This window comes from Leptidea sinapis, chromosome 46 (genome assembly GCF_905404315.1).
Source record: "Leptidea sinapis chromosome 46, ilLepSina1.1, whole genome shotgun sequence".
NCBI classification, from domain to species: domain Eukaryota; kingdom Metazoa; phylum Arthropoda; class Insecta; order Lepidoptera; family Pieridae; genus Leptidea; species Leptidea sinapis.
In genome coordinates, this window is record NC_066310.1 from 5,468,685 (window position 1) to 5,520,352 (window position 51,668).

The window sequence follows — 51,668 nt, forward strand, 5'->3', positions numbered from 1 at the left end:
GCCAAAAAGATACCCTGGTAAGGTGACTCAGTCTCAAAGACAAATTTTTATTTCAGGGAACTTAAAATTTTAATGACCAGCTTACCGAATTCTTTTATGTAAATAGAAATTCAGTATTTGTTTCTCTCAATATAGGTTACCTTAACGTATTAGATTCAAATGAATTAAGTTAGAGCGTTAAGAAGTATCAAATATACACACAAACTAATAAATAAACACATAATAACAAACTTTCACCTTTATAAGATGAGTATGATTTTTGATAAAAAAAAACTTAAAAAAACCTCCGTTTGAAAAGATTTTGATCAGTAAATAGAGACAGACTGACAAACGTTAAACTTATAACAACCTCTTTTTCGTCAGGATTAAATAAAAACTTGATTGTGACTCCACTGATGTCACTGTTCAAATCGGGTTCTAAATTCAAAATACGCATCACTGATTTTTTTTTTGGATTTCATGGCCTGGTAACGAGACCTTTTTATTTACTGTACTCCTATTGTATTTGTACAAAGGCTTGTAATTATGTACATCACTTAACAATTTTTCAAGCGCCGGCGGGCGGGAAGAAAGATCATAATCATTGACTTCACTCAACTCACTTGCAAGCACTGTCAATCAAAGCAAAATCAAAGCATCTGTCAATTAAAAAGCTTTGACAATCGAAAATCAGGTGTTTCATGTCTGCGTTGCTACATCCACAGTGCGAACATTTACTATTTCGAATAATGCCAAGTCTTGCTAGTGTGACCAAAACGCAATCTATTAATGGTGGTGATGTAATCACGGCTGGCTTCAGGAAGTTTGTTGTACCAAGGTCTTGTTGGTAAATTGACTTGAATGCTTCCGTACCATTTGCCTTTAATCTTCTGATCCTCTTTCCATAATTCTATCCACAGCTTTTCAATACTTTTATTAATAGAGTACCAATAATCAGTCATAGGTATCTTCAACTGAAAAAATGTACACATTCTACATTTTTTCAGTTTATAATAGACCAATAATATTTTAAGCAACAGCCTAGTGCTTAAATTCTCTTTGCAACAGCCTGGCGCAACTCTCTAAGAAACTCGAATATGTATGGCATTGCATTAAAAATAATGGCGGCAAACGCTGTCTCGCTCTAACATATATTCGACTCTTTTGTTTGTTTTGGTTTGAGTGTCATGTGACATGCCATTCATTCAAGATAAAAGTGACTGTTTACAATTTTTGTTACGAATTTTTGTTTTCTTTTACTTTATCTGTGTATTATTCAGGGTAATGTGCTTAATTATTTATAGGATAAATGCGTAAGACTTTCTAAGCTATACCATGTAATAAAATACTGTGTAAAATATGTGGTTTGAAATCAGGCTGGTCAGATGGGAGTAAGAGAATTTTCATGGCTAAATTCTTTTTGGATAAAGAAAGGTAAGCACTTTTAACAAATAATAATCTAATAAAGAATGCTTAAAGTGATTAAAAGTGATAAAAAGCCTAAAAATGAGGGTTAACTAACTTCTGTTTATATGTATTCTGTTATAATTTCAGATTCAGGACCTACGCCTACGACTTTATTGCAACATCTGAAAAAAGAACACCAAAGACTGTCTTTATCGAAACTACAACGCAAAACAAAACTATTACTAAAATATTAATTATGTTAACTGTTTTTTCTTTTTATAACTAAAAGGTATCCCATAGTTTAAACTAGTAAGACTGCTTAAATTAACAAAAGAGAACCTTAAAATTAGACATTATTTAAATTCATTTATATATTTATTACAGTATTTAATCATTTGATCTTGTGACGAGGATACACATTTTATGAATAATATAATGATTTGAGTGAATGTATCTGAATGCTATTAAAACAAACTGTAAGCTTAACCTTGCATTTAAACATTCATAATGTGTTTATATTTTATTTCACACATCTTTCTTTCGACAAAAGTGAAAAATTTGTTTTAATATTTTAAAATAAATGAGTATTTTCAATTATGTTTATTAGTTTTTGTAATAAGATTTATATGTTATTTCTTATATCTATGCAGAAACAGAAACAATAGATATTGCACGCATTTCATTGCCATTATCGCAAGAAGTATCTTTTCAACAGTAAACATCTGTTCACTGTATCCAATGATATTATAGTAATAAAAGAGGTAGATCTGTCACTAGCGCGCCAAAAATCAATCGCCATAATATGATAATGGAGACAATTAGTCCCTGTGGTCGTAGTGGCTCTCTCGATACGAAAACGGTACGCACGCGTTTGTTGTTGACAGAATTGCTTACAATTTTATATAGGTACAACATTAAAATGACGTCTTGTGTTATGGGAAGATGCACTAATTACGAAAATAAAAAAAATCGTAGAATTCTATACCATAGTTAAGAAATTATGAATTATATTATATATACATTTAATTTGATTTCATTATTTATCTAACAAAATAAATATGTCGCCATGACAAAGCCGATCGCTGCCAAGCTGATCATAGATTAACGTACAGAAATAACGAAATTTGGATGCGGTCTGTTGCGGGATGATCGATGTAGAATATTTTAGGGAATGATGTAAAAAAGTCGTTGTTGCAGTGAATGTAATACGAAATGTAATAATTTGGTAATAATTTTTAATAAACAAGTGTGTATATAGGTACGCACGAACTATCAAACTACTAAAACAAGTTTTAGGGTAGGCAGCGGACGTAGACAGTGAGTGATATTTGCTTACGTAGGTGTTTTTTTCAGTGTCCCTTTCGGTAAATCCCTTGCTAACTGAATCTGAAGAATCAATGGATCATTTTCTTCTTCAATGAACCCTCAATAAAAAGACATTCATAAATAATATAAGATACAAAAAATAATAATTGTAAACTTAAAACTTTTTGGGAGCCGTCGCGTCGTTAGTAAAATTGTAAAAATGGGACCCTTACTGTAGATACCTTTATATATCCTTTATATCTATATCTATATATATATATTAGATCCTTTATATACCATAATTTATATTATCAATGTGGCTATATATTATAACCAATATTAAATTATTTTTTTATAAAATCAATGACACTTTATTCACCTAATTTCAATGCAGTTTTACTACTTTATAGCTTTTACTACATGTACTCATGAATGAATCTTAATTTAGGCATAAATCACGGTGTACGGTAAAAAATCATATCTGATGAATTAACTGTATTTTTTTATACAAAGACGTAGCAATTAAAAAATTAGATTTATCTCTTTTTCGCTTGCGATAATTGCATTTACTATCCTTCTTTGACGTGTAATCATAATGTAGTGTGCTATTGCAATGTTAAATTATTCATGTGTGCGTAAGTATATAATTTTCAAACACCGAATGTTGTCTAGATAACCATAGGTCACCTATCTATACTTTTACATATCATTGACTGTATCCATCACATTATATCAAGACAAAGAGAATTTAAACACAACGTTCAATCAAGATATAATGTGAAGGATAGAAATGTTCTTACCAACCCTCCTTTTATACCTTACTCTACGTTTTGCTTCTTAAATTACGTATAGTTTTTGGAACGAAGTTCGTTACGGCAGGCTTGGAGGAGATAGGGATTTTGCTGCAGGACCGAACTAAAAAAAATGTGATAGTAAAACCGTAAGAAAAAGTCCGTGGAATAAAACCGTTAAATGAGACGTGCGCAGGCGCGACAGTCGTATACAAGCGAGTAGTGTATAATACCTTTCTCTTTCTAATGGACTTTATTATGTGAGTGCAAGAAATCTTAGCAGGGTTGACAATCAAGTAATAGATGTAATATAACTTAAAACAAATCAGATTTCATACAATTGTTAAAATATTTTCAGACAGAGAACGTGGCGCCATCTTACATGCCGTAGTAAAGTTACGTGGTCATCGAATGCATCCGCCATCTCTAGAAAGGTTGTTAAATTACGATACAGTTTAATGCAACCAAAATGTTATGATATATATATGTATGGAACAATTGTAGAGTTGCTATCCATCTTAAATCAAGTAATAGATGTAAAATAAAACCTGCATAAAATTGAACACGCTTTTTTTTACAAATTGTGTCGATTCTACATTAGCCGAAGGAACGTCGTTCCCACCTGGTGTCCCACGACACGACATCTTTTTTTTAAAGTGGATCGGATTACTTAAAAAAATCCAGATTTAATTTCCGACCTTAAAGTATTTTGTACTACATTACATTGTTTTTTTAAGTACGGCTTCAATGCGTGCAATTTCTGTTGATCATCAATTCCGTGGGTATATTTCTGCATAGCAATAGGTACCGAGTGTGGCATGGCATTCAAAATCGAAATTTGTATCTCGTATGTGCGATCGTGATCTTGTAACAACGTTACGTTTTTAAATATGACAAATTAATCACAAATGAACTTTTTTTCACATGGTGACAATGGGTACGAGAAAGAATGCGGGACGATATCACACGGTTCTTTTTGCAGAAGCAATAAAGCTGGATCTCGATTTTAAAGTACCATCGAAACTGATATCGATAAAAATAAAATGATATTATGGAAATTTGCAGTAGTTTGAATGTTACCGGAAAATTAAAAAATTTTCCAAAAGGGCTTGAATCCTTTATCCCACTTCTGATGTCGAAGATCTAAGGGTACTGCACTAACTTTTACTCAGCTAATGTAATCAATGAATAGTCTTGGATAGAAATTTAATTAGGGAGCTTAAATTAATACAATTAAAAGGTAAGCTAACTAGATATACAAATTATAATTTTAGAAGTTTAAAGTAAAAGTATCGAGCAGATATTTTAACAAGATAATCACATTATCATTTTGAGATAGAGAATTTAAAGCAAGTTCATAAAAATAATTACAGATTTTAGTTTAAACCGACAAAGCTTCTGCTTACAATGTTTTCTATCCAAAACCTCGAATCAAAGTGAGCCTCCGTCTCAAAGCCCAACCTTTCCCAAGCGCTTGCCCCACCACCGGACATAAACTAAGTCATGGAAAATTACGGGCGGTTGGAGCAATGCATGCAGTTGCACAAGGAATCATACAGATGGCGTTATAATTAAAACGACGTACATGAAACCTCCGATAGGTGGTGCTGATTCTCACAACAATATACAAATCCATCGATACCTAGTTAAATAACGGTTTTTAATGCAAACGATGATAAGTAATTCGAAATTAAATCCTAACACATTATATTAAACTTAAATATTAGTTCTTGACGGAAGCTCGCAGCGACACATACAACTTTAAAGGCATGTATATTTTTTTTTGGTTTAAGAATGAGCATAAAATAAAGCTTATTACAAAAATATAAAAAGTAATAAAAAAGACGTGTGGCACTCAGGGACTGCCGCGGTGAAGCTATTGCATAGAATTTTTTATCAAATTATGCAATTATAATTATTTTTTTTTTATTATTTTTTTTTATTAAAATTAATTTAAAAAAAGCTAACTGACTAAATTTTAACATGCAAGATTTGATTACAGACAGACAACGGGACAGGTGAAACTAAATAAAAATAATAAAAATTAAAAAAACGTGATAAAGAGGCTCGAACCGAGGGACCTTCTGCACAGCGAGCATATGTGATAACCGCTGTTCCACGGCAACTGTAAAAAGCGTGCCGAAATATCTATATAGATCTAGTAAGTAAGTGTTAGGTTATTTTCGTTACGGAATTTCTGGATTCGGTCCCCACGCTCAAGGACCGCGATAGAAGCTATGCAATCGCTTAACATAAAAACAAAGGTACTAAATAGTACTCGTGCTTAGTTTAATGGTTTCTGTGATATACATAATAAAGAATGAATTTACACATATAAATATATACATACATATTGAGAATCTAAATTGAGAATTTAAACTAAATGTGTGTGTGTGTATATAAAAGAGGGCTACTTTTAATATCGCTTATTTTAATATCAAAAATTTTGGTTACCTTTATAGCAGTATTATATATAAATTAACAAAAAAAAATGCATTTGTGATAATAATAATAAAATAAATGTATATAGAGTACTCACTCATTTTCTTTCACTATTTTTTCGTGAATTTCTTAATTAATAAATGCACTTTGTTTATTCATATTTAAAACGCACACAAATTATACGAGTACAGATATTCACTGTTGTAAAACCTATACGTTATACACCCTTAATGGTCACAAAATTATAATTTTAAGCTCACGAAAGTTAGCCCCCCCAGATTATTTTTATTTTATTTTTTTTTTATTACATCGTTAGTTCGCCATTTGTTCAAGATTGTTCTCTATAAACATTTGTTTGTTCTCGATTTATTTATTTAAAAAAATATATTAAAAATGTGCCCTTAAGTTAGCCCCCCCTATCCCATTTTTTAATATTTTTTTAGCAATACGGGTCAATAAACCTGGGTATGATTGTTCATGTATAACAAACGTTTGTTCCCATTTGACATTGTTTATTTTTTAATTAATTAATTATTTTTAATTACTTGAATATTTGTATTCTAAATACTTGCACTGCGCATGCGTCAACGTTACGTTTAGACTTTTAGCACGGTCTTTTTGAAAATTATAATGACAAGCACAGTCATTAAATTGAAGTTACAGGATATATTTTTACAAGTATATCGTTATAAACAATTGTGATTTATAAGCTAAAAATAATTATTATGAATTTTAACTAATACAAATCTTGTATATAAAATTCTTGGATAAATTATTATCAGTCAACAATATTTTGAGTGTATTTTTCAATTTTCTTAGCGGGAAATTACAAGAAACATTGATTTTCTTGTTAAATAAATTGATTTTTATGAATTCAAATTCGATTAAATTTTTTGTTCGATTCAACATAAACAAAAGTTTCCAAGAGGTTAACTTTGAAACATGGACCACCAATAATGATTGTTTGTAAGAATTATACGTCGTTAATAAACTACAAGGTACTATGTAGAGACCTGATTATTATATATATATTATAGACAGCTGTCAAAAAAAATTAAAAAATATTTCATGTGTAAAAAATAAAAAAATAAAAAATAAGTGTAATTTTTTATAAATCACTTCTTAATTCTAACTTAAGTTGTGAAAAAATATTGTTCGCTATAAATAATTGTATGTTCTTTTGTTGTTTATTTAAAAACAATTAATTAAAAACATACCCTTTAGTTAGCCCCCGCAATCAAATTAATTAAATAATTAATTACCTTAATACTAATTCGCAAAAACTTGCATTGCGAATGCGTCGCCTTTGCGTTTAAGGCGGTCTATTTAGAAAAAGCCAGAAAATACGAAAAAGAAACAGCTTCGTGAAGTATCGGTCAATCGAAAATGCGATAAGAAATTGTTAATGTGTTTAATTTAATTCGTATTAATAATAAAATTTAATTCGTATTAATAATAAAATTTATTCACTAATACATAAGCAGGATATATAATTTTATCAAAATTTTATTATTTTTTCTTACACTCTCTTTTAATTTTTTGACTTAGTTTTCCCTCTTTGAACTCGAGTATTTAATAATTAATATAAAATTATTTATACAAACATACACACATATATTATTTACGTTTTTATATTTTACAAAAATTTTGGCTTTTCATCATTTTCACTCGATTAATGTATGACATTGTAGTTAACGATCGAAACATCGTTATTATTTAAAAAAAAATCTGAATCGTTTCCAATCAATATCTCCCACTGAAAAAAAGTAATAAATAATGATTAATTTTAGAATTCAACTATCTTGTCGTAGATTTTAATTATCGTTATTCAAAGAATTGTGGAACTATTATTATGATTTTTAAACAATTAAACATAAGTAAAGGTATATACTGATTTACTAGTGAATAAAGTTGTTTCCACACTTCTTATACAATTATAGTAAAGATAATATTTGATTTATATTTGATTGAAAATTAAAAATCTTTTGTTTTACTTACATTAAATTAAAACTAACCTAAAAGTTTTAATTAAAAAATTGTAGATCCACGTGTTGCCAAGGAAACAAAAACTATACTTTTTATTTTTTTCACATACTCCAAATTCAGTTAAACCACTGAAGAGTTTCATCAATAAAAATCATTATATAATATAAATATATATATATAATAATAAATAATATATTTATTTAAATTTACAGTCAAACACAATCTCACAAAAATGTGACAGGTAATTTGACCGCCTTGAACGCAAAGGCGACGCATGCGCAATGCAAGTTTTTGCAAATTTGTATTAGGGTAATTAAAAATTATTAATTAAACAAAAAAAAAAGCAATTAAATGTTATATATATAGAACAAACGTCAATGTGTATTTACAAACTAATATTGAGAGAAAAATATTAATAACTTTGATTGCGGGGGCTAACTAAAAGGTATGTTTTTAATAAATTATTTTTAAATAAACAACAAAAGAACAAACAATTATTTATAGCGAACAATTAAGAACAAACTACGAACTAACGATATGCGATATTGAAAATTCAAAAATAGAATAAAAAAATTTTTGGGGGGCTAAGTTTGATGAGCCATAATTTTACTCCATCTAAGTTGAATTTAAAAATAAATAGTGTATTATACGACATCTAGTGTCACTTTCATAAACTATTTCGTATGTCCAAATCGAACGTTGAATCTATCGAGTATAATACAACATAACGGTTTCCGATAGATGGCGTTGATCACGGAACAATAGGGGGTCTACGTATATTTTGAATTATTTTTTTTTTCTTTTATAAAATAAATGAGAAACAATACATGTAAGTTATTCAGGAATATTTATCATTGAAACTATAGGTTTATGGTAACTGAAATAAGAAACATAAGTTTCAGACTTGATATCGTCTAAATATCTGAAAAATACCGCGTCAATGAATTCAATATTTTCGAAAGAAAAGTTGTAAACCGCTCTGATTTTTATCAGCAAAGTTGATATTGAAATCGCCAGCCAAAATAAGTGGAAATTTATTACCATTTGTACCAAGTATTTTCGACTCTTCTTCAGTGTACTCCAGTTGCTCGGATTATTTTTTGGATATACTAAGTGATCCAAAAAAATGGAAAAGAAACTGATAAATTTATTTATCGTAGTTTTATATTTTAACACAAGATGGCACTCGTTTCCCATTGAATGGACCACAACTGTCGACTGAGACATTTTCATATTATTAATATTTCAAAAACAACACTGAAAATAAAAAAGTAATAATATTGAGGCTATTTTCGATAAAATTAATTTAAAAAAAAGCAAACGGGAAGTGAGTAAAATTTAACTTGCAAATTTTGATTACAGACAGACAACGGGACAGGTGAAACTAAATAAAAATGCTTGTCATAATAATAAAAATTAAAAAAACGTGATAAAAAAAATAAAGAGATTAAAAAAAAATCAAGACGTACTCCAGGCTCGAACCTGGGACCTTCTGCACAAAAGCATAAGGGATATTTCGCCTTGTCGTTACAATTGTGGTGGAATATCGGTTATCACTTATTCTTTTACTGTAACGACCATGGCGAAATTTCTCTTATGATTTCATACATCTAGTGGGGGGGTGTTAGGTTATTTTCGTTACGGAATTTCTGGATTCGGTTCCCACGCTCAAGGCCCGCGATAAAAGCTATGCAATAGCTTAACAAAACAAGTAATTATCATTGAAAAAACTCATGTAAAAAAAAGTGTATGTGTACTTTGTACGCAAGAAGTTATACTTCTTTGATCTACGAAGCAAAAATCATTAAAATGATTTATTCCTTGTGCTGTTCTAAGTTTTTAGAAACATAAATTTTCGTAAAAATCTTGCAAATTTGGCTTTGACAATTAATTATTAAATATTGAGTATGGCTGTTTGAGCTTGAACCCTTTGCCTATCTTAATAATGGACGAAAAAACCTAAAAAAATAACGAATGACGCAAATTTCAGAAAATTTTAGGAACCAACTTCAACCGGTTACTTTTTTGTTACAGTCATTACTTACTGCGCGCATCTTAAAATTTCACTCACATAATTTTTTCATTACGCGCCAAAAGAAGTATAACTTCAAAAATAACTAAAATTTAGTTATTTTAGTCGTATGAAATGTGTGTGTTAAATAAAATAAAAACATAAAGTATATGAATAATTTATGCATCGTCATAAAGCTTTCAGCTTAATACACTCAAAATATCATACCAATCTATTGCTACACGTAAAATAATACGCACTGACAGAACGCGGCGCTAGTGCCAGGGTCGCGCCGATCTACAGCATACCGCATTTTTTATATGCTATCCGGGTATTTCAGTCATCTACCGTAACGTCGCTATGATCAAGTAATTGTCGTGGTCGAATATTATGATGATCGATCATATTCGACCACGATTCACTCAACATCTCTTGCATATCCATCGCGTAACCCATTTATTTATTAGGGCCAATGTTAACTTTGGGGCAAATAAACAAATATTCGTCATGCCATCGAGTTTGCGAATAGTATTTTTGTGATTTTATTGTTTTTGAAACATATTTAGTGTGAGATACGGATGCCTAACAACTTATAAAAGCTAATGCCGAGGTAGGGTGTTGTGTGTCTGGTTGAAAAAGTCGTAGTGAATCTAAAAATCCAGGAGTGTGCTTCCACAAGTAAGTATTGCTTTTCACCTAAACATCTTGACGGCGGCCCTGTCACCGAATATTTTTTAATAGAATATTGAAAAACATAGCTCATGTTTTTCATGGCATTATGTCATACGATTTAATTCCATGAGTGGTAATTTTAGTCATAATAATACCGGACGACGCAGTGTTGGTAGGCCCCCCACAAGATGGACTGACGATCTGGTCAAGATCGCCGGAATACGTTGGATGAGGACAGCGCAGGACCGATCGTCATGGAAATCTTTTGTCCAGCAGTGGACGTCTTCTGGCTGATGAATAATATGACAACACATAAGACTACTTCTGTCAAAACTATTGCTATCTAAAAGAGGCACGCGGAGAATCCTTCTTTAGTGTCAATCAAAGAGTATAATTATATGATATAAGAGTATAAATATATGAATGCCCATACTGTGCAGTTCCAAAGAAAAACAAACAAAAAAATATATGTGTCTAATAAATATATTCTAAGGTGGTGATACGTAGTGTTTAAATTCTCTTTGGTGGTGGTAATACTCTTCTGTCTGTGGTTCTGTGCCAACTGCCAATGAGTCGTAGATAGAGTATAGGTATAGTCTAAGGCTCTAAGCAATTAAGACCATTGAACATTGTGGTTTAATTCTCTTTGGCAGATTTAGCAGAGGCGATGACGGAAGTTAATTATTATTGTATTTGAGAAAAATATTCATCAATCGATTTAGTCTGTATATAATTTAGTTTATTCACCAAATATGGCAAACGATGATCAGGCACTGAAGCCGTTTCTGTGTAATTATAAACATAAAGACTACACATGCAAAGAAGTTGCAGGTCTTATTCAAGTATATAGAGGCTTGAACTATCGTTTAGAAGGATTTGTGTTTAATAATGGAACCAGAAAAGAGTTACTTAACTTGGAAGGTACAATTCCAGTGAATTACAAGGGCACTATGTACAACATACCCGTATGTATTTGGCTTGTCGATACACATCCACAACACGCTCCATTATGCTTCGTGAAGCCAACTCCAGATATGTCAATAAAAGTATCGAAATACGTAGATAGTAACGGAAAGGTTTATCTGCCGTATTTACATGAATGGAATGCAAATGGATCAACTCTTCTAAAACTTGTACAGTGTATGATATCTGCATTTGGGGAATTACCACCAGTATATGCGAAACCCCGTAACGAGGCACGCCCATCATATCCAAGCGGGTCATTTATGCCTCAACCGTCTGGATACCCATTATTTCCTCAAGTATCTCCCCAGCCTCCTTACCCAACTCCTACTCCTTACTTAGTTAATCCTAACTTGCCATATCCGAATTTTGGAACTCCATACCCGGGCCCTGCCAGCACAAATGGGACACCTTATCCCCCTGCAAATCCAACACAACAACCATACCCACAATTTACTGGCTACAATGCTAGTCCTGACCCAGCTACTGGAGGAACTATTACTGAGGAACACATCAAAGCATCTTTACTGTCTGCAGTTGAAGATAAGCTTAGAAGACGCCTCAAGGAGCAGGCACATCAGTCACAAGCCGAGCTTGAGACTCTACGTAGAACACAACAAGAACTAGTAGATGGAAAATCAAGGCTAGAAGATATACTATCAAGACTTCAAAGGGAAAGGGCTGATTTGGATAAAAATGTAGCCATTTTGCAAGATAAGGAAAAAGAATTACAATCAGCAGTAGAGAGATTGGATGGACAAGAAGGAGTTGATGTTGATGAGGCTGTTGTTACCACGGCTCCATTGTATTCCCAGCTATTGAACTCATTTGCTGAGGAGGCCACACTTGAAGACGCTATATATTACATGGGGGAAGCATTGCGTAAGGAAGTCATCGATTTGGACACATTTCTGAAACAAGTTCGAACATTGGCCCGTAGACAGTTTACATTAAGGGCACTAATGCATAAATGTAGACAGAAAGCCCAACTAGCTTGTTAATGACAGCCAGATTGTTCATTCAATATTGCTATCTCTGTAAATTGTAACGATAAGTTGAACATGTTTATATGATTTTCTATTCAATCTTGATACTTTCAATATCTAAGTATGCTTTAGAACATTTTTATTTCAATTGTATGTTTCAAATTACTAATCCAATATTATAATATTCAAATATTAATTCTATGCCTATGTCTGGTACAATAAGGCATTCTATTATTGTAGTGATAAATGTTTAAATATTTAGACCTTAGTTTAAGGATTGATTCCCGCTGCACTCCAACTAGGTACTGCACTACCTAAGAACAATAGCTTTTTTTTACGGCAAGTATTAGATGCTTGTGCGTGTGGTGTGGCATCTTGACCCTCAATCTTTCAAATTTTGTAACATACACTATATTATTTTACATTGCAATTAATAAAATACAAAATAAGTTTACTGATGATGTGTGATCCCAGTGTCTTTCTTATTATTTTTACAATGCAACCCGGCATTTTAGTTTCAATTATTAGCAAAGTTTAACAGAACATGTTGCACATCAATATCACACATTGTTCAAGGCTGGCTCAACTTCGCCTACTTGGTTGTAGTATTAGTTTCCATACTTTGTGACTAGGTCTGGGGTATCTAGTTGTAGCGGAGTGGAGACCAATACTTAATCTAAGATTTAGACTATTCTTAGGCAAATCTTCAAATACCTATTATATGCTTATTGGTGACTATATAGTCACTATTTTCAACATAATGTGATGTAATGGATTTTTTATATATTTCTGTGCATTCAAGACTATTTGTTTTAGAGAAATGTAATATTATTTCTATGAAATGACATGCTTATGTTAAAATAAAGCTTAAAATGGAAATTGAAGATAGTTAAAACTGCTCCTATGGTTAAATTAATTTGTAGAATATACATTCAGACATTTAGTATGTCTATTAGATACTATATACTCAGCTCATTTTATATGAACCTGTTTTTAATAGTTTATAAGACTGTGATGTGTCCATTTACTTGTTAATGCATCATGGAAATCTATAAAGCATTGGATGGTGATATATTATGTAAATAAATATTTAATCACTATGGAGATTTAATAATGACAACTTTTCCTGTTTGTGGACGGATGCTAGCGAAATCACAGAGGCAATTAAGTATTCATTTTGAAGCCGTATGTTTTGATTTTTAGTAAATGAATAATGTTTCGATACAGACTTGGTTTTCTGTAGATACTAAAATATAATTGTACCAACAATTCAGCATTTCAAAGTTGGGAGTTTAACACTTTTGGCTGTTTTAGGTCAATGTTTATTTTTAAATATTATCTCAATAAGGCCTAGTGCCTTTTCAGGTGTCTGAAAGTTTTTTTATGGAAGATACAAGTCATCTGATGTTATATAATCACCACTGCCACTTTGTAGTAACACCAGACACCACAAGTGTTGCCAAACTTATTAAAGTGTCAAATAAACATTCGAGAACTGAAAGCTCTTTGCTTTGTGGTAGGCAAGGATCAAACCGGGGACCTGTGTATGTTGGCCCGTTTTCAGGCCAAAACATGGACGAGAACGCCATCTTTAGGGCAAGATCATGATCATCCCGACAAAGCTTATGGTCTTGGGGTTTTCTTTATCAACCTGTTTTACTCATAATAGACAGTTAAACCTATTAACACTTTAAATAGGTGATCACCACAATATATGAATCTTATAATTATGCATAAACAAAAAAACAAATCTTATTGAATGATTTTATTTAAAAAAAACCTCAACAGTGTATATTAAAAGCTTACATAAGATGTAGCGAAAATAAATAAATGTTTATTTGACCGAATGAGCTATTTTTTCTTGCCCTTCTTTGCTGCTACTTCTACGTCAATAGGCGCTGGTTTGACGAACGGAATCAATTCTTTATACTGGTCAGGCATCCACATCTTGATCGCTTCTGGTACCTATAACAATAAAATTATAATCTATATTAAGTATAAAGATGTGCTTCCCTGACTACGAAATTCTGAGGGGGGTGATAATGAATGATTTAGACAAGTATTAAGTTTTTCCAGATGTACATCTGGGAAGTAAACTTTATTTTAATTATATGCGTATATAAACTTATTTCCAAAGTGTCATGTCATGTACTATTCTTTCAGGCGCAACCGAAGCGAGATGTTCTTATTGGATATTATTATCCCTTTTATATTTTCATAAGTCATTGCTAGACAACATATTCCTCCACAGGTCGTTATATAATACGCTACGACTTATAACGGAATTGCCAAGCATTCAAGCAAATATATTTTATGAAACACCTGATGGTTTATACATTTCAATTTTGTAGATATTACCTACATGACGGGCGGGGATCTAATTGGGTGTTCCATGGTGGGAGTTAACATATTAGACATTGGCTTACTATGGGTGTTACAATAGACAGATAACTATATAGTTTTTTATCTACACCCATGCTTTAAATCCTCCATTAAAGATTTTGAAACAGTTAGCTTATTGCCAACATTAAAACACCCAATGTTCTAATAACCATTACATCATCCAAAAGAGTGTTGTAATGTTGTAATGAATTTCATAACAACACTCCAATTTTTTTTCATTCCCTTCATGCTCAGAGTTTTAACAGACAGCCACATTCTTATTGCTCGATGCGTGGCATCTGTATGAATTTCAAAAAAAGAACATTTTGGTTTTCGCGCGTTCCACACCACCAGAACGTTGCGCGCCGTAAAAAAAGGAGGTTATGCGAATCCCCGCAATTTTTCATCGATATTTTTATTGTTTTGTTTATAAAAAATGAGCGATTAATTTCCAAAAGAACATAATATTCAAGTGAATTTTAATTTTTGCACTATACAAAATGTAAATTACTACTTAAATAAATAATTCTTTCATTAATACTTAGTTTATTTATATATAATCAGTAATGGATGATATTAGGTTACTACTAGGACTGCCTATTTTAATTTTAGCAGTAAGCTAATTGTTTCAGAATCTTTTAGAGGATTCATATTTTGGATGTAGATAAAGTCTTGTATGCAACTGTTGATAATTAAGTATTAAAACACTCATGCGATATTATTATCACACTCGGTTTCGCCTCGTGAGATAAATCCACATTCGTGTTTTAATACCCCTTATTACACAACAGTTGCATTAATAACTATTACAATACACATACATGATTCAGAAAGAAACATTTATATTCATCATACAAAGTACTGCCATAGACCAGGCGCTAAGCAGGAAGAATTTCGTACGTTAACCTGTATTTCCCTGTCACTCCCGCGTGAATATAATGCGACTCGCTCACACAGATGCAGTTGCTGCCGTCCTCGTGGATTGTAAAGCATGCAAGATGCATTATAGTGAAAAGGACAGGTAATAAAGGTTAACGTATGAAATTCTTCGAGCTTGGCGGCCGGACTTTAGCTAGAAGCTGCAGGGTCACTAACACCGTGGCTATGTGTCGCGTGTAATACCTTAATCCCCTCCTCTGTCTGATGCACCTCGAGGATGGCGCAGATGACTCGTGTCGTCGCACACATGGTCGCGTTCAGCATATGCACGTATTCGGTCGCCGCGTTCATCTTCTTTGTCTGCCCGTACCTGTTGCAAATAAAAATACTCTTTAGCGATGGGAGAATGCTATTCGCTTCTTACGAGCTTGTAGTTTACACTAGTGGAAACCTTAGACGTCATAGACGTAAGTCTTAGCTTCGCTTTTCTTTTTTATGCTGTATCTCCTTTACAAACGTTCTTGTCTCTCGCACGCTTTGTTCGTCGGTACGCTATTATATTCAAAGTCTACGGTGGAAACACACTTCTACTTCCCACGAGAAAATCTGCAATGCTGGGAATTATTTTAATGCTATTTTGTTTAATGGCTGTCACATAATTTGCATGAAAATTTGTAAATGACTAATCAATTTGTTATGTTTTTAAAGTGATAACCCTCACTTCTAGGATTAATACACAAATAAAATTTTGAAGACAAGGCATACAAGATTTTAAGACGATACGTCACTCGAACAGTTAGCTCAATTGGCAGAGCACTGGTACGGAACGCCAGAGGTTTTGGGTTCGAGTCCCGCATCGTTCATAGAGCATAATAAAGGCATGGATTTTCAAGCTGTTCTGCCCGGAAATTTGTGCCCAATAAAAGAAGCTTCGACCCAGTTTTTGCGTCAATGCGAATATAGTTTCAGAGGAGCCCAGTATTTCTATATAAGCTCTTCAATTACTGTTTTAGGTCTGTATTCCAGAAAGTGTCGTGATGAGAAATATGTTTTCCGTGATCAATTGTGTTTTATCACTGTCTCCATAACTATAAATTTAAGCTATAGAATAAATGACCCAAACAACACACGCCGGCAAATTTAAAGAAGGCTGAGGATCCGTCCAACAACCATCCCATTTCCATTACCTCTATTTTCTCGAAAGTAATGGAGTCGATCATTCACCAGCTGATCAGCGACTGCCAGTACGGTTTCCGTCAGGGTCACTCAGCTGGTGATCTTCTTGCATACCTCACCCATAAATGGGCGCAAGCGGTTGAGTCGAAGGGAGAGGCGTTGGCGGTGAGTTTGGACATAGCGAAGGCCTTCGATCGGGTGTGGCATTAAGCGCTGATAGCGAAACTGCCATCCTATGGTGGGCTTCCCGAGAAGTTGTGCAAATTGGTTGCTAGCTTTTCAGCCGATCGGAGGATATCCCCTACAATGTTTCTTCTGCATATCAATGATATGCTGCAAATCAGCAGTATTGATTGCTATGCAGACGACAGCACAGGGTATGCTTCCTACACCGGCCGTGCCAACATGTCCCGCGATAGCGTCGACGAAAACCGGAACAAACTTGTGTCTGAAATTGGGGCCGACAAAATTTATTCCAATTCAACCCCAAGAAGACACAAGTTTGTGCGTTCATCACTAAAGTCTCCCTTTGTCGTATCCCCTCGATTTAAGATCACTCCTCTAACTACCACAGCCTGTATTGGCATACTTGGCGACAATATATTGAGCGATGTTTAGTTCCGTGGTCACTTGGAAGAGAAGGCCAAAGTGGCCTCTAAAAAGCTTGGTGTACTCAGTAAGGCGAGACAGTACTTACTTCACTAAAAGCCACCGCCTGCAACTTTATAAGGCGCAAATTCGGCATCACATGGAGTACTGTTCTCACCTATGGGCGGGTGCTCCCCAGTACCAGCTTCTTCCATTTGACCGCATACAACGAAGGGCGGTTCGAATCATCGACGATCAAGCCATCTCCGATCGCCTTGATTCTTTGGCATTACGTAGAGATGTGGGTTCTCTCTGCATCTTATAGCGCATTTATCACGGGGAGTGCTTAGAGGAGCTGTTCGGGTTGATTCCAACGGCCGAATTCCACCACCGGACACTACGTGCAAAGTACCACCCGCACCACGTAGACGTCTTGCATTCCACAACCGGGCGTTTCGTTAGAAATTTCTTGCCTCGCACAGCTACTTTGTGGAATCAATTACCGGCTGCGGTTTTCCCGAACAGATACGACTTAGGGACCTTCAAGAAAAAAGCATAAAGGCCGGCAACGCATTTCTTGACACACCTGTTGTTGCGGATGTCCATGGGCGGTTCCCTCACCTCTCCCCATCCCGTGAGCCTCTTGTCCGTTTGCCCCCTCTTATATTTGTATAAAAAAATAAAAAAAAACAAACAAGAAACAACCCAATTGACATATTTTACAGGTAATTTTGTTAATACTAATCCTAGAACTATAAAATGACCTGCCCACCTGACGAGCAATCGCCTGGCCTGATACTCGAGACAGTTGCTGCAAGAGACCAGCTCTCTGAAGGCCCCGGAGCCCGGGAACCAAGCTTCCAGGTCCAACTTCTTGGCCGCAGCATGATTCAGCGCTCCAGACACTATATTGACGACGCGGTACGGAATGTTGAGCAACTTGTAGAAACCTTCAGCATTGCTTATCATCTCATCCATCATATTCCAGGAGGCATTATCGTGGGGCGATGTGAGGACAAACTGCTCCACCTAGTTTGACATTAATTTCATTACTTCCTGAAGTAAAAACAGGATGCTGCTCGTTAGTATGATTTACCGATGTTGTAATACTTTGGTATGTATATGACTTAAGTAGTATTCCCACTATGCAATACCGCATCATGCCAGTGAACGTATTAAGCAAGAAAGGGAAGATCAGAAAGGACGACATCTTAGTGATATGATGTCCAGACGGACACCTCAAAAATTACAATCAAAAGTACCGCTGAAAAAGTTTGAAAACAGACGACTGCCCCGTACATATTTATAAATAAAAATAATGCCGTCCCTGTTTCCACGCGTGGGGTTATCAATGCGCACTAGAACTTCCGAGTATTATGTGAGATATATTGTGCATGAAAAACAACATGTGGGGTTGTCTCATACTTATTATTTATTATTAGAGCGCGTATTACACATCTAAAATGTTCTTTTTTGTTATTTAGGTGAGATGCTCACTTAAATGCTTGTGGTGGGACGGTTCGATACCATAAAATAGTAGAGTCGAGGGAGGCAATTGCTGGCCCATGCGTCATGCTTGTGAACTATACTGCTTGTGGTGGCAGGATGATCCTGTTACCAGAAACTCTGCTTCATGTTTTAAAAATTAAAGTTATTATATTTTTATAATTGCTAATAAATTGCTTACAAAATACCGTAGACGGCTTTTTATATCAGTTATACGAAGTAAGCTTGATTATGGAAGTTTTTTATATGATAATAGTATTAAAAGCCATTTAAACAAACTAGAATAGAGATAGTCTAGACGACTAGATAGTCCAGAATCAGGCAATGCGAGTCATTGGAGGCTTCATCAAGACCACACCAATCCATGTCAGGCAGAGTGAATTATGTCTCCAGCCTTTACATATCCGCCGAAAATATTTGGCTGGTTGTCTGGTTGAAGTCTAGATCGTTTGAAGATAACATCACTATAGAGGTATTAAAGTCACTTAATGATATGTGTAATAATGTATATTGGAGAAATAAAAAATTACCGTTGCTAATCAGAGTTCACGAAAACTTTAACATTCAATTAAATCCATTAAAAAACTTCAAATTCATTGTCTCCCACATGGATTGGTAGTTTGGACTTGTCAAAGATTATCGCTATGACTATAGAGGGGCTAAATATGCCTAAAAGAAAATGTAATAGAGGGACATGATTAACTACTGTGAAAGGATTCTATATGATAAATATAACTCATTTTATAAATTGTATACTGATGGATCAAAAGATGTGTCAGGTTCAGGAGCGGCGGTCTTCGACCCTCAGGCAGGAATCAGCTTAAAATTTAAAATTGAATCGGACACCAACATAATGCACACTGAGCTGATTACAATATCTGAATGCCTGTCTTATATATTGTCACTCGAATGTGATAAGTTTGTGATTTTATCTGGCTCAAAGAGCGCCCTTCTACATTTAGCTCGGCTAACCTCGAATATTCGAGGATACCCGATAGCCTATGACATTTAAGAATCCATATGCGAAATTAGAAATAAAAATAAAGCCGTCATAATTCAATGGATACCCTCCCATGTAGGGATCATGGGCAACGAGGAAGCAGATACGGCAGCCAAAAGCGCCATTGGCGACGGAGACCGTTCCTCTTCCTTATCTACAGAAATGATCTTCTTAACCTTATAGAAAAAAAAACAAAAGGTAGTTTTGTTTGCGGATGACACTTCACTGATATTTAGAGTGGAAAGAAACCAGGTTATATATGAAGAAAAGCAAACGATATTCTATCGGACATTGTGTACTAGTTTAGCCCCAATAATCTAATGTTAAATAGCAAGAAAACTAAATATATAAAATTTACCTTACCAAATATCAAAAATGTGAACGCGACTGTTTTGTTAAATGGAGAGGTGATAAAACCGGTGGAATCTTGGCATCACTCTGGATTCCAACTTACAATGAGGCCCCCATATTGAAGGATTGGCTAATATACTTAGTTCTGCAGCATACGCGGTTAAAAAGATAAGATAATTAAACGACGTAGATACTAATATTCTTGATAATGTTATGTATATACATACGCACATAAGTGAATTTGCTAGAAACTGTCATAACCATAACGTTAACACCAGGAACAAACAAACTTATAATGCCTACTACGCGGCTAAGTCGAGTTAGTAAGTCTTTGTGGGGCGTAGTATATGCTTTTACAAACAAGCTCCCAGTTCATGTTAATGTTCAAAACAAATGTATTACGAAATTCAAAAGACTTGTTAAAAGACGTTTGTGTGGTAAAGGTTACTATTACATAAAAGACTTAATGATACCAGTGATTGGGAATTGAGCGACCTCCCACAGGCTATTACTTAAATAATACATTTTATTGTACGATTTTACATTGTAATCATATTATTATCACTTATTACCACACATTACCTCAGGTCTGAGGCATATTGTTTGAAATAGGTGGTAGTTTTTGACTTTCAATAAGTGATTTTATATCCTATTTTGATTAAAAATATTTGAATTTGATGCATCTACTATATGTACTCAATAGCTCTTGTTTATATGTGTTAATTTACATTTACTTATTTGACTTACTCATGTAATGCATTGAGTATTTGATGTTTGAGTATTTTTGTCGCATCAGTTTATATATTATAGTTGAAATTATTTGTAAAATGACGAAGCTGTGAATGTTAATTTAAAAGCGTAGCAATAAGCTTCTTGCCTATTATTCTCCTTAAAGTTCAACCCTTTCCGACGTGATGGTAAATAGTAAAAAAAAAAACTTTTGATATTCGTAAGTGTCATTTCAAAGAACTACCTTTTCAAATTGATGGACTCTGAAGATACCGCGCGTGTCCCGGCCATGCGATCCCACCTCTTGCCGGAAACACGTCGACAGACCGGCATATCTGAAATTGTTTTACATTTACATTCAAGTGACCACCAAGATCAAACGCTGAGAATGGAACTGGATTAACGTGTTCAGTCCAGCGCTGATGAAATTCTACGCGCGTAGAGCTACGTCGAGCTCGTCGGTCCGATGACGAGCTATGGGGATAAATTTGTGCGTACGAAGAAATTCAAACGTTGCTTGTGAAGCTGACCAATTAGCACTGGTTCAAAAAGGGTTTATAAACAACTGCAGGGTAATAAATAAACGGTAAATAGCTAGGTTTCCGTACCCGAAGGGTAACCAAGACTACATACCTTTATAATCAGATTTTCTGGCATTTATCTTATAGCTGTAATCTAGCGAAAAAAATCCTTCTTATATTTCCACCTTAACTCACTTAAGTCCCGTAGAACATTGCTCGACAGTATGTTCCTCTTTAAATTACTACATAATATTATTGATCCTCCTCATCTTATATCGAAACTAAACTTCGCTGTTCCAAAATCTCAACCGAGAGCGTGTAAGAAATATAATCCATTTATCTGTAATTATGCAGGATCTAATTTAGGCTATTTCTCTCCCTTGAATAGAATTACCAATATAACATTCATCACAACGAAGTCGACATATTTGATCACAACAAACAGAAATTTAAAAAACATATTAAAACGTTTCTTTTAAGGGAGGGATGACCTAAATCTATTTTGTGTTAATTTATATTAAGATTGTATTCGTAAATATATAATATATTATAGTTCTTATTTTATTTTGTGGCTTAATTTAATTGAATATAATGTAATTTTCGCCTATAATTGAGGCATCACTTACCATATGTATGTTATTGTTTTTGTATTATACTGTGTTTATATTAGTATACCTTGTTGGCGGAATTTATTAAATAACATATACCGCAATAATTAGACAACCGATATTTTACAGTGTGCCTTCCGAAATCAGCAAGTGCTGCAATGCACTAAATTTTCCCAAAATCAGAAGTTCCGTATGGCACACTAAGCCCTCACCAAGTTCTGACCCTCATTTGGTTTATAAGATGATTTATTCTGCATGGTTCTATAGCTTTCTTATACATTCACTCAAATCATCATAATAATTATAAGCAATCCGACAGTTAACCATGTAGATGCTGAATATAGCGCTGCAGCCAGTATTGGTTTACAGCACCAGCTGAGCATCGACCTTTTCTTTGGCTATACAGCTATTTAGTTAAGTTAGGACTAGGAATATATATAAATCTCCTTATTCATAATAGTCTGCTAACTTAAAGCATAGCTAATTCGCACTCTGTCTTCTTCTATTGACCTAAGTCAGAATGAGAAAAAACACTCCTTAGTGGCTGTTTAAAGTTAGCGGACCATTATGAATAAGGGGTAAGTATTTAGATTGTATTTTTATGTGTGTGGTATGGAATAAATTTTTCTTTCTTTCAATCTACTAATATACGTAAAATAATACGCTTTGACAGGCCGCTGCGCGCGCGCCAAAATCGCGCCGATCTATGGCATACCGCGGCGCCAGGGCCCTTGCCGACTTGGGAAGTTATTACTATAACTACTATAAAAAAAGATTATGAATTCCACATTTAAATTTTGAACATTAAAAAAAGAGCTTTCTCTCTTTTTTCATTTACTTTAACTTTAATAGTATTTAAGAAGATGGTACATAGTATGATGATGAAAACTATGTGAATACAGAAAAAATAAAAATTTACTTAATAGGTAAAGTTGATTCCGGCAACCATTCATCCCTGTGGTAAGCTGCAATAGGTTGTTCCGATGTAGCTATCAGGTACTTTTCATCAACAGCTGCATCACCCTTGTTTTCAGATCCTTTTCCAATCACTTTGTAAAGCTCCTCATCAAATTGGGCAAGTTGAGCCACCTCTTGCATCACCTGCAAGGAGTAATCCATTTCCATAATGGTTGCAGCTCATGTTTTAGGAAATAAAACAGTGTGTTAATAAGATAACTAAGTAAGACATCGACAAAACTGCTGACATAAAGATACTGTGTACTTTACGCAATATTTCTTTCTTCATTTTGTCAACCAGAAGTTAAAAAAAGCGGCCAAGTGCGAGTCGGACTCGCCCATGAAGGGTTCCGTAGCAGCAAGTAACATAATATACATGTTCTTGTAGTTCGTTGTAACGGTTTATGACGTATAAAAAAAGAGTACGATCTCGTTCAAAGTAATTTTCGGTAGTTTTGTCATTCTCTGATTTTAGAAGTTACGGGGGGGACACGTTTTAAGTGTCTCTCGCAAAAACTATTCAGTTTAGAAAAAAATTATATTAAAAACCTCTACATCATTTTTGAAGACCTATCCACAGATATGTGAAGGTTTAATGAAAAAAAAAATTCAGTTCTAAGTATTCAGCCCAGAAAAATATTTTTTTTCTATTGTTGTGTGAAATTCTTAATGCTTTTTTTATGGAATAGGAGGACAAACGAGCGTACGGGTCACCTGGTGTTAAGTGATCACCGGCACCCACATTCTCTTACAACACCTATTCAACAATTCGCAACAGCGATTCACAGAATACATCTACGTACTATACAGTTTCAACAGTATAGTTCTTATATTTTCGTCTGTGACATACGGACGGACGGACAGACAGACAGACATGACGAATCTATAAGGGTTTCGTTTTTTGCCATTTTGCTACGGAACACTAAAAAATTATGTTGTCATTCAGAAATTAACAAATTACCTCTTTTCTCATAAAAAATGGAGTATAAAGTGGAGTGTAGCCTTTTTCAAGGAGCAACCTTAACGAAAGCTGTACTAGAGCCTGCTCTAGGAACACGGCCGCGCCTTTTAGATAATAACCTCTCCCTCCTGCTACTGTAGCTCCACGCTCACCATCCATACCTAGAATTTAATCTAAGGTTTTCAAAAATGTATGTGTGTGTGTAATTTTCTAAGCTAAAACGTGTTGATATTAGCGAATTTTCAAATCTAATAAAATACAGTAAAGTTAATGTTTTATTTAAATCAGGGGATAATAGTGACAAATCTAATTTTAAAGCAATATAATATAAAAGTTACAATCAGTGACTATTAACGCAACGAACTCTACTGGCCCGCCATTGAGTATGGGCGTGCCCCAGGGCTCAATATTAGGGCCTTTCCTTTTACTAATCTATATAAATATTCAAAAGATCTATGGGAGATAGTGCTATTTGCCAATGACAGTTCATTCATTTTAAAATTGACAAACAAAGATAATTTCGAACGCGTAAATAGTACACTCTCCCAGATATTACAATGGTTCACTATTATATGTGCCTACTAAAGGCTACAATGAAACATGTAAATTTTTGTATTGCAAAACAGAGCTATTTAAGTCACATACAGCCTCAGACTGTGTGACTCACTAAGACAGTTATTTAAAGAAATAAATATAGTATCAGTACCATCCAAGTAGATTTTTGTCTGCATTATATATGTGTCAAACTCATATGCATGTAATTACAGGCAATAAAAAATTTATTTGTAATTATAAATATTAATGCAGTCACATTGACTTACCATCAATCATACAAATAAGATCTACATGAGAGTATTTCTGCCGCACAGTACAATCACCAAATGTTCTCTCAACAGCATTATGGTCTTCATCATCATCAACAGGCACAGAGTCATGGAGGTGATTACCTACCTCTCTGAGTGCTGCCGAGCGAGCCTTCTCGGCTGTCATGAGACCATGTTCATTCTTTGTTATTGCCTCATCAATTAGTACTCTGACCTGAAAATACAACAAACAATACAATATAATAATATGATGGTAAGACAGTTTTTATTTCTTCCAAAATTTGTATAATACATTATACCAGAAGTTGAATTAAAAAAAATCTATGATATGGATGATCACTTGTAACTTGCACTTCAACAACATTTTTTATATCTGATTATCTTATACAACAAATAATCAACCTGAGTATTGAATAAGTTAATAATATATTACCTCAAAATTACATATTTTCCACTAGGCTTAACCCCTCAACTGGGACGCAGACCTAATATGTCTGGTGTCAAAATGGGGTTAACTGCGAACCAGACATAATATGTTTGATCCACTATGGTCTCAGATTTCTTTTTATTCTTTGTTTTAATTGTGAACGCAACGATGTAAGAATGAAACAAATCAATTTTGTATAAACAAGGAAAGCATTAATGTCAACAGCACACTCGGCAACATACAATTTTTTTTAAATATGCATTCATTAATTCAGGTGCACGAGCACTTTGCATTGGACTTAATATTCTCATGTTTTTTGTGTAAAAAAAAGTATGGAGATGTAACCTTTTACATAAAATAACAGTTAAATAATGTTTTGTTATGCAATATAATTAGCAATTTCTATAAAACATCAACTTATTTGTTAGATCTGAGGGTTTAAATAAAATAATCTGGGAGGGAAAAAAACTTCAACTTTAGCCAATGATTGATAAAATTACAAAGTCTTTATCTCTACCATTATTAAACAACGACATAGCTTATTTCATAACGAATGCGCTGGTATAAGTAACATGCCTACACTCATCATAAATGGGAAATTGTTTACATTGTACCGGACCCACTCAAGTGCCTGTGAGATGTGCACGGCCGTCCCAGCTGCGCCATTTTGAATTCTATGTGAGTCCCAGCTGAGGGGATAATATAATGATCTTATACAGCAATAGATAGTATACAATATATCATATTTATCTATATATAGGAGATATCTAATATAGGAAATTTAGCTTTGCACTGAAATTCCACCCCTTTTGTACAACCCCTAGAATATCAAAACCAAATCAACAGTCTATACCAGATTTGGTTCAGCACTGGTCAAAAATGAGAATCTATAACAAACTAAATAGAATAGAATTTGGAATTATAAAAAGACATAATTTCATGAAAACTTTGTATTTAAAATTGAGGCATCTTTTATAGCATGTATAATTTAAACACTACCAAAGCCTACATTACAGTGATAAGTGAATAATTATAACTTATATGGGTTGTATATTACACTTTTGTAAACTTGTGTAATAAGTACCTAATATAAGGCCATGGTACAGCATGGTTATGTACACATACAAGAACATCAATTAATTTGGCATTCCATATGGTTTATGAGATAATTTTATTATACCTAGAGTTATTATATTTAGAGTTTATTAACAATGTATTGGATTGTAACTTGTAAATAAGTAAATCAAACAGTACCTTTTTAATTTGATTCACAGTAAGAGGCTTGAGCTGGTCATTGGTGAGATTAATTAGGTTATCTGCAATTTCTGATGGCACTTCCTGATCTTCAGGACCCACTGCTTCCTTCGCTTTCATCTTTTGCCCAATTTCCTTGCTACAAACATTTTTTAGCTTATTCAGATTATCTGCATCATGACGCAATTTTCTCCATAGCGTGTCTTGTTCGACTACTGTGTCCACTAAAGCTACATCTTTAAAACGCTTGCGTTGGTTCTCACGAATTTTATTTGGATCGCCATCCTTATCTGCTCTAAATAAATCCAAATCCAAGACCATTTTCAGTTAATATTCAGATTCTATGCTACAGCAAAATTGCACACCAGTCACCCCCAATCACTATAAATCACCATTCACCAATGCAACGATAAAATTGCCGCATCAACAAAAAAAATTATTCACATTCACAGCTGAGCGTTGACGTGTAGTGACAACTTCACAAGTGTCATCAGACCAAGGATATTTTGACGTGACCAACAATTAACGTTGACAGATAATTGTTTTATTTTGTTACCCCTAAATAATTTCTGTAGAGCAAGAGCCCGTGAACCCCAGACGTCTCATAAAACTGTGAATAAATAAAACTTTTAAGTTAACGTAAACAAAAGATACAGCTGTTTATGCCGAAAAAACGTATATTTCGACACTCCCAAGGGAATTAAATTATAGCGTATTTTCCGTTGACGTAGAACTATGAAATTTTTCAAGTAATAACGTATATTTGTATTATACAAGTATAGGGAAGGGAATGATGCCCTGTGCTTCCCCGGGGCGTCAAAGAATAGGGTATACAATAGCAAATAGCCAGGTTTTCCCAGTTTCCTGGATTCCCCCCCCACAAACCTCATGTATTAGTTTTTAAGCATAATAAAGTTTTATCCCTCAATACGTAGATAGGGTTGTAGAAATAAGTTTTCTGATACCTACATATATAAGGCTTAATTGTAAATTGCTTTAATAAGTAGATTTAAGTAATTTTGTAAAATGTATTTAATACCAAATATAGAAATCTTGAATTTGATTTTTTTTTTAAGAATAGGGTAGTCCCAGGCCCAAGGGTGTCGTAAGAGGCGACTACGGGCTTATTGAAAGTGAGAGTCACGCTACTGTCTTTTGACGTCAGCACAATCGGGCCAGACTCGTCCGGGCTACTTACCACACTCGCACAGAATACCGGCGTGAAGTAGCGGCCTAGTGCCGCTTTGTTTCGCATAGGTTAGTGTCGAGGACCGGAGGCCATTTCCCCCTTAACAAAATATGAGAGCGGTATTTAAAGAGAACTTACCCCAGGAGGGTACCGGCTCTAGTAGAGCCGGAGAAAGGCAGCAACACCACGGCACCCTGCTCCACGCTTAATGTGGACTTTTGTAACATCAGGGGAATTCACTCCAACTTAAACGCCGTCCACCACCATCTTGAGACGGTGCAGCCGGCCTTGTGTTTCCTTACGGAGACGCAGTTTGCCTCATGCCGGGGTATGTGTTAGGGAGGATATCTGCTGTCACCGTCTCGGCAATTTTGAGGGTAGGGACCTGTCTACTCTCTGGCTCCGCGTAGATTTAGAGGATCGCGTCTGCATCTATGCGTGTGTTTACAGGTCTCATAGTGGTAACGCAGAAACCGATCATCTCATGGGCTGCGTTCAAGCAGCAATTGGCGACGTGCTTGCACAGATCCCCTCCGCTGTAATCGTAGTCTTGGGTAATTTCAACGGGCACAATGCCGAATGGCTTGGATCACGTACCACACAGGGCGATCTGTGCATAATTTTGCATTGGCGTATGGTCTGTCCCAATTGGTTGAGTCGCCAACGCGGCTCCCGGATGTGGATAGCCACATGCCGTTATTATTGGATCTTCTGCTGACTACACATCCCGATCGTTACCAGTTCTCTGTCGACGCCCATCTCGGAACGTCCGACCATTGCCTGGTCAGGAGTGTAGTACCCATCCGACGCCAACGTCGCATACCACCAGCGACCCGCCGCGTTTGGGACTACAAGTCAGCAGATTGGGATAGGATGCGTTCCTTTTTTGCATCCGACCCTTGGGGCAAGGTTTGTTTCCCTTCGGATGATCCTAGTGCCTGCGCCGTTGCAGTAGCCGATGTGATACTGCAGGGCATGGATATTTTTATACCAAGCTCTGTAGTACCGATCGGTGGCAGATCACAGCTCTGGTTTGATGCGTCAGTTAAAGCAGCATCTGACTGCAAAAAACAGGCGTATCGAACTTGGGTTGCGGCGCTGGGCACAATGGATCCGAACTGCAAAGTTTTTAAGAGGAAATATAACCGTGCCTCCAGATTTTTTAAGCGGCAAATCGCCCGTGCGAAGTCTAAGCACGTCGTCAAAATCGGCAAGCAGCTTTCCAGTTACCCGACCGGAACATGCAAGTTCTGGTCGTTGTCGAAAGCTGCTCGTGGTAACTTCAACCAGCCGTCCATGCCGCCGTTGCACATGGGGAATGACACCCTGGCCCATACGGCAAAAGAGAAAGCCGAGCTCCTGTGCGCTCTTTTCGCCTCCAACTCGACTCTTGACGACAACGGAAAAACACCGCAGACCATCCTGCGGTGTCAGAGCTCTATGCCTGAAGTACAGTTCAGACAGAAAACTGTTAGGCGAGCTCTGTTTTCGTTGGACGTCAGGAAGTCGAGCGGGCCGGATGGCATTTCTCCAATCGTGCTCAGAACGTGTGCCCCTGAGTTGACACCGGTGCTAACGCGTTAATTCCGGCACTCTTATTCCAAAGGCGTAGTCCCTGACTCATGGAAGTCAGCCCTTGTCCATCCGATCCAAAAAAAAGGAGAAAGTTCGGATCCGGCGAACTACAGGCCTATTGCTATCACCTCCCTGCTCTGCAAAATCTTGGAGAGCATAATTAGCCACCAGCTGTTATTTTACCTAGAGGGTCACCAGTTGATCAACGACCGACAGTACGGCTTAAGCCATGGATGGTCGGCAGGTGATCTTCTGGTGTACCTAACACATAGATGGGCGGCGGCTATTGAAAGCAAGAGGGAAGGCCTGGCAGTTAGCCTGGATATAGCGAAGGCCTTTGATCGTGTATGGCACAAGGTGCTCCTCTCAAAACTTCTATGATTTGGGCTTCTCGAGAGCTTATGCAAGTGGACCTCCAGCTTCCTCACTGGGCGTAGCATACATGTCGTTGTCGACGGTTTTTGCTCGAATCCTAAGCCCGTGAACGCTGGAGTGCCCCAAGGCTGTGTACTATCTCCCCCGCTATTTCTTCTGCATATCAATGATATATTGGACACCTCCAACATACATTGCTATGCAAACGACAGCACTGGTGATGCCGTATATACGGGCCATGCAGGTCTCTCTCGGGAAAACGTCGACCAGTGCCGGGAGAAACTTGTGTCTTCTATCGAGTCCTTTCTCGAGAAGGTCGCGGTATGGGGTAAATTGAACCTTGTCCAATTCAACCCCCAGAAGACTCAAGTTTGCGCGTTTACCACTAAAAAAACCCCATTTGTCGTATCACCGCTCTTCGATAACATTTCCCGTAAAGCCCCGCCTAGTATCGGAATACTGGGTCTCGAAATCTCGAGCGTTTGCCAATTCCGTGGCCATCTGAAGGGCAAAGCCAAATTGGCTTCGAAGAAGCTGGGCGTCATCAATAGAGCACGGCAATACTTCACGCCGGCCCACATTCTAGCACTCTACAAAGCGCAGGTCCAAACACACATGGAGTGTTGCCACCATCTGGATGTGTGGCAGTCCTCCACAGTGCGGTTTTCAAGGAGCTTTCTTCCACGTACTACAAAGCTGTGGAATGAGCTTCCTTGCGCGGTGTTTCCGAGACGATACGACATGGGTACCTTCGAAAAAAGCACGTACACCTTCCTTAAAGGCCGGCAATGCTCTTGTGATTCCTCTGGTGTTGAAGAGAATGTGGGTGGCGGTTTGTCCTCCTATTCCATAAAAAAAAGGTTCCCTTTGTAAATTCTAAGATGGATCTAAGCCAAGTCTAACTAGTTTGAACTAGGGACACGTTTTAGTTATCTCAAAGAAAAAAACCAATTTACAAAATTATTATTTTTTAATAGTTTTGTCTTGCGTTGTGCAGTAGTTTCGGTTTAGACTGCCCTTAATATTCGTTTTTCAGATGTTGCAATAAATGCTTTTGAAGTCGTAGGCGTGGGTCCTGAATCTGAAATTATAACAGAAATTAGTTAACCCTAATTTTTAGGTTTTAAATATGTTTTGCACATCATGTACAATATAATATAATTAAAAGGATTTTAAAGGTTAATAAACTTATAAACTATTTAAGATCAATAAACTTATTAAACAAAAATATAGATACTAAAATATTTAATAAATAAAAATAAATTTAATAATAATTAAAAATAAAATATCGACAATCGATAAAAAAGTGTCAAACATTACCGATAGATTATAATATTATAATTTTTACTCTAGATGAATTAAATCAATACTCTATCACTTTAAGCATTCTTTATTAGCTCTTAATCCCATCTGACCGGAAAGATTTTAAACCACATATATGTATACTATAACTTTTTTATTACATTGTATAGCTTAGAAATATCTTACGCATTTATTCTATAAATAGTTAAGCAAATTACCCTGAATAATAAACGATTAAAGTTCTATTCTATTCTATTCTTCCTACTGTGGCTTCTGTGGAAGATATACCACAGATTTGCCAGAATCACGTTAGATTAGACTACCAAGCTTTGAGTATGTGTCTTCTAAATTTAACGGTAATAATCGGTGTTCAGATTACATAAAGTTTAATTTTCTAATAATATCTGAAACAAATAATATACATGCTTGTAAGACTATAAATGACATACACAAATAGAAATACTTAAATAATTAATTAATATAAGTACTAAATAATATTTACAACTTAATCTTATTTATTTTAATATATTTACACAAAATATTTACAAAAGGAGTGTAAACTAGGGAGAGGAGACATTTAACGGAGGTTGGACGGGGGACTTCAGCGGGTATATAATTGTGCAGAGAAGATTGCATTAAGGGACAACTAAAGAATAAATGATCCATGTTTCCCTCATCAAGGCCACAATCACATAGAGAATGATCCCTAATTCTAAGTTTTGCTAGAAATACTGGAGTGCAGGCATGGTTTAAACGTAAGCGGCATATAGTTGAGATTATTGTTTTATTATGAATATAAATAAATAAAGAAAACGACAATTCGTAAAAAAATCGTTAACAGCCACTTTTATTTTGAATGAATGACATGTCACATGACATTCAAACCAAAACAAACAAGAGTCGAATTTATTATACCTATTAGAGCGAGACCGCGTTTGCCGCCATTATTTTTAGTACAATTTAATTCATTTTCAATTTATTATAGAGTTGCTTCAGGCTGTCTAATATAGTAAAGGGACTGTAGCGACAAGTGAGTAGATGCTAGAGCTAGACTACTGTCTGTCCCTATCTTTAGTTGCATATAGTCTTGCATTCCGTACCAATAAAATTTAAAAGTAAATAAAGTAAAAACTAAAAACGAAATTGCTATGAAAGTTATGAACATTGAACAACTTAAAAATAAATAATTATTTGTGATTAATTAAAATTTAATGCACGTTTTCATTAATTTCTCCAACGCATGTTGTTGTAGAGTCGATATTGTGTAATTTTTACAAGAGTAATTTATAATCTAAAACAAAAAAGCCTTTTAATTACCTAATTTGATTACATATCTTTGCTTAAGTTTCTAAGTTCTGTAGATTACACAACGAATTAAGAAAAATGACTTCTACTCGAGCGGCTGGATTGGTGATATATAAAAATGTTAATTGTTTAATAGAGTTTCTATTATTACAAACATCATATGGAGGACATCACTGGACACCACCAAAAGGTTCAGCAATGTAATAGGTAGATTAAAGTTTATTGCATTACTTCTAAACATGTACGTAACACATATTTTAGGTCATGTTGATCCTGGTGAATCAGATTGGGAAACTGCTTTAAGAGAAACAGAAGAGGAAGCTGGCTTGTGTGAGAAAGATTTAGAGGTACTTCTTAAAGGTTTTGTTTCAGATTTTGATTTTTGAAATAAAATACTTTATAATATTTTTTCAACAGATTCATAAGAATTTAAACAAAACTCTTTCTTATAATGTTAATGAGAAACCTAAAGAAGTGGTGTACTGGTTGGCAAAATTAAAGAATCCAAATACAGCAGTTAAACTATCAGATGAACACCAAGACTTTAAATGGTTGCCACTTCAACAAGCTCAAGAAATATCCGGCTTTGAGGATATGAAGATTTTGCTGTCTGAATTTCATGAATATGCTATAAAATTGGAAGGCAATAAAAATGTAGAGTAACACTACTAATTTTGAAATTTATCAGCAACCTGTAAATAAGTAATATGTATACAATAAAAAGTAATATAATATAGTTTTATGGACAATTGACTAATTCACATAAGATTTTGATATCCTATATTACCTGCTAATTAGATTATAGATGTTGGCAAAACTCTTCCCAATATCTCTTCTTAACAACTAATCGATTATTTTGTAGCATTTACAAGCAAAACAAAATTTGATATGATTGTAGTCCAACATTATATTGTATATATTGTGATAATTTGGAACCAAAAATTTTGTGCATGTGTAATACACAATATTTTTACCATGGGTTATGGATGTCCAAGTATCTTGATAATTTGAATTTGTAGCAAATCTCACGAAGATACCTTATTGTGAATATCAATTGAGGCAAACATCCCATTATGAGTGCTAATAATATATAATCCATAATAATTTGTTTTATAAATTGTTGCCAAGAAAAATGTTGGGTTACTGTTCCCATCTGAATTAATTATAAATACTATTGTATTGTAATAAAATATACTGTGAATACCATTCCAAATCAGTTGAACCTTACAGATGAACTATTTTTGTAGGATAGAAGAACAAATAAGCATTCTTGTCACCTAATGATACAAAGTCACTGAATAAATCAAATGAGTGTTGTAAGTAAAGTGGTTTATTTGGATGTAGGCCATTAACCTTATAACACACTGTTCGAAGTAAATCCATCGAACAGCATTATATTACAAATATTGCTTAGTAGACAATATTAATTACTTAAAACCATGTGTTGCCTTTAGTAAGGCAGTACGCGAGTAACCATTGATCGGTCCGGTCCTAGTTACCATTAACCATTTGTCTATAACCATTACAGGACTGGTCCGAGTAACCATTTAACCATTTTCACCAATTAATAGTAGAGATCCGCATACTCACTAGCAAGCATCATAGATAATTTAGTATCTTAAGTAAATAAATACTTTTACCATAAAACCAATATATATATCTACTCCTAAGTGCACCCCTTTTTCATGGTCCTTTGAGCCAAATGAACCAGCGACCTATGGACCCCTTTTCACACTGTGCAAGAAAATTCATTCAACCTTTCATGTGTTGTAGCATTATTTAACCACAAGTATGTATTAATTGTTTCTATCTGGCCAAATATTAAATTCACTAATAATTTAGGTTGTTAACTCTAGCTATAATCTATGTACAAGTATCTCTTGTTACTATTTTTAAGGTTGAGCCAGTAAAACATCGTCTTTACAATAAGTGGTTTATTAGAATTTACAATTACGTCTCACATTACTTCATTTAATGTACGAATATGGTATTAGCAACCATGCCAGGCGACTGTTGAAGCTCGAATGGCTTCTATTCTATTCTTCCTACTATGGCTCCTGTGGAAGGTATACCACAAGTTTGCCAATGTCACGTTAAGGTAGACCACCAAGCTTAGAGTATTCTTTTACTAATTTTAATGGTAGTGATCGGTGCTTAAGATTGAAACAAGTTTTATTTTCTTATACCTGAAACAAATATACATGCTGTTAGGACTATAAGGGACATACACAAATATAATTACTTAAATTATTTGATATACGTACTTAGTGCTATTTACAACTTAATCTTATTTATTTTAATATATATACAAAAGGAGTGAAAACTAGGGAGAGGAGACATTTAAAGGAAGTTGGGTGGGGAATTTCAGGAGGTATAAAATTGTATAAAGAAGGTTGTATTAAAGGGCAATTGAAGAATAAATGATCCACGTTTCCCTCATCTAGACCACATTCACACAAGGAATTGTCCCTAATTCTTATTTTAGCCAAAAATACTGGGGTACAAGCATGATTAAAATGTAAACGACAAATAGTTGAAATCACTGACTTGTTGGGAATTTTAAATTTGGAGAACCAAGGTTTCTGAGGAATTACGGGTTGTAGATCTCTATAAAATTTGCCTTTAGAGTTTTTGGAAACTTGCTAAATGCTGGACCAACTCTCATGCAACTTGGGTTTCAGGATGGTGCGCAAGTCATGGGAGAAAATTTTTGAATATTGGAGGGAACCTGTTGCAATAGCTGTATTCGCACAGGCATCTGCATTTTCGTTACCAAGAATGCCTGAATGACCTGGAATCCATGCTAAAACAATGTTAATATTGAGGTCATAGCATTCTTTCATTGGATTTCACAGTATTGATGAAGGCAACTTTTGGACTCGAAAGAATAATAGAATTGTTCATGCCATGAGACTTAACAAATAAAATTGCTTCAAGAATGGTAATAGAGCTGTAACTCAGTATAATTCTTGTTGAAGGAATCCATGCTGCAGCACCAACAGGGCTCATGTCTGTTTTTGAAGCATCAGTGTAGATTTTAAAAATCAGAGTACATTATCTGAGAAAAAGTTTTATTGGCTTCTATGGAAAACTTATCTATACCTAAGTTTAAAATTACAGATGGTTGGAAAGTGAGTGCACTAAAAGGCATAGTAAATAGAGGCAATTTAGAATATTGGAAGAGGGGGTAAGAGAGGTGAGCGAATAATAAGTAACTGTGGAGAATGCAGGGTCTTTTGTCTTCAGGAATATTGTTATTATTGTATAAAGCAAATAGTTGGTCTAATTTTGGAAGCAAGGGATGTCCACAACATTCAGCTAATTTGAGAAAAAAAATATTGGCAAAAATTTACGGCGAAGTGAAAGGGGAGGTTCCACACACTCTACTTGCATGGCATTAATGGGGTTAGATTTCATGGCTCCTAATATTATGCGTAAGCATTAAGCCTGAATTTTGTCCAGTTTATTCAGACCTGCTTTATTTCCTGGGATCAAGAACATAGTGCCGTAATCCATGTGGCTGCGAATGATTGCATTGTACAATAATTTTTAGGTGAAGGGGTGAGCTCCCCACCAGACACCAGATACAGAGCGCAGGATATTAATGTTTTTCTCACAACCAAATCCCTAGAATTTTAACATTGGTAACAACAGGTAACTCAACATTATAAATTTTAATTTTAATATGAGGAAAAAGTCTTTTATTTTTAAATAAAACTACTTTGCTTTTAGCAGTTGAAAGTGACAACCCATGTTGCATTAAATAATTAGCAAGATATTCAAGTGCAAGATATTTAAATTAAAATCTTCCAGTTCAGTAGGACCTGACAGATTACCATCTGGTCGCGCGGGTAATCTAAAAGATTATTTTGAGTGGACTGTATGGAAAAAAAGGTAGCGGGGTTCGTCTCCTAGTAATACTAATTAGCTCAAAGCAGTAAAACTCCAGGGACTAACCTTGATATCTTCTGCAGGCCTCGCCAGGACGTCCTTCACTTTATTATACCACAGACACAGCTCATTTTCAAATTAATGTAAATTATGAAGAGCTCAAAATATTAAATAAAAAGCTTATAATATGAGGTAGCGGCGCGGGCGCGTATTGAACGCACGTTTTGAGATGCGGGGGTCGACGTATACTCTTCACGGTCGCTTCGCGAATAATGCCGCGATCCAAGTTAGCCCTTTCATTCTACGCAATGAAGCTAATTGGCGCAACCATCCCCCCAGCCTTAGGGTGTACCCTAAAGGAAAGGAATGTGAAACGCGAAAAAGAGAAAAAAAAACAATTAACGATACAAAAATTGAACAAAACAAAAAAAATAAAATAAAAAGATGCATCACGCGCGCTTATATTGAAGAAATGAATAAAATTAAAAATAAAACAAGATATAACTTAACCTACAATGCGGATTCGTCCAAGTGACGAATGTAAAAAGAACAGTAAGTTTATTGAGTGGGCAGAGGACAAAGCTTTGCTACTGGTCGTTGGTAAGAACCATTTTTTGTACGCACACTCGCAACTCTAACGACTCCATCCGAACCTGGGTGGACGTCTTCAACTATGGCGAGCGGCCAACTAAGTGGTGGACAACTATCCACTTTAATTATAACAATTCTACCCTTATTCACCGGGTTCGTAACAGTGTTCCATTTTGATCGCATTTGTAGCTCATGGAGATACTCATTTCGCCACCGATTCCAATAACTTTGGAGCAGGTTGTCTAATAACTGTTTACGCTGTGACAAATTAATATTAGTTTTTATGTCGGGTGCAGAATGAAACGTACCCAATGGCCCTAACGTTAAAAAATGAGCAGGGGTTAGAGCGACCGGTTCAGCGGGATCGAAACTTAAAACAGTAAGAGGACGTGAATTAAGCACGCACTCGATTTGCGTGGGTAAAGTATACATTTCTTCATAGGTAAGTAAAGTTTCACCTATGACGCGTTTAAGGTGGAGTTTGACACTACGTACGTGTGTTTCCCAGACGCCACCGAAGTGTGCGCAGCTGGGTGGGTTCATTTTCCAATTAATGCCTCGGTTTACAACTTCATCCTTAAAGGATGCACAAAATGACTTCGACTTTAAGAATTTATGTAACTCATCAAAATGAGTTTTTGCACCTACAAAATTCGTTCAACACCAGTATTTATAAATGGCTTCGCTTCGTTCACGCGGGGTGCCGGTAACACTGACATGTACGGATTCTGTGCACATGGATTAGCTCTGAAGCACTTGTTACAAGCTCGAAAGCGTTTTCGTACAATATCACGCCCAGCCATAATCCAAAACTTTTGTCGTAATAATGATAAAAGTAGGTGAGGTCCGGCATGCATATATTTGCGGTGATAAAAATCTATGATCATTGCCGTAATATGATGATTTTTAGGCAACAAAATGGGATGCTTAGCTTCAAACGATAAGGAAGATTTATTTAGTCGCCCTCCAACGCGGAGTAAACCATCCTTATCAATGAACAGCCAATAAGGTAATAAATATTTTGGGACCTTGCACTGCTTTTGGATCGCTGAAATTACATTTTCAAAAAACAAAAATTGCAAGGCGCGTAGCACAGCGATCTCCGCTTCAAATGATCAACCATAATAAATTCAGCGCGTGGAAGTTTATGAACAAAACGAAAAACATACACGATAATGCGTAATAATTTTCCCCACGACGAGATGCGCGATGAAAGTTGAAGAAGAAAGTTTTCGTTTGATGAAGCTGTTTTAACTACCAGAGCTTGGTCGGTTAGTTTAGAATCATCTTCTTCATTGTATGTAAAATTATCCAACGGCCATGACGATAGATCATTTCGTGCCCACGGTGGGCCATGCATCCAAAGTGGATGAACTAATAATTGAGCAGGAGTTAAACCCCTAGAAATACAATCGCTAGGGTTTTGCTTACCCTCGACATGATATAAATGTTTAGGCGCGAGATACTCTTGTATCTTTGAAATGCGGTTAGCGATAAAAGTATCAAACCGATGCGGGGACGAATGCGTCCAATATAATGCGACCGACGAATCTGTAAAAGCGAACACGTCATGTATTTTACAACGCGACTTTACAGAATCACGGATAAAATTAAGAAGTTGTGCCATAAGTAGCACAGAGCACAGCTCTAGTCTAGCTAACGAGACCATACGTGTAGGTGCAACGCGGCTCTTAGCCATCGCCAACGTAATGCGGTTAGGTTCATCTGGAATAACAACACAAAAATATACAACGGCACCGTAGCCTCGTTCGCTAGCGTCCGAAAAACCTAAAAGTATAACGCGATGTGTGGCGCTATCGATACCAAAGAAACGCGGAATTTCAAAATTATGTAAAAGTGGCAACTCCTTCCTAAAGGTTGCCCAAGCTGTACGAATATTTTCTGGTGGTGGATCATCCCACCCGACGTTCGAAATCCACAATGCCTGAATTAATAACTTTGCATATAAAATAACAGGTGCACAAAAGCCATTAATATCCCACAGCTTAGCTACTGTCGATAACATAAGACGCTTAGTACATTCAGGCCGCGGAGTAAAATTAATAGCAATGCGAAAAACATCTTCGCGTGGACACCAACTTAGCCCCAAAATTTTTAATGAATCATCATTGTCAAAATTCACACTGCTTGACAATCGATTCTCTTGCGGTATGGCATTTAGAACCTCTGCTGAATTACTGACAAATTTAACTAAATTAAATCCGCCCAATTTAAACATTTTAATTAAGTCCTGCGCTAAGCTGGCCACCACTAGAGGGTGTACGTGTAGATACGCACAAATCGTCCATATTTATGTTATTAGATGCAACGTCCGCGGCGCGGGGGTACTGACTCTGTTCCTCAGTTGCGAGCTGCCTCACGGCGCGCATGGCTAGATAAGGGCTGCAACGCAGGCCGAAGCAAACGCGAGTAAAATTATACATTTTTGTATCAAGTTCGTTTTCAAAACGATGTAAGATATTTAAAAAACGCCTATCCGTATTTCTTAAAATAAGATTTAAAAACATTTGTTTAATATCTGCAGTGAATGCTATTTTATAAAGACGAAAATTAAAAAAATAATTGTTGTAAGATCGGGTTGCAAATTAGGACCTGAATGCAAGCAGTCATTTAATGAAATGCCTGTCGTAGTCTTGTGACTCGCGTCCAACACTACGCGGAGCTTGGTGGTAAGTTTGTCTGAGCGACAAACACCATGATGCGGAATGACATAAAATAAATCCCCCTCTTTCACTGGAGGCGCGGGTTCAATAATACCACTAGCTAAATATTCGCGAAGAACACTGTCGTACGCTTTACGTAAAAGAGGACTCAAATTTAACTTTCGATTTAAATTTTCGTAACGACGTTGTGCAGAAGTTAAAGAATCCCCTAAACACGAGGGGTCGCGGTTGAAAGGCAATGCCGTAATAAATCGGCCGGTGCTGTCACGTGTCGTATTATTTTTAAAAAAGTGTTCACATTGAAGTTCAGTAGGTGACAAGTACTTAGCAGAAGGCACCTCTTGTAAAAACCAAAAACGATTAACTAAATGTTCGAGAGAATCCTCAGTCGATGTGAAAAAACTACAAATAGAATTTTGTTTTTGTACAGAATTATTAATTTGAATATTTTCTACGGAACCAATTATAATAAAACCAAACGCCGTCTCTAATGCGTCCGGGCGGCCAACTATCTTACCCGATCGCAAGATTTCCGTAAAAACTTCGGATCCAAGTAATAAATCGATATGACCGGGTACATTGTACTCCGGGTCTGCAAGCGTAACATTTTGTAAATAACTAAGGCATGATGTATTTATTTTTGCCGAAGGCAAATTGTTTGATATTTTATTCAATACAAATGGATTAATATGTAGCGAGTAGCCCGACTCATAACTTGATATTAAAGTTAAATTAGTATAGCTCCCTATTGGGTATGCTTTGTCGCCAATACCTTTAACAGAAAGTGAGTAATCTATATGTTTCGTACGAAGTCCTAATCGTTTGCAACACTGTTTCGTAATAAAATGATTTTGTGAACCCATATCAATTAAAATGCGAATTTGTTTTTGCGAACCATCTTTACAAAGTACTTTCACGCAGGCCGTACCTAACAAAACGTTCCCGCTACGAGCGGAGGTCTGTACAGCGCTTTACATAGCGCACACAACATCACTCGTAGTGTTATCAATAATATCAGCTGAAGCGGACGGGCCAACTTCAGAGCGTCGATGCACCACGTTCTTCGCGCCGAGCGTAAACAGGTTCGCCCGAGCTGAAGTACTCGCGGGTGGGGAAGATACAGCCTCACCGCCCGGAGCCGCCTGCTCATGTGTAGCAGTGACTGTTGCTCGATTTACTGGGTTTTTATTATCGATCCAGTGCAACATAGTATGATGCTTATATCGATAATGCTTACATACGTTTGTCGATTTACACACCGAAACAGTGTGTCGTAAACTTAAACATTTAATGCACGATTTATTATTTTTAATAATATTAACCGTTCGCGAGGCGTCATATTCTGAAACCTCGCACAATCGTAATAATGATTGTGGGTTTTCGAAAAACAAACAATACAGGAATTACTGTTATTATTATTATTATTAGTTACAAATGATTTCAAAATAGTTTTAGATGAAGTTGAAGGGTTTGATTGTGATTTGGACTACGTATTTAATGAGCTGTGACGCTGCAATATTTTTATTTGATCGCGAATAAAAACAATAAAATCTTCGAGTTTTGGAATATCGCAATTACGCTTATTCATTTCAAATGCGCGAGTAGTTTCGCTGTCGACCTTTTTAAGAGCAAAATAAAATAAAGTCGCTTATATCATCTAATTTTAAATTTCTTAAGGCCGACACAGACGATGCAAATTTATCGACGAAATGTTCCAGCTGGTTTGCGTTAGCAGTGGCGTGTGGTTTGTAATCAAAAATAGTGTCTAAATACGCGGTCGCCAAAAGCCTCTTATCCTCATACCTATCGACTAGAGCCTGAAAAATAATGTCATAATTATCAGGTGACGGAGTTATGTCTGAATACACTGACAACACTTTGCCAGTTAACTTACCAATTAAATAGTATAATTTATCCGACTTGGAAAGTGAGGGGTTATTGTGTATTGTATCCTTGAAACTAGAAAAAAAGATTGGCCAGTTGCGTACGTCTCCGTCAAATCCCTTTAATTCGACAGGGGGGAGTTTAGCTTTCCGAGGTAATAATGAATTATCAGCGCCTTGAATGTTCATTGCCGTTTTCGGTTTATTTAATGAAATTTGACGTTGTACAAAGAATCTCTTCAAATGCGATAAGTTTTTTATACCCGGGCACGCATGCAGGGTCAATTTCCATTTGGATGCGATTTAAATCGTCTAAAACCTTTTCGAAGTTTAATCGAATCGAATCAACCCCCGACGCTTGGGTCAAAAATTTTTCGATAAGTGTGTCATCGGTTAAATTTCGTGATAAATCATAAATGCCTTGGGTCCTTTCAAAATAAGCCGCAAGTTTGGCTTCCAATATAGCTACTTGCATCAATTGTGACTTCGACATTCTTATGCAATGTATTAAAATAAATGTAAACAAACAAAATTTACAAGTACCCACTATAAATTTGTGGAACGAATATGAACGTACGGTTAATAAGACTATGAAGGTAGATTCAAATTATCGTAATAGGGCGCGGTTCGTATAATAATAAGACTGATGAATAGTAAAGGTAGGTATATTAGGTATGTCTATTCTAAATAGAAACGGTTGCGGAATGAATATTAAATAAAAATGCGACCAAGTAAAGAGCATAAGTTATTTAGTTAATTTAAATAAATGCGACGTGGTAAAACATAACATTTGATTAATAATGGTGCAATACCACCAATAAATGTTACGAGTAAACGTACATAAAATGATGCTATTTATTAAAATAAATAGGTAAAATACGATGCGGTATGTACTATGTACAATTAAGAAATGCGTATATTAATATTAACTAGTTAGTTACGAATGCTTGGTCAATATAAAACATAAATTAAATGAAAATGGTATCTAGTGATGCAATATTTTATGCGAATGGCACGTGTATACACCTGACAATTATATTCGTTGTAGAAATCACCGTCTGCTGGCGGTACCCGCGTGTCGCACGGTAGCACGCACTGCGGCGCCCATGCCGCGAGTCTTGAAATTGTTTAATCACCTCGTAGAAGCCCGCCCTGATTGTGATCTATTTACTAATAGACTTGTGCAGTTGCTGCTCCAACGTTGTGAGTCCTCGCATAATAGCGTCTAACATTTATAGTTTAATGTACTTGATTATTGTAATTGGTGTTGTAACCGTTTTATTCAAAATAAATAAATAAATAAATAAAGTGCACAATTTAACTGATTGGATGAATCCTGTATGGACTTGTTGGAAGTATACAGAACAATATCATATGCATATTGCAGTATTTGGCAGAAGGGGGATACAGAGCTATTGAGGTCATATGTATACAGATTGTAGAGAAGGGGACTAAGGACTGAGCCTTGAGGTAAGCTTTTCCAAACTGACTTAGGAGGGAGGTAAGAGGTTGGACCTTTGATAGTGATGGTTCTTTCCATTAACATGTTACATATAAAACGAGATAGCTTCACGGGGATACTCAGCTGGTTGAGTTTACTCCTGAGTAGAGGAAGTGATACGTTATCATATGCAGATTCTATGTCAAGGCAAACTCCCAAAAGGTGTTCTTTACTGAGGAGTGCTATTCTTATATCAGTTGTAAGGATGCCTAAGCTATCTAGGCAACTCTTGCCCTTTCTGAAACCATATTGAGAGTTGGAAAGGATTATTGTTTTCAACAAACCACTCAAGTCTGTGTTTTATCATGATTTCAGAAACTTTTGCAAGAGTAGAAGAGAGGGCAATTGGTCTATAGCTTGTGGCTTCAGATGGATTCTGACCAGGTTTAAGATTTGTTATTATTACTTGATTTTTCCAGGGTGGAGGGATGACCCCAAAATCAAAAAGGTTATTTATAATATCTAGGTAATATTTCTTGGATGTAGTTGATGAGTTTTTGATGAAAGAATAGGGGATTCCATCTGCGCCAGGAGCAGAATCAGCTAGACCGTCTAAAGCGAGAAGGAGTTCAGAAAAAGAGAAAGGAGACTCTAAACTATGAGTAGAGGCAAGAGGGCTTGGAGGGGATGGAAAAAAGTCCATGTTTGGAACTGAAGGAGGGGACATTCTATCTTAAAAGAACCTCTAAATTTTTTAATTTGTTTCCAAACCATTGAGGATGAAATTCTTGGAGACAAATTTTGGCAAAAGTTAATCCAGCCTTGCTTTTTCTTTTTTTTAAATAAATATGTAGCTTTAGCCGCAACTTTTTCATAGTGAATAAAGTTAGAAAGTGACATGTTTCTGTTATATGTTTTTTCCGCTTACTTCCTTTCTTTGGCAGCAGCAGTGCTGCAATGAGGAAGGGTTTTCGAGGGGGATTACTTTGTCAGGGATAGATATGATTATAGGAAAATGGTCACTGCCATAGGAATTTTGTAAAATGTTCCACGAAAAGAGAGGAGCCAGACATGGAGAACACAAGGTGAGGTCAACTGCACTTTTGGGATTTTGAGAAGGTGAAACCCTGCGGGTAGCAGAGCCATCATTGATAATACACAGATCACACTCATCAAATATGTCTAACAGAGTGAGGGCAAAATAATCTCTGTGGCTTGAGCCCCATGAAGTGTGATGAGCATTAAAGTCTCCCATAATAATAATAGGAGGGGGAATAGATGAAATTAAAAAGAGGATACCAGCAATCATGGTTGACTGAGGTTGAGGCACATAGATTGAGACTAGAGAGATGTTCATAACCTTTGCTGCAACGATATTTATACCTGGATGAGGACTAGGAAGGGTAATCGAGGAGAAGGGAAGGGTGCGTCTTATTAATAAGGCGTAACCCGCACCAACAATTTCTGCTCGATCATCTCTAAGGCATACATAGCCGGGGACCCTGAAGTGTGAACCAGGGACCAGCCATGTCTCAGAGATGGCGATGGCAGAAGGAAGATATTTATTTATGAGATGTGTAAGACTGGGTTTTTTAGGACGTAGGCTTCTGGTGTTCCATTGCAGAATGGACACTGGGGCCATGGTTATTAACTAAGGACAGAATTTGTGAAAGTTGATTGGCAACGTTGGACGGTAAGCTTAGACTGTTTAGTTATCAGGGATAGAATGATGGACAGGAGAGCCTCCAAGAGGTTATCATCCTGCGCTGATGATGAAAAGTTGGATTGATGGGATAGTGCAGAACCATTCGGGAAGGATGATGGAACATCGGCAATGATTGCCTGATGAGCAGCACGATCGTAGGACTTACTTAAAATGGGTCTGGAGCGTGAAGGGAGTGTTACAGTTTTCCTGTAACTGACAGTAGGAGAAATGGGTGGCTGAGTGGTATGAGTTGAGGAAGAGTTATGGGGTAATGAAGGATTGAGGAGAATTTCAGAGTAAGGCTTTACTGATTTCGGGCAACGGTTTGCTGCCTCTTCATAAGATAAGTTTTCCTGAGACATGATTGCTTTAATGGATTTTTGTCTACCATGTTCAGGACAAGCTTTGTTGGTGGCAAAATGTTGACCTGAGCAATTTATACAAGAAGCCTCTTTATCAATAACCTCACATGTATCACCAGCATAGGATTGGGCACATTTGAAGAACCTTGGCTTGGATCTACATACTGTTTTTATATGGCCAAAGCGGCAACAATTCTGGCATTGGATAGTAGGTAAGAGGTAAGTTTCTATGGGGAGGGAATTGTGGAAAAGGTAGATTTTTCCCGGAAGCAATTGGCCTTGAAATGTTAATACAATGGTTTGGGTTGGTACCCAAGTCACTTTACCCTCCTCAATTACTTTCCTATTGAGTCTGCGAGCCTTTAAAATCTTTCCACAACCAGAGAGAAGATCAACCGACTCCACAAACTCATTCATAGACAGGTCCACTGGGACTTGACGAACTATACCCATCTTGGTGATGTTATAGTTGGGAATTGTTGCGGTATATTTATTAGCGGCTAAAAGTGGGTTATCAAGAAAACTGTTGGTTGTTTAAATACTATTGAAATTTTATTTCTACCTACTTTTTTTATTCCGTCAGGGCAAATATTAGCGATTGTGCCTGTAGAGTAGCTGGCCGAATTTAATTGGCTTTATAGTGAGACCAGAGGCAGGGTCTTCTTCCGTACGGGAGACGTGGATCAAAAAAGGTCCTTTATCAAATGTTGTATACTGTTTGATACCAATAAATAACGATGGATCACTATATACATTTTGGATAGAGGCAGAAGCCATGTCCGTATCGATAATTGTTTTTTTAGGCGCTGCGTTTCCTGAAGAACTATCTTCTAGCCGGTGAGGGCAGGAATATCCGGTGGATCCGGAGGTCCCGGAGGAGAGATCTCCATAGTGTAGAAGTTAGTTGCTGTTAGTTAGGTTAGATGTATGATGAACAAATATCTATATTAAAATGTTAAGACCACTCACCAAAATAAATGTATAATAACAAAAAAGAAAACTGCTGCAATCAATTTTACAATAGGCTGCAGTAGATAAAGCCTTTTAAAAAAAGTGGTAACTAAAACTCGACTCACGCGTGATAGCTACCTTCGTACCTCTATAGGTATCTTTTTCCTCGACCAAAGAGTCCTCGACTGGCTTGCTGATCGTTTGTGTTAAAAACGTTAGTAACTGATTGACAGCTTACTGAACAAAGAGGAGGTTAAGTTGTCAGGAGGCAGATTAGAGAGAACCAACACTGTATATGGAATTAAAGTAGAGTAGACTTATGGTTTTAATATTTGTAACACAATATAACATGTATAATATAATTTTTATTCACCTACAATAATATTGATATTAAAATGTTTAGACTAGTGTAAATTCCATTGAGTTTCATAAAATTACTTCGAAATGTGTTTTGCCCCTACACTAATCAGGCATCTTATGAAGCTGTAACTTGCCAAAAACTTAAATGAGTGTATAATAGTATTTGTGCTCTTTCATATTTTCATCACTATAATAAGCTCTTCCTACAAAATAATCTTCATATGTCAAAATACTCCTTAGCCAAAGTATTTTTAAGTGCAAAGTTGTATACTTACAGCTAATATTAGTCTAGGGAAAACCAAGTAGGAACACCGCTGGCTGACCAATTCAGTTCGCCTGATGCGTAACTGCAGGAGCTTACCTTGTTAGATAGCAGTCTAGAGCTTACATATTCGTTGATCGCATTGAGCGCTAGTTTGATTCAGACGATACAACATGGGATGGTTCCTTCAAAAAAGTGCATAGACATTCCTAAAGGGCCGGAAACGTTTATCGATTCCTCTAGCGTTGCATGTAATCGCAACCAGGCGATCCAAAGGGGCCTAAGAGTCATGTTTGCGATTTTCGTCCGGGATCTCACATCTCTCATCATTCATTCATCTCTAATATACTAGATACTACTACCTTAAGAATTTCATTCAATTTTATTGAAAGAAAAAGCGAGAATACAGATACCGCTAATACCCAAACTTAACATTTAAACCTATTAACCTAGGCAGATGAGTGTATTGAGCACTCGTCTATCCACTTACCCATCTCTACAGGTGGGTGGTGGCGACTGGCGGTATGTAATTGTATTGCGATAAATGATTTTCAAGTATAACATTCTTTGGTATAACTGAAAGTTCTCTCGTGATGATATCGCTTTCCAATCAACAGAGTACATACGGCAATAAGATGGCCACAAAATACAAATATAATCTTTCTTAACAGCCGCATTATCCAAAAGAAAATTCAAAATAATAACTTGACAAACGAAATTTTACAATTCGTTACTATAATGGTTACTAATGTGATATTGACTTCCTCATTGTAACCAATGGCTAAATAAACCATGGATTTGGTCCACCGATAAAAATAACGTGTATACTTTTGACACTGTTTATGAACAAAATATAACATAAATGATTTTCTCAATAATACCACAGTCGAATGAAGCGAACACATTCAGGCTATTTAATTATAAGTGTTCAATATACGATATTACATATATATGAATATAGTAATTATATAAAAAGGTCCGCTGGGTTTGTACTTTGTACGACCGTTCTTCTCAGGTCTGAGGCATATGATTTCAAATAGGTAGATAGTTTTTGACGTTCATTATGTGAATTTAATCTTATTTTTATTAAAAATATTAGAACTTGAATTTGATATTCGCCTACTTGATAGTGAAACCTTGGTATGTGAGTAATCCATTTTTTGAAGCAAAACTTTTTTGCGCGTGACTTCAAGGTAACCGGACGACCATGCAACGGAACCGGAAGTCCGTTACGGGAAGATGGTGCAAAGTTTCTGTACCATCCGGTTCTTGGTTTCTTCGTCCATTGTTAGGACAGACAAAGGGTTCGAAGTTTCGAGCCTACACAGCCATATTCGTTAATATTCGATAACAATGTCATATTGATAAGTGATAATTAATAATGTAACCTTCAATTTCCTAATTTCAATTATTTAATTTCATGAGTGAACATTTTTAAACGTGCAAGTGGTATTAGTGAATTATAAATAGAATATAAAATGAAAATAATTATCAGCTATGAAATTAAATGATGGAATCCCAGGAATATTTTACTCTTTCACTTATAAATAAGAACAAAAGAGACAATCAGGAACCTGATTATGACTTGACCTGTAAAAAGTATAACGGCCTTACAAATAAACGAGGTATAAAGTTAAACTTGAGTATAAAAAGAATGTGGGCGGCGGATCACTTCACACCAGGTACAGATCGTACGCTCGTTTGTCCTCTATTATTCCATAAAAATAAAACATTATTACTTCACTTCAAATTACGCAATTATATAAGGCACAATTTTGGCCACACATCAACTCACGTATCACTGGGAGTCTTAGGAGGATTTGTTCAAGTTAATACCAGTAGCAGATACCAACGGAAATTACACAAAAATGCGAAATTCCCCTCCCTGCACGTTTCACGACATACATTCACCTCGCACAGCCACTTTTTGGAAAAGTAATGTGCCAGGTGCTGTATTTCTATGCCTAAAAAGTCTGTAAATATCACTTAGGACTTCATAATCCTTTTTTAACATTTATTATTAACATATGAGAGAAAATGAAGAGGGCCCAGTACTGAGCCCTGCGCTGTACCTTCTGTAGATATACATAGTTTTATAGTATCTGTATAGCTTTATGTAACAATGAGGTAATTAAATTATGATAATAAATAATTTATTCTAAATTCTATACTAAAATAACAAAGTTCTGATAGAGTCAAATAGTTATAATTCTCACAGTACATGAATAATACAACATTTCTACTTTAAACCAAAAAATAATAGTTAACAAATAATAAAAGAAACAGTAAATGCCTACAGTGGTTACAAACATCAACTCATTAACTATTGTATAACTGGGAATAAATATATACAATGGGTCTCAGTGAATCAAACCTGTGCAGATTCTGCTGCGAAGCCACTGAAGACCCCATACACATTCTTCTGGAATGCGAAGCCATTGCCAGAATCAGACTGGGGTGTCTTAAAACACCTTCACTTAAAGCAGAGGACATGCCCTGCCTGGAACCTCTGAGGATCATACGCCTTTTAAACTAATAGGTATCGAGGATATAATTTAAATCTCGGCACAGTAACACGTATCCTAGTTAGTAGCCTCGATTCGAGTGCAGGCGCGCTAGCGCTAGTAGGGGGCACAATAGATCCTAGGATATGAGTGCATTGAAATCCCCAAATCATAATAATAATATTGTGTAACATACACACCTGCAAAAATTCAAATTAAAAAAAAACTTTATTCACTCTAAAACTTTATAAGTTATTTAGTGCAAGTCACGACGAAGTACAATAGTTAAAATAGCATGCAAATGAGTGTAACAATATTCATCAACAATAAATTTAGAAAGATCAATCCTAACTATCTTTATCATTCAAATAATCTTTCACATTATAGTAGGCCCTAACGCCTAACATCTAAATGGTAATTTTTTCATACGATACATTTAAATTTTTTAATTGGTAATATTTTAATGTAATTTGGGAGTTTATTACTTTAAAAGATTTAGCAATTTTACGGAGCCTAGTAGATGGAATTGTGAGTTTATGTTTGTATCGAGTATTGACATTATATACATCACTATAATTTTTAAATTTCTTAATATGTTTATGAGCGTACAGGAGGTTCTCGTAAATGTACTGCCAGTATACTATCTAATATTAATTTCACTAAACTTTTCTCTCAATGAATCTCTTGAACGCATTTTATAGACTGCTCGAATTGCCCTTTTTTGCAGCATAAATATGTTACCAATATCTGCGGCCCTACCCCACAATATAATTCCGTAGCACATGACACTATGAAAGTAGCTGAAATACACAAGTATATCTGTTTCAACATCTGTCAGCTGCCAAATTTTTTTTATCGCAAATACTGCAGAGCTTTTTCTATTACATAAGTCTTTTATATGAGCTCCCCATTGAAGCTTAAAGTCTAATGTAATGCCTAGGTATGTTGTGGTTTCTATTATACATCAAGTTTGTCATTATTAATTTTTTTAGATGTTGGTTGATGCTTTACATTTGGAAGTGTAAACCTAATACATTTTGTTTTCCTTTCGCTTAAAAGTAAGTTATTAACATTAAACCAATTTACTACTTCAGCAATGTAGTGGTCAACCTGAAAGATTTTTTTTGCTTGTGTTCTATTTTAAATTATAGATTCTTATACGTTAGTATGTAGATATAATACAATACACATCCTAGTTGTAAATAAACACGAAGTAGGTGACGATACTTCCAAGTATCTGTAATGCAAAAAAAAAGTGTTTAACCCTTAGTAGGTCTCACGAAGAAAATCAAAAAACTTCTCACACGGTGTCCTAACGAATCCCAATTTATTAGCACGATTTCTATCAAAGTTATTTATATTAAGTCTCCACATTACACAAATAGTTTAATCATATTATAACTTAAAAAGGTGTTCAACACAATGATGTTAACTTTTTTGTATAAATTTTAAAAACGAAAATCAGTTATAGCAAGTATTTATAAAAATATTCCAGATCAATGTATCAAAATTTCTATAAAGTACTAGACTATTAATAAATAGTACTCATACTTCATTAACGTTGATTTTCTGAACTTACATTTAAGATAAAAGGTTTGTCCATCCAAAAAACCCCAAACGCCGAGTAGACCGGCTGTTCGTATTGCAGAATCTTCATCAAGAGGAATAACTCGTCCAACAGATCCCGTTGTGTATTTTCCATGTCAGGCTGAGAGATTATGCCATTCAGGATTGTTGCCACCAGCAGCTTCGTTCGTGTCATCTGCGGCCAAAGTTATGTTCTTAGTTCGAATACTATAACCACTTCCGATTCATTATTGTAGTTTTTCAGAGCTTATAGCTTAGTTATAAAACTATATTTACAATACTTTTTATTATGATTACTTGAAGTTAAAACTATCAACTGACCAAGAATATTGGCAGCATTTCTGCGTTGGATAGCTAGGTTGATCCGTCGGCCAAAATAGCGCTTGGGTTTTCAGTATCCCTATAATTGAGGCATGTAGATACTACTTTGTACATTCTCCACGCCTTTGTGCCCAACGGGGTCTTATTGTTATTTTTTCCGTATACATTCTATCAATATTGCAAAAATTTTGAGCTCTTAAGGAGAATGAAATTAATATAGTATCGATGTTGTAACAAGGAAATTAATGCAAAATTTTGATCCAAATCGTTCCTACCTCAGTGCGCATCCGGTAAGACGGTTCAAGCAACAGCAAAAGCATGACAGCATACAACACAATTGATAATAACTCCGCTATAATACCTATTAACGAATTGATTCCTCCAGTTGCTGTAATACCAAAAAACAATAAAAGTATACAGGATGTAGTATTGAAGAAAAAAGGGTCAAAATGAACCTCTCGGTTTCTATGCGTATTCGCGTTGTTTTTATAAATAAATATTTTTTATCTGTGTTTTTTTGCAGACTTGTAGTATTATTTAGCTTCTCCTACAGCATCTACCATCCGAGTTTTTTAACCACCGAATTCATAATCAGAATGTCTATGTATATCATGTCTATGTATATTATGCACGTAATTAAATCTTGTGACCTGCAAATAACAGCGGTGAATTGAT

The 51,668-nt window shown here is 35.6% G+C and overlaps 3 protein-coding genes and 1 long non-coding RNA gene across 4 annotated transcripts; 2 read left to right on the forward strand and 2 right to left on the reverse strand.

Moving 5' to 3' along the window:
• Window positions 1-11,226: 11,226 nt before the first annotated feature.
• On the forward strand, window positions 11,227-13,642 carry LOC126977974 (tumor susceptibility gene 101 protein). Its single transcript, XM_050826696.1, has one exon. It carries the CDS (start codon window positions 11,346-11,348, stop codon window positions 12,555-12,557), a length of 1,212 nt encoding a protein of 403 aa, XP_050682653.1. The 5' UTR covers window positions 11,227-11,345; the 3' UTR covers window positions 12,558-13,642.
• A 650-nt stretch (window positions 13,643-14,292) lies between these two features.
• Window positions 14,293-27,134, reverse strand: LOC126977962 (serine--tRNA ligase, cytoplasmic). The gene is made up of 8 exons (XM_050826675.1): window positions 26,706-27,134; window positions 25,022-25,238; window positions 24,201-24,361; window positions 23,202-23,383; window positions 21,398-21,488; window positions 18,340-18,596; window positions 16,047-16,173; window positions 14,293-14,507 (listed from the first exon to the last, which is right to left on the reverse strand). The coding sequence occupies exons 1-8, from the start codon at window positions 27,024-27,026 to the stop codon at window positions 14,394-14,396; spliced, it is 1,470 nt and encodes a 489-aa protein (XP_050682632.1). The 5' UTR covers window positions 27,027-27,134; the 3' UTR covers window positions 14,293-14,393.
• Window positions 27,135-32,143: 5,009 nt separating this feature from the next.
• LOC126978022 (bis(5'-nucleosyl)-tetraphosphatase [asymmetrical]) lies at window positions 32,144-33,191 on the forward strand. Its single transcript, XM_050826756.1, has 3 exons — window positions 32,144-32,641; window positions 32,713-32,798; window positions 32,869-33,191. Exons 1-3 carry the CDS (start codon window positions 32,530-32,532, stop codon window positions 33,112-33,114), a joined length of 444 nt encoding a protein of 147 aa, XP_050682713.1. The 5' UTR covers window positions 32,144-32,529; the 3' UTR covers window positions 33,115-33,191.
• A 16,992-nt stretch (window positions 33,192-50,183) lies between these two features.
• On the reverse strand, window positions 50,184-51,389 carry LOC126978039 (uncharacterized). Its single transcript, XR_007732465.1, has 3 exons — window positions 51,269-51,389; window positions 50,665-50,847; window positions 50,184-50,322 (listed from the first exon to the last, which is right to left on the reverse strand). It is a non-coding gene; the product is annotated as an uncharacterized LOC126978039 (long non-coding RNA).
• Between the last annotated feature and the right edge of the window lie 279 nt (window positions 51,390-51,668).

What these genes read in the sequence shown, in the direction of transcription:
- LOC126977974 (XM_050826696.1), top strand. Translation starts at nt 11,346, where the DNA reads ATGGCAAACGATGATCAGGCACTGAAGCCGTTTCTGTGTAATTATAAA.
- LOC126977962 (XM_050826675.1), bottom strand. Translation starts at nt 27,026, where the DNA reads ATGGTCTTGGATTTGGATTTATTTAGAGCAGATAAGGATGGCGATCCA. An exon ending in CATTTTTTATGAGAAAAGAG is followed by an intron (nt 23,384 to 24,200) that starts GTAATTTGTTAA and finishes TACTCCTTGCAG; the next exon opens with GTGATGCAAGAGGTGGCTCA. An exon ending in GCCAGGCGATTGCTCGTCAG is followed by an intron (nt 16,174 to 18,339) that starts GTGGGCAGGTCA and finishes TATTTGCAACAG; the next exon opens with GTACGGGCAGACAAAGAAGA.
- LOC126978022 (XM_050826756.1), top strand. Translation starts at nt 32,530, where the DNA reads ATGACTTCTACTCGAGCGGCTGGATTGGTGATATATAAAAATGTTAAT. An exon ending in TCACTGGACACCACCAAAAG is followed by an intron (nt 32,642 to 32,712) that starts GTTCAGCAATGT and finishes CACATATTTTAG; the next exon opens with GTCATGTTGATCCTGGTGAA. An exon ending in TGTGTGAGAAAGATTTAGAG is followed by an intron (nt 32,799 to 32,868) that starts GTACTTCTTAAA and finishes TTTTTTCAACAG; the next exon opens with ATTCATAAGAATTTAAACAA.